This window comes from Cantharellus anzutake (assembly GCF_015039405.1).
Source record: "Cantharellus anzutake strain C23 chromosome Unknown EI90scaffold_94, whole genome shotgun sequence".
NCBI classification, from domain to species: domain Eukaryota; kingdom Fungi; phylum Basidiomycota; class Agaricomycetes; order Cantharellales; family Hydnaceae; genus Cantharellus; species Cantharellus anzutake.
In genome coordinates, this window is record NW_024067044.1 from 67,357 (window position 1) to 138,907 (window position 71,551).

Consider the following 71,551-nt stretch of genomic DNA (forward strand, 5'->3'; position numbering starts at 1 on the left):
CGGAGGGAGTGGAAGTCGATGGCCGGGGATGGATATGACAGGAAGCATGCCTAAAACTTACCTAGGTGACCTGTAATCACTATCATCTCCACCCCTGCCCCCACCCTCATCACTAACCTCTCTCCCATACAGTGACAAAGGGGCATTTCCCTTGGGTGATGAACCAGCACCATTCCCATTTGGCTTCCTCCACTTGAGAGATTGGGGATGTGGCAGAGAGTTGGGTTGAACTGAATTGGCACGCTTCCTGTTCAGGATTATTGCCTCAGTGGTAATCTCAGGAGCCTTCCCCTTTCCCCTCCTACCCAGATTTGCCAGCCTATCAACTCTAGGGTTGAACTTGTCGAAGCGCTTCTTGAAATGGTTCTGCCATGAAGCAACAGGATGTTTGCTGGTCCAATGGAGTTCTGCCTACTATGTGCAGTTCAGCCCAATTGTGGGTTGGGGTGAGATTCAGAGTAAGAGTAAGTAAGCAGCAACACACACATCCTCACACATCCATTTAAACACTGTCCAAGCAGTCCTGCTGCTCTGTGCGTTGCCAGGGATATGTTTGGGGACATTGTTGTGGGGACAACTCTGTGTACCGCAAAAAGTCGGATTCTGCGGAATTTGGCCACCAACATACACCACATACCCTCTGACACTCCCGATGCTCATTCTATCACTATCCAACACTCCATACACTCACTCCTTATTTTTCCATATTTTCCCCGTCATTCCCGACAACCCCAAGCAAAATTCCCACGCCCAACCACGCCGCCAATTTCACCCTCTCTCCAAACCTCCAAACCTCCATACCCACACTCACAACCCAGCCGGTTTTCCACCCGATGGTGATGCTCTACCACCCTTCTTCACCCCCGGAGCATTTCCCAGAATGGCAATCCCATACCCGGATGGTTCAGCATGGAGTATACTCTCACGTGGTCTTGACAGCACCTGTCAATGGCCACATCTCAAGAAGTACTGCACCAAATGGGACGAATAGGGGCTCGTTGAAAAGCTGGAGACGAGGAGGTTGCTGACGGGAGGATAGGCGGGCGCTGTGACGAAGTGTTGCGGAGTTAACCTTCACAATTTCCATTTCGGACCAGTTATCACATATTCCCCATTCATTCATTTTTCTTTTATTGTTTCTTTGTTCCCAATTGGATATTCATCATTTACGGTTGCCTAATGGCCCGTTTACATTCCCCCATGCCATTAATTCCATTTCAAACTAGATAACAGCTTGTACATAACAAGTTAGTACTGAATAGACCCGTGAAGGGACAAGCAGAAGTTACATCCAAGTGGCAAAGACGCCATCCACGACCCTAACGCCCCCTCTGAGTTAGTTGCTTACATATAAGACCCCTCTTATCAGAATCCTCAGCCTTGACGTCCAAGAGAGATGTAGGTGAGTGTTTGTTTGAGGTTCTAGCAGACCCAGTAGTGCCCCAGGACCAAAACCCGGCCCCACAAACCACACCCGTGCACACTACCACCCTCCCCCTTCTCTCTGTCTTGAGTCTAGGTGATAGACCCATTACAACGTTGATCACTAGCCATGCAAACATCCACTCAACCTGTTCATCATAAAACAGTTTTGCTTGCTCTCTTCTACACACAAAACTCATCAGGATCTTACACAGAAAGTGCAGTTACTTATACCAAACCTGCCACTGGAGTTACTCCTGCTAGCCTATCAAAATGAGAGTTACATGTCGAAGGCCATGGAGAAAACCTGTACCTGTTGGGTGTGATCCATAGGGAGGTTGATAATTTGAAGTATAAGTATGAATGAAAAAATTGTGATGGAGATAGACATGTGACCAAAAATTCTTGTCACAACTGATCTTATTATGCCACAACCTTAGATCCCTTCACTGGCCCCTCTACATTGATACAAAACCTATCCCAAAATGAACTATGCCCTGGGCTATGTTTTTTTTCAAACACCTTTTCATTTTTGAGACCCATATCTTCATAGATCTCCCCAGCAGACTGGGGGAGAGCCTGACTTCTCCAGGAGATCTTCATGTTGTATTGAAGCATTCAAATCTCACATTTAGACATCCAATTTTGGCCCTCAAGTGTCAAGGTTCCACATCCATTTAAGCTGGATTTCACAATTTTCTGACGAGGGTCTTTTTGTATTGTCACAAGTCTGTGACAGAAATTTCTGTCACATCTTTTATGGAAGCGCAAAAGATCATGTGGGCTACCAATTATTTGCACTCACTTTTGTTATCTCACTTGCTCTTGATCTTATACTGGATCACTACACCATACCCACTGTACCCCTCCCGGCATTCCGATGCCCTTGTGTTGTGGTTATTGTTCCCTTTTATGGGAAGCTCCCTTGTTCTAACGGTTTAGCCTTTGTTCCTTTGTGCCACACAGAAATGTATATAAGTGTGGTGTGTAGAGCTGAGTGCGATGTCTAATGATACTGTGATATCATACTCAGAGGTCGGGCTGCAATGCCATGATTATAACAACATTGACATACAATCAGAATGCACACATGAAAATATACATTGTTTACATCAAGATAATAAAGGAAGCATGCACCACCCATCACCACCCATCACCACCCTGAGACCCATCCCTTCCTTACAGGCCCTTCCTCATTCTCAGTCCCTGATTGATCCGATCTGACCATGCTTGGACATCCTCCTGAAGCCAAACATCAATATATGGCACCATGCTACAAGGAGGTTGCTCTAAATTGACAAATACAACAAGTGCATCTGAGGTTTGGAGTTCAAACAAGTCAAGATAATTGTAGTCTCTGATGCCATTGGGCAATGCCTGTGGGAGGTCTGTTGGTCAATGCATAGAACAGGTCATTGTTCGCACGAAAGACCAAATTCCTGACAATTTCAGTGATGTCCCCAATATCAAAAACATGCATGGTGAGGAAGATGCATCTTGGTCCAGTAATAAGCCCTTCTCTTCAGCGACTGGATCACTTTCTGGACCGTCTTCTGTGTAGATGATTTGATGGCAAAGCACACCAACATGTCTTTGGCACCTTAGTCCATCTTTTTTCTGTCTTGCCGCTATATGAGAAAGATCAAGAGTGTGGATAAAGGACAGGTAGCACTGAGTTCTTTACCTTCTTCAACACACTCCTTAAATTCAGGGAACAAGCCCTTCTTGTATTGTGCAACATGGTGTGCAGTAAGCACACATGATTTAGAACAGATATTACATCTCAGTATACTATGGCATAACAAGCTAAGCATGGGCAGGCAGCATGTTAGGAGAGAACATACCTGAGAGACCCATGCAGGGTTACATGGACCTGCCTGCCATTGCCATCAAATAGAGGAAGACCTGCCTTGGAATCAAGATCATCCACATTTTGCCTATAAGACCGGCACAACAGTTTGAGCTGGACAGGTGAACAAGGAGGCTGTGTGCTGTACTGGGTGGGGCTTGCAAGCAAAGCTCTGAGAGTCTCCCTAGTGTCTTGAGCTGTTCTGCTGCTTGTTCAGGTTGCTGCACCCTAGTGTGGAACACATCACTGTAAGGGATACTGCCATCTTTGTTGTTGGTCTTGTAGAGGCCAGTGGCAGAATGGAAGTCCTGGAGAATAATTAGAGCTCTCTCATGCTACTTCTTTCTTTGCAAAAACAAACCAGGATCCCGGAGGCACATGAAACTCCTGCACCAGTGAGTGTGACAACCCATTCTGGGAAAGATCGAAGCAGATGGAGGCAAACAATGGCATCAAATGAGCCCTTATCAGATGATTTTATCATATCGTTGCAAGAGGGGTTGGGATGTTGGATACAAAGTGTGAAGGTTTGTTTTTGTTTGTTATCATAATATTAATAATGTTGATGGTCACATGTCAACAATCGGTTCTGATGATGGAGTGGGGAGGAGAGAAGTGAGGTTTGGGGGATTGTTCCTTACCTCTCCCAGTCGACGTCCCAATGTAGAGGCATTGGACTTGCCAGCCACCAAGGGTTGTCCACTATTCCGGTTTTACAACCCCACTGATGACAGCGCCCCCGCCCCACCTAGAGTTAGCCACAACCCATCCCCCGACAACTCAACTCAATCTACCCCGAGCCCAGCGAATACCCGCACAGAAGAGTATGTAGTACCGGAAGGAACCCAGGACATAGTACTCGACTCCGGAACTGACACTGCTGCTGAAGGGGGCCTAGTCGACCACCCAGTGGTTATCCACCATCAGCAAACCTGGTATGGAGCTCTCAGAGCTCTCAGAGCTCTGTGAGCACATTGAGTCTTTTGCTGTGCACCCTCTACACATAGAGTCAAGAAAATGAAATATATATATGATTTTGTTCTCATAAGGATGCCGAAGTGCAAAGATAATATGGATATCCATTTTTGGAAATGCATGTAAAATAGCCATCATCATCACTCAAAAAGCTCTATGAGCTCATAGAGCTTTGTGTTTTTTTTTTACTAATGAATGGTCTCCATGTCTCCATGGAATCTGCTGAGTTATCTTGGCACCAGTAGTGCAATGGTAATATGGATATATGTTTCTGGCTCTATGAGCTCTATGATCTCAGCAGGCTCATAGACCTCATAGACCTTTTGTGTTTACTGATGTATCCATGGAATATGCTGAGATACAGCACTTTGTTTATTGCTATTTGTAAAATTTGAGGAAAACTCCAAAATTCAAAACTTTGCACTTTATCTTTCATCTCATTTCTTGCTCAAAACTCATCCAATTTTGATGATTCTATCTATGTGCATTGGAAAGCACTTAAGTGTGGCAATGTAACCATGCATGTTATGTAGGGTATAAATGAGTTTTGAAAAGTGTCCCAAAAAGAGTAAATTTAAAATACAGCCCAATAAAGCAAACAGAAAGCTGATGTATCCTTCAGATATCATCCATACATCCATACCAAGCCGTTTGAATTGTCAAAATTGGGTGAGTTTTGGGTGAGAAAGGAGATGAAATATATAGTGTAAATTTTTGGATTTTGGAGTTTGCCTTGAAATTTTCAGATAGCAAAAATTTTATGATAGAAAGGTGATTTCAATTTTTTTAAATTATTTCTAAATGTCCTGAAATTTCTCTCCCTAACATTCCCCAAGATTTCTGAATTTTCCCTAATTTTCCCTCATTTTTTAGAAATTTTCCTTTTCTCAATTTTTTTTGAAAGTCCCCCATTTCTCCCTGAATTTTCTGAATTTTCCTTAATTTTCCCTGACTTTTTTTCAAGTTTTTAGAAACCCCCCAGTTCCCCCTCATTTTCCTCCCATTTCCCCCTTCATCCCCCCCCTCAATTCCCTCCTCAATTCCCCCCATCCCCCTCTTCAATTGTCCCCTCATTCCCCCCCCCCCAATTCCTCCTTAATTTTCTCCTCATTTCCCCCTCATTCCCCCCTCCAAATTTCACCCCATTCCCCCCCTCATTCCCCCTTCAATTTTCCCCTCATTTCCCCCTCATTGCCCCCTCCAAATGTCACCCCATTCCCCCCCTCCATTTTCCCCTCATTCCCCCCCTCATCCCCCCCTCCAAATTTCCCCATGTCCCCCCTCATTTTCCCCCCATTTCCCCCCTTTAATTTCCCCTCATTCCCCCTCCCAATTCCCCCCTCATTTTCTCCCTCATCCCCCCCCAATTCCCCCCCATTCCCCCCCCTCAATTTTCCCCTCATTTTCCCCCCCATTTCCCCTAAGTAATTTCGGATTAACCCTATTTATAACCCTAAATCCAGCAGATATATCAATTGGGTTGTGTGCCCTTGGTGTGCAGTGCCACATGAGGGGTTGCAAGTTAAGTAGACTGTTGTCCAGTTGACCCTAGGGTAGGAACTTGACTGTGGCCAGTCACATGATACTGTAGTCAAGCTTTTTATTTTTTTTGAATTTTTGCAAATTAAACATGGGCTCAGGGTGCTCATAGAGCTAATAGTCCTCTGTGGGCAAATATATCTCTATGAGCTCTCAGAGCTTTGAGCTACTTTCCCAAGCTCTCAGAGAGGGGGACCTGCAATTTTCAAAGTTCATAGCTCTGTGAGCTCTATGAGCTCTCATACCTCCTGGTTGGGTTTGCTGATGACCCCTCCATAGGGCAGTGCAGCACACCCCAGGACCAACAAGCACATAATGCCTATACCCTCCCAGGCGACTTGGCTACAGAGTCCTGGGGGTCTTCAGTGCACACCTATGCTTCAACGTATCAGACAGAGCCCAAGCAGCCTGGCAAAACGCGATGAACTACTCTGTTTTCCCTGCATGCAGAAGGCCAAGGCAGACACTACTATCTTCATGAAGTGGGCCTTCCCTGGTTTAGCAAACACTCTCGTGGTCATCCCAGCCACAAAATTAAATGACCAGCAAGCAGACGAGCCACTTCCCAGGGGCATAATGATAGCAGGCCTAATGTACTGCAACACGGCCACCCACCTCTCCAAGGCCTTCAGCTTCGCTACCTACCCTGCAACAGACTTCACCACCAATTGGCCAGCCATCTCAGACAAAACGTGGTGCAGACCAGCACCCCGGTGGACCAACACCTAGCCAGCGAAGTCCTGAACATGCTGCTATGCCATGAGACCATTAACTCAGCAGAGGATGGCCTAATCACCATGATTAGACCTGGCAACGCCTCTACACACTGGGTCTTCACAGCCAATTCCCCCCACCCCACCGACATGTTCCAACACAGACAGTGGGGTAGCCGCAGCTGGAAGTACAGAATGGTATCACCCTTCCATTGCCACAGGTGAACTGCAAGTGCTGAGACCTACCAGCGCCTGCTGAGCAAAGTCCCATTCTGGAACAAAGCATTCCCCCACAAATAATCAATGACCCCCAAATTGCAAACACAAACCCCACCAACAATGCAGAACTTACTGCCACCCACAACCATGGACCCTCAATGAGCGGGGATGGCAGATGCGGCCAAGGCGATCAAGCCAATCCAGATCATCTCAACCTCCGGATAGTGCTGATGAGGCCCCACGATCTGTATCAGAAGAATCAGCCTGACCCAATTTGTGTAGTTAGACTCCAGGAAATGTTCTCGTTTCTGACCTTGGATGTATTTACATTCATAATCAATTCAACATTCGCTCCTGTCATCCAAGTTGGTCACATCCCTCAGCCCCAAGCAATCACCCTACGGCGCAAAGTCTACATTCTTACAAGCTCCAAGGGCCCCTACAACGTTCAACCACTACACTACAAGATGCCCCCACAGTACCAGCACCTTCCACCCCATATCAGGCAGAAAGTCAACAACACTGGTGAACTTAGTGCCTTCTCCAGCGAAGCTGTGGAGACTCTTGGTTGTGCATCTTCAACAAGCTCATAAGTTAGTTCATACCAGTCCATTCACTCAAATAATGTAATTTCCTTACAGATTGTACACCCCCAATGCATGGACATTGGACTCATTCAAAATTGGCCATCGCCTTGGGAGGGGCAGGTTTGGACGCATCTACATGGCTCGAACCAAGGAGGCTCCCAAGTTTATTCTTGCCTTGAAATGCCTGTACAAGGCTGAACTGAAAGAGGAACATGCCAAGGAGCAATTGTGTCGTGAGATGGAAATTCAGAAGGAACTGCGATATCCAAATGTCTTATGCCTCTATGGATTTTTCCATGATGAAAACCGGGTTTTTTTGATGTTGGAACTCACACCAAAGGGTGATATCTTCAAGTGCCTTACAAAACTTGGACGTTTCTCAGAAGTGCAGGGAAGTCAAGTATGTCTGTTCAACTGCCACTGATATTCTCCAACTGATTGGGTATTTTAAGTACATTTCTCAGGTGGTGGCTGCATTGCAATATCTACATAGCAAGCATGTCATCTGTCATATCCGTGCATACCTGACCCCGACCCGACTTCCGGTGTAGGAGAAATAATATTCAAAGAATAAAACAATGATCTATCAGAATAGTCAACGAACAGGTGACAAGTTCAGACGTTTAACAGATCTCATGATCTTTATGAGACTGGACAGACATTAGAAGATCATTATAAATTATCTACACCCATGTAGCATGAGATTTAATCTACTACAAGCATGCCTAGAACCTGGCATTGGTGTAATATTCAAAGAATATATCCCTACAACAAGAAAATAGCACATAGACGGCAGAATAAGAAGGAACATTGGGAAAGAAATGTGAATATCTCGGGAACCAGTAAACTTTTGACTGTAATCTCTTTACCATCTGAAAAAACTGTTTCTAAACTTTATCCACGGTTTTGTTTCATTCTAAAAGCTTCAGAACTGACGGAGATATCGCTCAAACGGCGAAACACCTTATAATTCATATATATTTATTTGCTAATTCTTACAAAAAGTAATGTGACTCAAGGGAAATATATTGGCGCCCGGAAGTCTGGCGGACCGAATACCATATGACAGAGTATTCCCCGGCGCGGGCGGACAGTTTTTGATCGCATCAGAAGAGGAGAAAATGCTAAAAAACCGGATCTTGTATATTTTCCCATGATTCATCAAAACCTTTTGATTTTAAGCTCAAATAAATCGGAACAAAGGAATGATTGATGATCTGGATCTCGGATCATAAGCATGAAGTGATTCGGAAGTCCGCGGATCGGTTAATTAATTGGGAAGGCTCTAGAACATTAGTAATGATGTGGCTTCACAAAAAGGGGTCAATTAGAGAACAGTCTAGAAAGTTCCTTTATAGCCAAGTCATTTCTAAAGATAACCGTTCGTAATTAAGGCGGTGTAGAGCATAGCTTCAGCGCTACAAGATCCCGCTAAGATCGGCCCAAAAGACAAAGAAATGGACTTATTGCTGAGTCATGTCCTAAGTCCATTATTAAGCTTACACAGCCCAAGCCCCTATATCATTCTAGAACTATCTATAATACAAATGTAGCACATGTAACTAGTGCGAGGCGTGGGAGTAGAGAGGCCTCTGGAAAGCATAAAAGGCCTCTGCTTCTGCCCCCTCTCAAACCTCAGGTAGAAATAAAAGTTTAATTCTCCTCACCAGTGGTTGGTTCATTTGCTCCAAAAGATAAAAGCAAATATTAGTTGTTAGCTAATATAAAACTAACACGTCACTCTAAGCGTGAGTTAGGGTCAGTTAGACACAGCTGAACAAAAGTGTCATAGTGAGAATTAGTGAGAATTTGGTGGAGGGACTTCTTAATTGAATAATCTCTCAGCAATACTTGGTTATCACACCACAGGAGAAAAGTGAGCGATCCTGAACCTGCTAGATAACTAGCACGCACTCTAAGCGATAGAAAGAGCAGTTTGGTCACTCCTGTATTGAGTAACATTTATTGCAGAATTATTTTATTAGTAGTTTTCCTTCAGTAAATTATCAGGAAAATCACATCCTACTGAAAAGTGGTATATCTAGGTGTAATATTGACTAGAAATCATAGTAAAGTCAATATAGAATTTTATCTGTAGACGATCTATACGTCAGGTGAGATCGTTGGGGGGTGTTTATTGTTGTTTAGACAGTGAACAATTATATATTTGGCAACCAAAACATGGTCAGTACGCAAATCAGCACAAACTCTAATATCGTTATTGGATGTAGGAAACTGGTTACATAAGGTGATCCAGCTCCACTCCTTCACTGGACCTCCTCCTTCTCCACCTCCAGAGTCCTACCCTACTGCCGCCTGTTCCGATACTCACCTTCGGTCCTGGCAACACACCTCCTCTTACCTCCGACGCCACCCCCACTCCTCCTTCCCTCTCCTCCCCTATCTCCATCTGCTCCGATACTCACCTCGGACTGAACACCGCCCCTCTCGCCACCCTCCTCCTACTCCTCCGCTCTGCCCCCACAAAACCTCCACCCTTCCTTCATCCTCCTACGCTCCTCCCGTCCACTCCGATACTCACCTTCAGACCTGACAACTCCCCTTTCCACCACTCCTTCCCTCTTCCCTTTCTCCTCTCTCTCCCCTCTGGTACTCTCCCGCCGACCTCCTGCCAAGTTACGACCTTCCACTGCTGTCCCGTACTTTGTACTCGGGCACCGATCGTACCTTTGCTCCGAGCCTCCGTCATAGTCCCTACCTTGGACTTTGACTCCACCTTGGTCTTAGTCCATTGCATTGGTGACCTCATACTACGTAAACACCATTGCCAATATTCCTCGGACTTTCAACCCTGCCTCCGTAAGCTCCGTAAGCTCCGCAACCTCCGAGCTTCGCGGATCACCTTCGGCACTTTCACTGCTTGTAATGTATCTCTCGCGTTTTCCCCTCATCCCTATTTGGACTGCTGCTTCTTCCCATTCTAGCCAGTTAGTCATCATCCCCACTTCTCACCATCCTCCTGCCCCTCTGGGCCTCGCCCTCCCTACCTCCTTTCGGACGTATCACAGGTTCTGCCTTATGACCTTCGGTACCACTCCGCTTCTGTCTACCCTTTGTTCCCGTTCGGACATCTTCATTCCGATTCGGATCCCCTTTGTTTCCTTGTGCTTTTGCCCCCTCCATGATATATATCGGCGCTTGTACATACTCGTTTTGGCCTCAGTCCGAAATCGACCTGAAATGCCCCCTAGAGACTTCCTGCTCGCCTACTGTGAAATTAAGGACCAAATGGACAAACAGCAATGGCACAGCGCTCCACTTGAGTCGCTGAGGCCAAGGTCCCTCCACGCTAAGTCTCCGATTCCACTCCGGAGTCGTCTGAATCCGCCTGTTCTAACATCATCCACCATGATATCAAGCCTGAAAATCTTCTCCTTGGTCTTGATGGAGAGGTGAAGATAGCCGATTTTGGATGTAGTGTCCAAGCAAACAGTAATTGGTGTGTGTTCCATCAATGCATGACTGCTTTGATTAGTATTGACATGACCCACCAGCCGGATGACATTCTGTGGCACTCTCAATTACATGGCCCCTGAAATGGTTGCAGGGGAACCCTTGCTTATGAGTTTCTTGTTGGAAATGTACCCTTCAAAGCGAATAGTTTCTGTCATATCCGTCCAATCCCAACCTCCGCTCCGGGCTCCTGGAACTCCGAACCTGACTTCCAGAGTCCTACTTCCCTTCTGCCACCTCCTCCTTGCCAACTTCCAAGAGGTTATCCCACCTCCGGCTCCAACACCACCTTCGGTCCGACTCCGGAACATTCCGGGTTTGACCTCAACCTTGACACCTTCCAGACGAGCATGCAACACCTATGTTCCTGACTCCAGACCTCTGCTCTGGAACCCCGTTGGCGTCTCTGTCTCCGGAACCTCCAGTCTTAGCTCCGACCTCGGACTTTGACCCCACCTCCGCTTATACCCATTGTATTGGTTAGCTCATTCCATTTAATTACATTTGCCAATATTCCGGAGTTTAACTTCCGAGTTCGGACTTTCCGGACTTACTCCGGACCTTGCAACTATTGCATTGTCCATTTCAATTCCGCTATTCTCCCTCATTCCTATTTGGGCTGCTGCTTCCTTCTATTCAGTCAGCTAGCCATTCCCAACTCCCATCCTCCTTCCTTCCTCCTTGGGCCTTGGCCCTTCATTCCTCCTTTGGGAAATACCATTGAGTCAAACACTTGACCCTCAGTGTTGTTCCTCTTTCCATCTCCCTTTGTCTCCTTTCATCCTACCCTTGTTCCTTTTGATTCCGGACCCCTCCTTATGTACAATGTACCTAGTAACTTGTAACCTCAGTCCGAAATCGACTTGAATTCCCCCAAGAGACTTCCCCTCTGCTAGATCTGAAATTAGGGACCCCCAGGACAACCAGCAATGGCACAGCGCTCCACCTGAGTCGCTGAGGCCGAGGTCCTTCCACGCTGAGTCTCCAATTCCACTCCGGAGTCGTCCAAATCCGCTAGTTCTAACAGTTTCATAGGTTAGTGTTCCCCATGCGATGAGTTATCCTGTCTTTGACTGATGCTATGTGACAGCAACATACCAACAGATTGTGTCAGTGGACTTGGAACTTCCCAGTCACATTTCCCCAGAAGCTTGTGACTTCATCGAACTTGTGTGTCCAACCTACTGTTGCTTGGCACTCATACTGATTTGTTACTAGCTGCTGTGCAGAGAGCCTGAGAGGAGGCCTCTTCTTAGTGATGCAGCAAGTCACCCTTGGATAACAGGTGATCGTTTTTCACCGGAACTTTAAACACAATCTCCTTCACCTTGGACCCCTGTAATGCCTTCGCTTGCTTTAATTTTTGTAAATAAGATCATAAATTTATATCTCATTTTGGAATGTAGATAAATCTACATGATAGGTTGGCATGATCGAACCGATTGGGGTGCAGGGAGGGAATCCCAGGGATTTGATCAAATCAGCTCAATCGACCTTGGAGGTGTCCTGATGCCAATCCCACAGATAGGGAACATGTCAAAAAACACCCTCTCGAACAAGAGAGAAGCTATAATATTTACCCCCCAAGACCCAAGGATGCCCACATAATAGAAAACTACAGAATAAAAAGGGGATATTTTTCCACCAAGTCTCCCACTGAATGATGCAGTATTGGTGAAGATGCGAAGTGTTTGACAGCATGTCGAATGGCACGTGCCCTTGATGGCACTTAGAGCTCCTTGCTCAACCAGCAAGGCCCTTAGGGTACCCATTATGCGCTGCTAGGCCTACCCAACAGGGCATTTTCAATGGGGGCCCCCATCATATGCACCATGACACAAGCCATCCATTGGGGCCCCTACAAACCCTGGTGAGCTTGACCCTTGGGGGCAGCCTGTATCATGGTACGTAATGGCAGGGGCCCCTATTGGAATGGAAGGTTTGCATCACCATCACTCTGAATGTGAAGGTGATTGTGGTCAATAGCCCAGCATGTATTGATGCTGCAAGGGCCATGTTCAGTGAAAGATGATTCCACCAACATAATCATCCAGATAACCTATCAAACCAACCATGCATCATTCACAGCGACTTCTATGGGTTCAAACCAGTCGTCCAGAAACATAAAGCCTCGTCATACTGGCCTGTCAATGTTTCAAAAGACATGGAAGAGGAAGCGATGAGGAAGTGGACCTTCGATATACGGAAATGCAATGACAGACACTTGACAATGCTACAGAAACTATTGCTATCATTGCCCCAAAATGGCCCACCTTGGAGTAATGCGGGGCTCGTAATGCCTCGCCATGCAGTTCGAATGCAATGGAACGATCAATCACTACAATGACATTGCCCAATATTTGTATCATTTCCCCCTGCTTGCATATTAGTCAGACTGGATTCTGAGCGTTTTGTCTTAATGACTTACACACTTTCATGTACCCTAGTGTAACATGCTAGGTAACTGTTAGAATTTGCGGATTCGGACGACTCCGGAATGGAATCGGAGACTTAGCATGGAAGGACCTCGGCCTCAGCGACTCAGGCGGAGCGCTGTGCCATTGCTGGTTGTCCTAGGGGTCCCTAATTTCGGATCTAGCAGAGGGAAAGTCTCTTGGGGGAATTCATGTCTATTTCGGACTGAGGTTACAAGTTACTAGGTACATTGTATATAAGGAGGGGTCCGGAATCAAAAGGAACAAGGGTAGGACAAAAGGAGACAAAGGGAGATGGAAAGAGGAACAACACCAAGGGTCAAGTGTTTGACTCAATGGTGTTTCCCAAAGGAGGAATGAAGGGCTAAGACCCAAGAAGGAAGGAAGGAGGATGGGAGTCGGGAATGGCTAGCTGACTGAATAGAAAGGAAGCAGCAGCCCAAATAGGAATGAGGGAGAATAGCGGAATTGAAATGGACAATGCAATAGTTGCAAGGTCCGGAGTAAGTCCGGAAAGTCCGAACTCGGAGGTTAAACTCCGGAATATTGGCAAACGTAATTAAATGGAATGAGCTAACCAATACAATGGGTATAAGCGGAGGTGGGGTCAAAGTCCGAGGTCGGAGCTAAGACCGGAGGTTCCGGAGACAGAGACGCAAACAGGATTCCGGAGCGGAGGTCCGGAGTCGGGAGCATAGGTGTTGCGTACTCGTCTGGAAGGTGTCGAGGTTGGGGTCGGACCCGGAATGTTCCGGAGTCGGACCGAAGGTGGTGTCCGAGCCGGAGGTGGGATAACCTCTTGGGAGTCGGCAAGGAGAAGGTGACGGAAGGGAAGTAGGGCTCTGGAAGTCGGAGTTCGGAGTTCCGGGAGCCCGGAGCGGAGGTCGGGATTGTATGGATATGACAGTAACTAGTTTCAATGCTATTAGTTCAACAACGTTAGGCTAGCGTAACACGCTAGCGTAAATCGCTACCCTTCTAATAGAGCCCTATACATCATCCTCGTTGTTATGGTGAGCAAATGCATGACATCCTGCTAAGCAATAACAACTATTACTATTATTAGACACCCTTGTTATGTTTTATGCCAATGAAAGTATGACATGCTGCACTAAAATAATTGATGGAAATCCCTTATGGCCACTGTTGCATTCCCCATTCCAACCCAAACCATACCCAATTATCCTAATAGTCGACAGCTTGTTGTGTCTCTTTAGTCCTCATTTCCTCAACATGTGAAAGCATAGGCCATGTGGGTTCGACACCGTGTTGAACGTCATGTGGTAAATCCTCAGAACTTGTTCCCATGTGTGAAGTAATGTACAACGACAGTGTAGAAAAAAATCAAAAGGGGAGGGGTGCAAGTGTCAAGAAGAATGCATGTTCTGGACAGCAGTCATCATACTCTGATGGAACTTTATATTGGTGAGTTACATTTTTTTGACAAAACCTGGAGTAGCGGACAAAAGTTGAATCGTGCTACAACTGCCATTATTGGCAAGATCAACGTCATGAAGTGCACTAATCTTTAAATCCCCACTTCGCACCACCACTGTCACCACCGTCACCATGGGACCTGCAGGGTCATCCCATGAGCCCTTGCCTTCTTGCAATAAGAAGGCAACATGGTTTAACGCAACCGGCCCCAAAGTGAACGACTATGGCACTACCAGAGTCGGTCCACCTGACATTCACAATGTCAGGTGTGATAACGTGCCTATGGGACCCTCCATGGTCCCTAACATGCCCTTACCTGCCCAAACCAGGCAAATTAATGCATCCTGTTACGGATACGGAGTCTCCAATGACCATATCCGTCGCATGGTCAAAGACTTCTCCTCTCTATCGTTCCCCCCATCTTTCTCCCTTCCGTCCTCTATCCTGATACCCTATCCTCCTTACCCGTTCTACCCCTTTCCCCCCCCTCATGCAAAGCTTTCCCCATTGGGGTTTTGGTGCTGGCCGAGGTTACTTGTGTTTCGCAGGATTTCCCGTGACCTTACCATTTGTAGATAGTCACACGTCTTGTACGGAAACCGCCGAAGGCGGTTCCCGCTAACTAACAACTACTCTCTACAACTGTCTTGTGTGTCATCTTCTGTACAACCCATCCTGTGACTCAACTGAACCGTGTGACTGTACAACTCACAACATGTCTTATAAGCCTGGTTATGTCGAGTCCTCTAATGGTCCTCGCCGTGAGAACTCGAGGTCGCGAGTCGAAGACTCTCAACCTGTGTATCATCCTATGGAACCTGTACCCTATGGGACTTCATCACTCCGCTCTCCCCCCAGTGCTCGACAGACAATGTCACATCACGATCATGGAGATCGTGAATACTCTGAGGTCCACTTTCCCATGATGCCGGCATGTTTGCTATGCGAACGCCAAGTAGCCGCCTGTCCACCGTCTGTTCCCTCCTTCGTCAGTCATCATATTCCCCCGCCAAGTCACCGAAGGCCCTGTTAGTCAATCCTCATTGCACGCTCATGATATCAACCCGCTACTGGTACGTTCACACTGTGAACGCCAAGTACCCGATGGCAGTTATATGAAGTCCTCACCCACCTCACTGTCAGGGACGCGTCCGGGGTCGAGAGGGCCCGGGGGTAGTATCCGGCACTGAGGCCGTCGCGGGGTGCGGAGCGGGCATGGGTACTGGCGGGCCCGATCCGGGACAGTGGTCCCTGGCCACTCAGACTGAAGTGGAGAATGTGAGAAGAAGGTTACTTCTTCGGTTCCCACTTCAGGTACATTTATGTACATGTGGCTTGAGTCACATGACAGGTGCCACGTCATCCTCGGGGGCAGCCGCAGGCATCCAGGTGTCCCCATGGGGGATCCCGAGAGCGTCCGCTGCATGCACGCGTGCTGGGCACAGCGGGAAGCTGTCTGGGGTGTGTGGGCCGGACGGGTCAATAGTACATCGATACAAAGGAAGGTGGTCCGTGTAGATAGAAAGAAATAAACAGGAAGAGGAAGGTGAGAAGAATGAAATAAAGAAAAGGGGAAAGAAGAGGGAAAAGAAAGGGGAGGAGAGGGAGGAAGGAGGGGGGAGGGGGATAGACAGCGGGGAGCGGGTGTGGTGTGGCTGGGTGGGCCCGGGTGGGCCCGGGTCAGGCGGGTGTGCCCTGACACTCACGAGTCGCGACCTCGCACACGGTACGCTCCATTGAGGAGCGCCAAGTACCCGTGGCTGATACGTCCGTCATGACGTCTCCGACTACCTACCATCAATTCCTTAATAGCTCACTACATCACCAATCACGATTGATGGGAATTCGATCATCCACTCCCTTGCAAGACTGGGATCACTCATCGATTACATATCCCGTTATGGTACAGACTAGATACAACGTCCGTCATCCTGCTATAAGAACCGAGGATTGGGGATTTCCCCCCATCCCCGTAACACATCCCCAAGGCCTGGCCTTGGGACACCTCTGCAAACCACTGATGCCAGCGATTTTCAAACCCTTGATGGCTAATAGCAGTCTCCAACATGGCCCTCACAGGCCATGGACGGCCACCTCAACCACCTAGAGCAGATTGTAAGAACCTTGGCAGAGTCAGTGACCCTGCCAACTGACGGACTTCTCGCCAGATTTGGCAGCCCACTTTGATGCATTATGGAGAGCAAGCTTCATGCCATTCATGCTATCAGACTCAACCAGGGCCACCCACATCCTGCGTCCTCACTGGCCAAAATCCGACTCTCTGTTAGTGTGCCTGGAGGCACACTTCTTCCTATTCCCTCTCATCTTGAGAGGTCAGAGATGGTTCATACAACCATCTCCCAACCGTGTTTACACTGGATTGACAGCACTTCAGCCTTTGCTGAGTGCCAGCTCACCAAAGCGCATCATGCTTCAACAAATGCTAATAAACTACCCATACCCCTTCCACCTCCCACTCACACTGATATTGCATGTGCAGAGGCGGTCTATATGGCTGTCTCCCTGCTGGTTTTGCGTCAGATCAAGGGTTTTTCGAGTGCCAGCTCACTGAAGCGCATGATGCTCCAATGAGCTGGAGTTTGAAAGGGCTCATATCTCCCCCACGCCTCTTCCTCATGCTGAGGTTGTAGACAGTCTATGTGACCGTCTCCCTACTGGTTTTACACCAGCCATACAGCTCTTCAGCTTTTGCTGAGGGCCAACTTACAGAAGCACGTTGCACTTCACCCTTTCTTGGGCCTGCATCATGTATGCGGCCCCTACTCCCACTCTCCATTATTACTATAACATCATGACATTCAAGGACTTTATCAACTGCCTTATCTTGTTAATTAAATATCCAGATAATTTATGATGTGGAGTTGAAGTGCAATCAGATGAACAATGAAAAGAAAACCTCACACAAGCAAGGTCTGGGCGGTGCAGCAGCCATTTCTAGTACAAAATGATGACAGTGTAGAAAAAACACAAAAGGGGAGGGGGGCACAAGTGTCAAGAAGAATTCATGTTCTGGACAGCAGTCATCATACTCTGATGGAACTCAGCTGCCTTGGCATCACACTCTGTATGCTGGTCAGGGGTGACATCATCTCCCTTGTACGCATGATTTGTGATCCTAAGGTTGTTGAATTCGGCCACAACCTCTGCACAAGCTTTGGGATCCTGCTCGATACAGCTGTGTCCCAGGGCTTTCATGACTTCCCCAATCTCATGCTCTTGCTGTCCAATGAACATGAGTGCCATTGATGCCAGCGAAAACAAGTTGGGGATGTTCACCAAGTGGGGTTGTCGTTCTGGAGTGGATGGCACATGCACTGCTTTCAACACCATGGCCATTAAGCATGCCATCACGGTAGAGCTCCAGGAATGTTCACTCATGGAGTCATCCTTGGAGCTGCGATCAAGCCAGCTGGCCAAAAACGAGTGCCTCATACACCCTGCAGCAAGGAAGTATGAGCCTTGCATAATGCATTATGATGCATGGTTCCGAAATCGTTGCATAGGCAAAGATTTGCCCAGGTGGAAAGATACTGAAGACAGAACAACTGAGATGGGCACTCACAGATGAACAGATTTACTTACACTGTTTGCCCTTGTGAAAGAACAAAGGATGAGAACTGATGTGGAGGTTGGTAAAGGTACTCATAGCCTAGAGAGGCAGGCTCCTCCACATCATCGAAATCCACAATGATTTTCTGGCCCTCCTCCAGAATCGGGATGAAGAACACAACGTTGCCACTAGCACAGGAAAGGCTCAGGCCAATGCCATTTGGGTTCTGTTGGGGAGGATGCACAGATCCAACAGCGGAAATCATTGGTCCTCGCCATCCATGAACATTAACCTGGTGGCCAACAGGGAATTCAGCCAGTGCCACATCATGAGTGTTGAGGAGCCTGTAACTGTGTAAGCTACATGTTATAAAAATTGGCCCATTTCTATAGCGTCCAGGTGCAGGGAGTGGCCATGACATCGAAATAGTGTTACAGTTAATGTAACAGAGGTTTAACAGTTGTCTTTACAATGACATTAACAAGGTGTGGATTTTTGTGATTGTTGTTGGTTAAGTTGTTATTATTTACATGTCACGTGACTTTGTACTGTACAGAGCCCATAAGAGGCTAAAAATGGGAAAATCCCATTTCCATAACACTACATATGGGACATAATAAAGAGACTCACCTCTCTACAGCTTGATACGCCCCAGCAGTCGCTGGGACATGCTCCATGATCAATGGCCTGGATGTGGACCAATGACACATTTCATGAGCAGCATCGCCTGCCAGCATCTCCAGGATCTGGTCCTCATCCCCATCGGAGTCTGAGAACCATGTCAGCGAGCCCAATGGAAGGAGGACATGGACTCACCTATACACTGTGAGACACCCTGAAAGTCCATCAGACCAAAAAGTGTTGAAACATTGAATTCAAGTGCCCCCAGTGGGCTGACCAAGATGAGAGGGCCAACAGTGTCCAGCATTTCCTGGAATGCATGTGGTTCCATTTGTAGCACATGACCGAGTGGTAGTGTGGGGGGCATCCAGTTTTCGTCATGCTGCAGTGATTCCATGTAGCTAATGAAGCTACGGTACAAGGCCTACAGAACTACATTGAAATCGTCAATGTGGGAAGGGAATGAAGAAAGGCTCACAGAGTCCTTGTGGTGTGGAAATTCAAACGTCAGGTTACTGGTCCCTGACAGACCCCTGCGATGGCTTTCCCCTGTATTCATGTTGAAATTCTTGGATTCCTTTGGGATTATGGTATGCTGTGGCCAAGTGATGGTGAGCCTGTGTCAGGAACGTGTCAGACGCATATCCGGGTGACCTGCAAGGCATGCGAAGTCGTCTGGGCTCATAAGGTTGGAGGGGCAGGACTTTAGCTTCAGTGACTCGGGTGGAGTGCTGCACTTCATTCTTACGTTGGTGTCCCAATTTCAGACAGAAGCCTTATGATGAGGAGAGGAGTCTAGAGGGGGAATCCAAGTCGATATACGAACTGAGGTACATCCAGTGTAACCTACATGCGTTATAAACACAAGTAACTAAATAGGACCGGCCCAGAAGGAGTGGTGGATCAAGCACAATATTAATGAATGAAGAAAGAGACAAATAGTTAATATCAGAAAACTTGGTCAACAAAAGGCAAGCAAGAACAATGAGTGACAAAGGAGGAACAATAGTCCGCAAGTGGACAAAAGAGAAAAGACCATCTGGCTGTCTAGCAAGCTGTCCAGCTGGCGGGTGGACAACAATGAAGCGGGTGACCTAGGTTGGAAGGTACATGCGCGGGGGAGGAAGTGCAGGTGAGGGTGACGGGTGGACAGATGGATGGATGGATGATGATGGTAGCGGGCAGGATGGGCCAAGTGGCACTAGGACACATTGACAGAAGTGATGGATATGTCGGGTCGTGACAGCCTGCAGCATCATCTTCCTTTTTTTGGGTATTCCTGCTACCTTAGTCGGTGTGCCATTGCAATGGCAAGTGCCATGTATTACTATGTAGTACCATGCCAAATGAATATATTGTGATGCACTATTAAAACAGATGGGGTTACCTATCAATAACTCCCAGGGCACCCTGTCAGTACATCCCAGGCATCCCATCAGGATGACCCCATCAGACTGCACGTATCTGATAGGAGGTCCTGGCACTCGAAATCTGATATTTGGCCCCCTCAGATAGTAACAGGGCTACCTAGCAGAGCTGGTACCAGGCCAACCTATTACAATTTTCCAGGGTCACTTCCAAGCGAGGGTGGGTGTTTCCATGAAAGAACTTCCTTGCAGCCTGGTTGTATTTGAGTGGTGTTTGGATGGGTATTAAAGCATCAGATGATGTACTGGTGGTACATGTGAAACTTGACTACCCGGTGTGGGTATGCCCAGAGAACCGCAGCGATATATTTGTTTCACGCCTCCATTCATTGCCCCTCAGTTGTAAGTTCTGTCTTGCTACATGAGCTGGATATTGTTGATATTTTGGCTCCATTCCCAAGCTCAATGGGGTCATCGTACTTAAATGGTGCATGAGCACCTGTCTTCATCGATGAAGTGGGGAAAGTCGGGCTGTCCTCCATGACTGGTGAGGCTGTGGACTGCCCTTTGGATGTTGGCATCGTAGACATTCTGGAGGACATGGTTTTTTTTTGGGCATTGGTGAGCCAGGCCTCATCTGCCATGTCCCAAGGAGCTCCTCCATTCCCGATCTGCCAATTAAACCCAGCGGTTTTTCTACCCATTGGTGACGATCTACCTTCCCCCTTTGCCCACGGAGCATTTCCCAGAGTGGAAATCCCATACTTGGATGGTTCAGCATGGTGTAGAGCCTCACGTGATCTTGACAGCACCTGTCAATGGCCATATCTCAGGAACTACTGCACCAATTGGGACAAATGAGGGTTCGTTGGAAAGCTGGAGACGAGGAGGTTGCTGGCGAGAGGATAGGCGGGCGGTGTTGCGGAGTTAACTTTTACAATTTCTGTCTGGGACCCATTGTCACAATTTCCCCATTCATTCATATTTCTTTTATTGTTTCTCTGTTCCTAATTGGACATTCTTTATTTATGGTTGCCTATCGGCCCATTCAAATTTCCCCATCCCAATCATTTCATTTCCAGTTCATATAAAATAGAAAATACCTTGTACATGTACATAACAAGTTAGCAATGAATAGACCCATGAAGGAGTAAAAAGTAGTTACATCCAAGTGGCAAAGACGCCATCCACGGCCCCATGCCCCCCCTGAGCTTGTTGCTAACATCTAACACCCCTCTACTCATAATCCTCAGCCTTGACATCCAAGAGAGACGTACGTGAGTGTTTAGTTGAGGCTCTAGTAGACACAGTAGCGCCCCAAGACCAAAACCTGGACCTCCCAACCACATACACAATCACTACCACCCTCCCCCTTTTCTCTGTCTCGTGTCTAGGCAATAGACCCGTTACAGCGCCAAGTCAAAATTTGCATGCCCAACATTCATATTAGGAGAAAGGTCAACACATATCTTGCGCACGGACACATGATCTACATGATTGTCTGTCATTCCTTTCTTGATTACTCTTTTCCAGCTGCATTATAGAAGGCTTAAAAGCCTTCATTTTTCGCCCTTGTCTCTCCCTCAGTTCGCTTGTTCAGAACTGAGGTGAGCTTCCTTGTCTTTGCTGACTTGGTCGATGACTAAAAACCTTGTAAATATCCTAGCGCTTACAATGTGCTAGGTAGATAAGCAATTGATTTTAGTTGGCTTGTTCAGAACTGAGCACTCGCAACATGCTAGATTCTCACAATTCATCGCCTCAAATACCATTGAAACCTGTTCACTCTCTAGACACTGGTGATGTCAACCCACCCTCCTAATCCCAGGAGTATCGTCCCAAATGGAACATCCTTAGGCTCTGTTCGGTAGAAAGAAAGAAACTGCTTGTGTCGGGGCATCCCATATGTACCTATACCGTTATTTTTTAAAATGCCATCATATACAATAATGGCCACACGCAAGACTAGCAATAACAATATCGCATCTAGTATCAACAAAAACTTATCGCTCTATCGGCACCATTCTCATTGCTCCACGGAAATCCTGACTGCTCTGAAAGTCTTTTGATGGCCCAGTATATCTGTTTTAACTATGGCGGAGATATAGTCAGTGGTCTGATTAGTCACTCATCTCATACTCACCTTGCCATACTTATTCTTACAAGCACTCAGCTTGAACACAGGCCCGCATTCCTCAGTTAAGTGTGCAGAAACTGAGTTCCAAACCTTGTCTTTGAACCCGATATTTGAGGTGCCACCTGCATATTCCTCATGCGATTTCCAAACAGCACGCTTGGAAGGTGGGTTTGTGGATTCCCCCTTGGCCCGGGGTGTACGATGTCATTTGTTATCGAGGGATGGGTGTTGCCAAGATCAGCATCCATACTTGTAACAATAATTCATGCTTAATTTACATGTGTGAGGTTTATAAGAAAAAAGCTGTAGCAAGAAATGACAACGAAACTGGCATGCCGAACACTCATCAGTTTCTTCTCGTTTCTTGACAAAAGTGGCAGAAGAAACAAGAAAGAATCAGTCACCTTTTGAATGAAGAAACAAAAAGAAACGGGTTTCTTTCTATCGAACAGAGCCTTAGGCTTCGTTCGGTATGGAGAAACAGGTTTCTTTGGTCTGTTTCTTCCTGTTTCTTAATACAAAAATTGCGTGTTTCTTTAGGTAGAAGAAATGAGAGAGAATATTGAATTGAAAAACTGGAAGAAACAGGCCTGTTTCTTCATACCGAACGAAGCCTTAGTATATGGATGATTCGACATGGTGTTGAACCTCACATGCTCTCGACAGCACCTGTCAATGAATATCTCATGAACTACTGGACCAATTGGGATGAATGAGGTATCATTGGAAAGCTGGAAACGAGGAGAATTATGATGGTAGGCGAGGAGAGTGCCATAGAGGAGTTACCTTGCAAGGTCACTTTCAAGTCCGGAATTCCTTAGCATTTTCCCACCTCCAGCAATGTCGCCTTGCTACTTGGTCTCTTGCACTCACCCTCTCATTTGATTGCTTTGGTCATCCCTGCAAAGCCATGCTTTTATGGAAGAATCGGTTTCTCTTTGGTGTTCTCTACATTTAGCCTGGGCATTACGAGATCTATCCAAGATAAATACACACTCTCATGATAAGAGAGGAACAACACTCTATGCAACAGTGTCTAGCTGCAAGTCTGAATCTAACAATTATTAGGGCTTATATGCAGAGACAGTCCTATACTTGCCCTCACCAACATACAGCATTCCTGTTGCTTCCCTTCTTGGTGTTCTTGGGGTGATCAAATAAGAAATTGTGGCGAGAGTGATGAACTCTGGGATCTTGTCAGAGACTGGATTTTGTCAGAGGCTGGGATATTGTCGGTGTCGGAGATTGTGGCAGAGGTCTGTTGGAGCGCGCACGCGCGGATATGCGGGCGGAAATATGCGGCGCGTCCGGAAGCGCTGTTCAAGGTTAGCAGAGTGGGATCGCGGCCTCAGCGACTCAGGTGGAGCGCTGTGCCCTGAGCTTGACGTTTGGGGGAGATCCCATATTTACAAACTGACACTTACAGCGGACTTCAAACCAGACTTGTGGGCGGAGCGGACCTGTAGGAGGAGCGCGGACTCCGCGAGCACGGACTCAGAGGGGGGAAGCCCCCTTTGCAGAAGGAGAGACTCAGACCAGACAGGGGGGGTACTCTAGTTGATTTCAGACTGAGGTCCCCAAAAGTATTTACAAGGTATATAAATAGGCAAGAGGGATAGAAAGGCCGGTCAGTCCGGCGCGGTCCGGCGCGGAGATAAGCGGGGATTGTCAAACTAAATAAGGACAAGAGCCCGGGAACTGGAAATGAGGAACAGATCAATAAACAATAAGTGGCAAGGGTTATTGATGAATAACTGAATGAGATCAATAACCTAGTGCCAATAAAGAGGGGATCAAATGCCAATATTGGCAGGGAAGCAAACAATGAATGGCACTCGGCAAAGAATGAATGACAAGCTGCCAAGTGACAAATGGCCGGAGGAAAAGCGGAGGTCAGCGCGCGGCACCGATACAAGTCCGCAAATAAGCGGGGTCGGTGCGGTGCCGACACAAGTCCGCAAACAGAGGTTGATCTGCCAGCACTGTCACACAAGGACAGCATGAAGGCCAACAGAGGTACAGAGGTGTTGACCTGACCAGAGGTGTCAAGGGCAACCAGAAGTGGCCAGAAGGTGCAGAGATGGGCAGAGGGTGCGGAGTGGGCAGAAGGTGCGGAATGCACGGAAGCGGGGCATGGCTGTGACCACATAGCGGGAAGTGATGAGTGTGGTTCGGATGGAGACAAGGCAGGCATGACTGAATGCCGGGAGCACCAAGGGCTCAGGAACTGGAGGTAAGGTCGGAATACCGGCAGGGTCTAGGTTCTGATTACTGGCCAAGTCTCATGCAGTAAGGCAGGAGGCCAGACATGGGGTTGGGGGCTGGTTAGGATGGGTTTCGGGTCGGCGGATTCGCCTATCGGCATTGGTTCGCCGCTGACAGAGCCCCGGGATTTGTCGGTCATGACAGATCTTTGTTCATTTGGGGATGTGCACTTGAGATCTTTGTGCCTGCCTGAGTGTTTTGGCTAATTCTCCTTGTTGTACATTAGTCTTTAAAACTCAGGATGTTAGAATTACTAGGAAACAGAACCCCTGCAGAGCTTTTCTCTTGCTGGAACTTTTCTGTGAATTTACTGTGATTCCTTTGTTGGATCAGCCACTCAGGCTTTCTGAGAAATAATTCTTTTATTTAAGGAATTTTCTTGCATTGAACTCAGTTCTCAATATTCACCAAGATAGCGAAAGTTGGTGCACTCTGTCAGTAATCATGTGGTTGACTTTAGTCGATCCCTGTAAGGCCTGAGAAGGCTGCACATGCTTTCCCATTTTATTCCATTTATATCTTGCTGAGATCGCATGCAAAAGCGCGCTTGTTTACTATTTACCAAGCCACATGTATTTGCCGACTCCATGTCACGACCTGGCACATCTGTCACTTCCATCAATGTGCCCTAGTGCCACTTGACCCATCCCGCCCGCTAACATCATCATCCATCCATCCATCCATCCATCCACCCGTCACCCTCATCCGCACTTCCTCCCCCATGCGCATACCTCCCAACCAAGGTTGCCTGCTCAAGTGGTTCTTTGTTGTCCACCCACCAACCGGACAGCTTGCTAGACAGCCGGATGGCCTTTTCTCTTTTGTTCGCTTGTGGACTATTGTTCCTCCTTTGCCACTCGTTGTTCTTGCTTGCCTTTTGTTGACCAAGTTTGCGGATATTAACTATTTGTCTCTTTCTTCATTCATTAATATCATGCTTGATCCGCTACTCCTTCTGGGCGGGCCCATTTAGTTACTTGTGCTTATAACACGTGTAGGTTACACCGGATGTACCTCAGTTCGTATATTGACTGGGATTTCCCCCCCTAGTCTCTTCTCTACATCGTAAGGCTTCTGTCTGAAATTGGGACAACAACATAAGAATGAAGTGCAACGCTCCACCTGAGTCGCTGAAGCTGAAGTCCCGCCCCTCCGACCTTACGAGCCCGGACGACTTTGCATGCCTTGCAGATCATCTGGATATGCATCCGACATGTTCCTGACACTCCGGCATACACTTGTACATATGTATATAAAGTAGCATGGAGGGTAGACTGGCTCTTTAGCCTTTACTCCCCAGTTGATAATATAGCTTCATATGTTATTTCTCCTACAATGCTACTCAATATTTCCATTATTCAATTTAGTTGGATACAAAAATTCCCATCACAAGGGGGCACAGCAGCGTTCTAGTTACTTGCTAAATCCCCATTTTTGATCCACTATGTTTCCCCCATTCATTCATATTTACCTCTCTGTGCCTAATTGGACACTTGTTATTTGGGGCTGCCTATTGAGCCATTTGCATCCCCTGAGAGTAATTTTGTACTGAGGAGAGAGCGAAGATTTGGCAGTGCAGTGGCAGTGAGGTCAGACTTAGTGTACAGAGTAGCAACAGTGTCAGCACCTTTGCTTGTAGTGAGTGGCAGTGCAGTGGCAGTACAGCCAGAGCCAGCATCAAAGTGCCGACAGTGTCAGCACCATGAGAGGCTGCATAGTGAGTGGCAGTGCAGTGGCAGTGGAGTCAGAGCCAGCATCCAAAGTGCTGACAGTGTCAACACTTCTGCTTGAGAGGCTGCATAGTGAGTGGCAGTGCAGCAGCAGTGCAGCCAGAGCCAGCATCCAAAGTGCCAACAGTGTCAGTGTCATATCCATGCATACCCGATCCTGAGGTGACTCCTGGACCTCCTTCTTCACCACCTCTGGAGTCCTACCCTACTACTGTCCGTTCCGATATTCACCTTTGGTCCTGACACCACACCTCTCACCCCTCATGCCACCTCCACTCCTCTGTCCTTCTCCTGTCCTATCTCCACCCGCTCCGATACTCACCTCGGGCCAAACACCACCCCTCTTGCCACCCTCCTCCTACTCTTCCTCCTCACAACACCTCCACCCTTCCGTCATTCTCCTACCCTTCGCCCATCCACTCTGATACTCACCTTCGGACCTGACACCTTTCCTCTCCTCCACTCCTCTCCCCTTTTGTCTGTCGTCTCTCTTCCCTCTGGCCCTCTTCCACTGAAGGAGTGGAGCTGGATCACCTTATGTAACCAGTTTCCTACATCCAATAACGATATTAGAGTTTGTGCTGATTTGCGTACTGACCATGTTTTGGTTGCCAAATATATAATTGTTCACTGTCTAAACAACAATAAACACCCCCCAACGATCTCACCTGACATATAGATCGTCTATGGATAAAATTCTATATTGACTTTACTATGATTTCTAGTCAATATTACACCTAGATATACCACTTTTCAGTAGGATGTGATTTTCCTGATAATTTACTGAAGGAAAACTACTAATAAAATAATTCTGTAATAAATGTTACTCAATACAGGAGTGACCAAACTGCTCTTTCTATCGCTTAGAGTGTGTGCTAGTTATCTAGCAGGTTCAGGATTGCTCACCTTTCTCCCGTGGTGTGATAACCAAATATTACTGAGAGATTATTCAATTAAGAAGTCCCTCCACCAAATTCTCACTAATTCTCACTATGACACTTTTGTTCAGCTGTGTCTAACTGACCCTAACTCACGCTTAGAGTGACGTGTTAATTTTATATTAGCTAACAACTAATATTTGCTTTTATCTTTTGGAGCAAATGAACCAACCACTGGTGAGGAGAATTAAACTTATATTTCTACCTGAGGTTTGAGAGGGGGCAGAAGCAGCGGCCTTTTATGTTTTTCAGAGGCCTCTCTACTCCCACGCCTCGCACTAGTTACATGTGCTACATTTGTATTATAGATAGTTCTAGAATGATATAGGGGCTTGGGCTGTGTAAGCTTAATAATGGACTTAGGACATGACTCAGCAATAAGTAATTCAGTTCTTTGTCTTTTGGGCCGATCTTAGCGGGGTCTTGTAGCGCTAAAGCTATGCTCTACACCGCCTTAATTATGAACGGCTTTAGAAATGACTCAGCTATAAAGGAACTTTCTAGACTGTTCTCTAATTCACCCCTTTTTGTGAAGCTGCATCATTACTAATGTTCTAGAGCTTTCCCAATTAATTAACTGATCCGCGGACTTCTGAATTACTTCATGCTTATGATCCGAGATCCAGATCATCAATCATTCCTTTGTTCCGATTTGTTTGAGCTTAAAATCAAAAAGTTTTGATGAATCATGGGAAAATATACAAGATCCGGTTTTTTAGCATTTTCTCCTCTTCTGATGCGATCAAAAACTGTCCGCCCGCGCCGGGGAATACTCTGTCATATGGTATTCGGTCCGCCAGACTTCCGGGCGCCAATATATTTCCCTTGAGTCACATTACTTTTTGTAAGAATTAGCAAATAAATATATATGAATTATAAGGTGTTTCGCCGTTTGAGCGATATCTCCGTCAGTTTTGAAGCTTTTAGAATGAAACAAAACCGTGGATAAAGTTTAGAAACAGTCCTTTCAGATGGTAAAAAGATTACAGTCAAAGGTTTACTAGTTTCCGAGATATTCACATTTCCTTCCCAATGTTCCTTCTTATTCTGCCATCTATGTGCTATTTTCTTGTTGTAGGGATATATTCTTTGAATATTATACCTATGCCAGGTTCTAGGCATGCTTGTAGTAGATTAAATCTCATGCTACATGGGTGTAGATAATCGATAATGATCTTCTAATGTCTGTCCAGTCTCATAAAGATCATGAGATCTGTTAAACATCTGAACTTGTCACCTGATTGTTGACTATTCTGATAGATCATTGTTTTATTCTTTGAATATTATTTCTCCTACACCGTCAACCTTCTGCCAAGTTGCAACCTTCCGCCGCTGTCCCGTACCTCATACTTGGACACCGCTTGTACCTTCACTCCGAGACTCCATCATAGTTCCTACCTCGGACTTTGACTCCACCTTGGCTTTAGTCCATTGCATTGGTGACTTCATACTACGTAAACACCATTGCCAATATTCCTCGGACTTTCAACCCTGCCTCCATAACCTCCGTAAGCTCCACAACCTCTGAGCTCCACGGATCATCTTCGGCACTTTCGCTGCTTGTAATGTATCTTTCGCGTTTCCCCCTCATCCCTATTTGGACTGCTGCTTCTTCCCATTCTAGCCAGTTAGTCATCATTCCCACTTCCCCTCATCCTCCTGCCCCTCTGGGCTTCGCCCTCCTTATCTCCTTTTGGATGTACCACAGGTTCAGCCCTATGACCTTCGGTACCGCTCCGCTTCTGTCATCCCTTTGTTCCCATTCAGACGCCTTCATTCCGATTCGGACCCCCTTTGTTTCCTTGTGCTTTCACCCTCTCCATTATATATATCAGCACTTGTACATACTCGTTTTAGGCCTTAGTCTAAAATCGACCTGAAATGCCCCCTAGAGACTTCCTGCTTGCTGCCTATGAAATTAAGGACCAAATGGACAAACAGCAATGGCACAGCACTCCGCTTGAGTTGCTGAGGCCAAGGTCCCTCCTTGCTAAGTCTCCGGTTCCCCTCCAGAATCGTCCGCCCTTGCCCAGTTCTAACAGTCAGCACTTCTGTTAGAACTGGGCAGATTCAGACGACTCCGGAGTGGAATCGGAGACTTAGCGTGGAGGGACCTTGGCCTCAGCAACTCAAGCGGAGCGCTGTGCCATTGCTGTTTGTCCATTTGGTCCTTAATTTCACAGTAGGTGAGCAGGAAGTCTCTAGGGGGCATTTCAGGTCAATTTCGGACTGAGCCCGATACGAGTATGTACAAGCACCGATATATATAATGGAGGGGGCAAAAGCACAAGGAAGCGAAGGGAAACCGAATCGGAACGAAGGCGTCCGAACGGGAACAAAGGGATGTCAGAAGCAGAGCGGTACCAAAGGTCATAAGGCAGAACCTGTGATACGTCCGAAAGGAGGTAAGGAGGGCGAGGCCCAGAGGGGCAGGAGGATGAGGGGAAGTGGGGATGATGACTACTGGCTAAAATGGGGAGAAGCAGCAGTCCAAATAAGGATGAGGAGAAACGCGAGAAATACATTACAAGTGGCGAAAGTGCCGAAGATGATCCGCAAAGCTCGGAGGTTGTGGAGCTTATGGAGGCGGGGTTGAAAGTCCGAGGAATATTGGCAATGGTGTTTACATAGTATGAGGTCACCAATGCAATGGACTAAGACCGAGGTGGAGTCAAAGTCCGAGGTAGGAACTTTGATGGAAGCTTGGAGCAAAGGTACGAGTGCCTGAGTACAAAGTACGGGTCAGCAGCGGAAGGTTGTAACTTGGCTGGAGGTCGGCGGAAGAGGACCAGAGGGAAGAGAGGGGAAGGAAGAGGGGAGAGGTATCAGGTCCGAAGGTGGGTATCGGAGCGGATGGGAGAAGAGTAGGAGGATGACGGAAGGGTGGAGGTGTTGTGAGGAGGGAGCGGAGGAGTATGAGGAGGAGTAGAAGGAGGGTGGCGAGAGGGGTGGTGTTCGGTCCGAGGTGGTTATCGGAACGGACGGAGATAGGACAGGAGAGTGACGGAGGAGTGGAGGTGGCATGGGAGGTGAAGGGTGGTGTGGTGCCAGGACTGAAGGTGAATATCGGAACGGACAGCGGTAGGGTAGGATTCCGGAGGTGGGGAAGAAGGAGGTCCGGAAGTCGGGGCGGGGTCGGGTATGCACGGATATGACAACTTCTCCTTGAGAGCCTCCATAGTAGGTGGCAGTCAGACCCAGCATCCATCCAGCCTCCAGCCTCCCAGCCTCCCAGCCTCCAGAGTCCAGCATCCAGTCCCCACTCCAACTCCCAATATAACAATAAATTCGGACAACTCCGCTACAATACAATGTATCTCCGGCCCATTATTGCAGTCACATGTGCAATTCAAAAGTGTATGTACAAATTGTGTAGTGGGCCACAACGTACATTGTCTTGCACTTATTGTGTCCCCTCCACTTGGTCGTAGCAACCTATGGTGACAGGGCAGACAAGAGCTATCAGTTTTATAGTACATGCACACTATGCTACAGTATTCCTTGACACCGTAGTCCCTAACCAAAACCGAGGTTGGATTCACATTTGTGTCGGATCACAGGTTAGGCAATATCTGCTCATATATAAGACTTGTCTATACATGATATGCAAGAGTGGGAACATGATGAGTTAACACAATGTTTGACAGATCGTTATATTAGCCCAAGCAGTACGATCCTTCTCGTCCTTCTGCCACTGGCAGCATCAGGTTGCTATGTCCACATCAAATGTTAGTCAATTGCCTCAAAAATGAGGACAATGGTTCCAAAAATTGCCAATTATCTTTGAGGAAGGGTCGCTGGACTCCAGGTCCTCGCCTCCCTTTGAATCATGGTCATTATAGGATCATGCCATCTCTCTCAGAGAGAGACACGTCCATTCATCCTCAAAAAAAAGATATGAGAACGGAGTCCAAAAATTGTTTCATAGATGCATCTAAGTCATCACTTCCCATCAAATCATGGTCCATGTGGAATAGATGTGCCAACCCAAACACAGAGAGGATCCATCCACTGACCACCGATATACTTCTTCACCAAACAAACACTCACCGTCCCTGAACCCATACCATGCAAGCCAGCACATTGGTGTTCACCTCTCAACTCATCTTGTTGTGTTGGACATCTAGCTACGAAGCTCATGGAGAACACCTCAACAGGATACTGACCCCATTGATCGACCCCTGTAACACCCCCAACATCCACAGAAAAACACAAGAGTATGTCACTGACTTAATTAGCATCGAATCGCTATTGCGTCCCATTGCTCAGGGTCATTCAGTGTACCATTTGAGGGTGTAGGCAGCCAGGCTTTTCGTGGAGGGATCCGTATGAAGCAATGCATCATGATCAACGTTAGCGTTCCAGATGGCCAAGCCCAAGTAAGTGATCATATGGTGCAAAGTAAGCTGGGCCATGCATATGGAGATATCAGGATGTGAGGGTGGGGTGACTCATTGGGGAATGTAACAAGTTCATGTTAGATATATAGATATACTCTTGGCTTACATAATTATACCAAACGTGACCTGTTTGTAGCAAGCATACACATCCACTTGCTCCCTGAAAATTGGCCAGTGCTACTCAATTGAGTAATGGATCATTTTGGGAACAACTGACAAAACACACTCTTTTTCTATGCCACCCCTGAAGTGGAGCATGGCCACAAGAGCAAGAGGATGTGTTCTCTTGCAAGAAGATGCATTCTCTTGGATGCATTCTCTTGGATGTTGCTGTATATAAAGGGTGCATCTAGTGGCACCATCAACGCCTGTACCCTCTCCTCTTGAGAACATTCTTCTTACCAAAACCTCTGATGTCCCAAATGCATAAGTGAGTGTGTGACGATGCTCCAGGTGCCTTCTTTGACACCCGTTTTGTTGCAGGCACAAATGCGTGAAATGCAACCTCACCTTTGCATCAGACAGCGCCCGAAAAATGCATGTAGCCAACGTCCACCAACCCAGCATAATGGCCAATGGCCAGTTGCTTGTGTCTCGGGAACTCCAAACAGGTGTCTTTCATTGCCCACAGCCAGATTGCGATTTCTCGAGTTCAAATGCGCAGTCCATGCACCATCACGTCCATATATCACAACTCCGAGCCAGTGCTGCTGCCCAGCCAGACCACATTCCTTCTGAAGATACCAATATGGAGGATTTGCTGCCTTCTACACACCATTCTGGATCACTCATCATCCCACCTGAGTTCCATTGTCTGCAGTTGGGAATCGATGTAATGCACTGTGTCCTAGTTTGCCAGGGCTGTGGCCTTGGCATCCACTGCTTGTGGCTGGAAATGCATATCCGAAAGAAGCATGGCGGTAGGTCCCAGCTCCCTAAAAACTATGAGAAAGTCCTAGATGAGTATCAATTACCACATCGCACGGAACAACCCTCCCGAAAAATCGTCCCCATCCAGTCCATCGAAATAAAGGATGGATTCATGTGTGCTTTCCCTGGATGCTACTTTGCTGGCTTGAAAGATGAGTCCATCACCCACAATCATTCCAGTGTGCATACTTTTGCCAACCTTGACCATCATGTGGTACCATGTGCAGTTCAGGTTGTGTATAGAGGTTATAACGGGCACCAAGTCTGGGCCGTAGAGGATGATTACTCTGCATTCTGTGGGGAAGGCATAGACTTCCATGAATTTTTCGAAGGTATAGTGTCAGAGGAGGAATGTCATTGGACGACGATGACGATGACGCCACCCACTGATCCCTGGCACATTAATGGCTTTCTTGCAATGTTCCACTGGTTGGACCTCACTTCTGGACATTCACCCAAAATGCTCAGCTCTGTTACCCAGCCCCCTGCTCCACAGTCCCTTCTCTTTCCATTGATCTGACGGGTCAAGGACTATTTCAACAGCATCCATCCCATGGTTTGGCATATGTCGCACATCATACTGAAATGGGTGAATAGTGTCACAGAGTAAGTGGTTCAGCCAACTTGCATGATGGGTCACTCACTCGGTTTTGCATTCAGTGCCATTGAAAATTCTCCATTCTCATACCCCCAGAACTCTGCCACTTGCGATCATTATGAGGGTTTTGGATTACGTTTGGTTTGCTTCTTGGTGCGCATGTGTATGGAGGAGTTCCCTCTCAAGTTGAGCTTCACCATGGAGCAGATTCATCATGCAAGGATGGTACGTGCATATCCCAACGACCCAACGACCACAGATGAGAGGTGGGACGACGCCATACATGGTCTCATGGTCTCTGTCTTCTTTGGCCTTCCCTCCAATTTCCGTCGTGAATCTGAGAAACACCCAATCTCCATTTTCCTTATGCTCATCAATCTCCATCCTACTACCGGAAACTTTCCCAAGTGCTCGACCATATCTGGAAGACTATCTGCAATGATGTATCTGTTTCGTGTCATGGCTGTGAAGATGATCTGGAAGGAGGCTGAGAAATGAGCAGCTGAGACACAAGATGACTTGGTGGAATTCTTGTACATGTTGGACCCGGTACACGATGGATCGCACTAACCCTTGATACCAGGATATGCAAGGAAGTTTGCTCATGTTGGCTCCGTTCAGGGAAGCCAAGCCCATTCGACTTTGTTCTCTCCATGAGCCATGTTGCAACATCTATAGCCTGGAATGATGAGGAAGGCCTGTTGACAGTGGTGTGGGATGATGACCACGGGTCGATGACAATACGACAGCACCGGGTCCAACTGAGTGATGTACCCATCATGTATGAGGCCATTCTCAGCGGCATCCAAACAGCACTCGAGGACCTTGCCGGTGGGGTAGACCTGAGCATCCCCTTTCCATGCCACAAAATTGCAGACAACACTCAGAACTTGACACCAGAGTACAATTTGGTTGGGACCGATAATGCAAAGCTCCAAGCACTTCAATACCGGGTTCTGAAGAGCTTGTCAGGTCCTGAATGGTTCGTTGCAAAGCCAGGGGGAGGGGTCGAATGGAAACGTGCCAGGGTGGCAACATGGATGCAGCGTGCAGAGGTCCTCAACCAGCTATTCATTGTTGCAATCCACATTGGGGGTGGACAACCTGCGAGGGGGACGGAGATTCTCAGTGTTCTGGTAAGGAACAGACAGAACACGATGAGGAATTTGTTTGCACTTTGTGGTGGAATGGCCACAGTCATCTCCTATAACAAGGTAGGAAGAGAACGTGAAGAACAACCTTCTGTGGACTGAACTGCTGTCCTTAGACCAACTCGAAATCTGGGTGGTCCCAACCAATCGTGCATTTCCTCCACCAAGAACTCTTGGAGCTCCTGGTCCAATACCTTGTCTTCATATGAAAGACCGAAGAAGTTTTTAGTCACTTTTTGTGGGGTGAAGATGCACAGACTTTGGTCCATTACCATCTATTTTACGGTCATGAAGGGACTTTGGCAACCACAAGCCATTTGAGTATCACCCTCCAACGTATTACTCACACCTATTTGCAGGCGTCTCTCGACGTACATGCCTACTGGCACATGGCCGCTGCCATTGGGCAGCACCTGATGGTTGGGATCATTGATCCCGAAGAGGAAGATTCCACCACGGGCATGGATGCCCAGGCTGGGAGATTGATGACCACTTCTGAGCGAATCTATGGCCTCCAGGTCAATGAAATGGGTGGCCTCAATAATAGGGTCTTGGCCCTGTTTCGTGCAACAAGCAGTCTGTGGCATTCAAAGGTGCTGGGATTGCATGTCAAAGGGCATGTTGTGGACATGGACTCCATTCTAAAAACGTATCCTACTGGTGAAGCTCAGACATCCCCCCCCTCACTCTCTACCCTGAAAACGTTGTTGCCTGAAATCATCGAGGAACGGATTATCCCCTGCCTTTCCAACATGTTGGACGAAAAATTGGTAGGACAGAGCAAGGGGAAGTGCTGAGAGTTGCCCCAGGTGAGTTCTTTCTTTAGCTATTGTTCATTGTTTGGTTAAATGTCATGCTGCAGCAGGACGATGAGAGGGATTATGTAATGTATAGACCAAGAAATGCGAGATGTATGAGGCCTTGCCCTTGCCCTTGTCATGACCACTGATGTGTCCTTTTTCCAAGGAATTGGAAGAGGCTGATTTGAGGACAGCCATTTCAGATAGCATGAAGTTGGAAAAGTATGGGAAAGTTCTCAGTCCAGGATTCCTTCATCAATGCCAATGGATCTTGTCCAAGGTAAGCACACATAGGGTTTCGTCTTCTTTTGCTGAGTCTCCCCTCCCCAGTTACCAATTCGAATCCCATCTCCTACCCTCCCAAACCTGTCCCCACCCCCTCTCAGACTCATGCACAACCTCCAGAGCTGGACCTGACGAAACCATGCTCCCTCTTCGACAAGACCACCATGGAGAACTTGGGCACCATGCTCAAAGACAGGAAAGTGATGTTCCGCTCTCCTGCACAGTTTTACGCATACAAGGAACTTCTAAACAAGCAAAGGCATTGCTTGTATGTTGCACCATGTGGGGCTGGAAAGACCCTTCCCTTCATCCTTGCCATCCAAGCCCATGGGATCTTCAAACAATCCATCATGGTGCTGCCTTATGAGGTGCTCCATCCTGAGATGGATAGACGATTGGGCCAAGCCAACATCGCATGTATGAAATGGAGCATGGACAACCCACATCCCAAGGAATGTGTTGTCACGGTCTCGATCAAGTCCTTCGGAAATGAGGCCTTTGTGAATTGGCTCTTTGGGCTGGTCAATGCTGGAAAGATGGGCTCCATCATGTTTGATGAAGCACACAGAATCGTGGAAGTTCCGACCTGACTATCTCACTGCTGTATGTGTTCTCATGTGACTCGGAGGGTCACCTGTGCTGTTCACTTCAGCCACGATGGCACCATCCTTCATGTTGTAGGAATATAAAAGTTACAACACTAAAACAACCAGAAACAATCACAGAAAATTAGATAAAAATCATACAACCCCTGCGGACCAGAAATAAAAATAGTAATAAAATCATAACTCAGCGAAATGAATTGAAATAAATTATCGGAAAAATACTGAAGAACAGAGTTAATGGGATGAGTATCTACGCGAACTTTCAGGTCTAGGGATTAAAAGATGGTTCAGAAAATGAAGAAAAACAGCAAATAAACCCACATGAGAACAAAAACAAGGTTTCCTGTATCAAATAAAATATTAGAAATTCGCAATAACGTGAGAAAATAGTTTTACGAACGTACGAAACGAATGACAAAGAGAAATCGGAAGAAAATCAAGTAATTCACATAATGAAAAATGGTTGGGTATGAGGAAAAGATGAAAGAATTGGGAATATTTATACGAGGAAAATAGGGAAAAATATGAATCTTTGACAGTCTTAAAGAGTTAAAGTATAGGTCTGTGTACGAAAAGATTTCATGTTAAAATCTGAAGAATTGAGAGAGAAACGGATTTAACAAGATTAAAACACACTTGCAGAGAAGACTGGCTCAAACATCCTGAGTTTGTGGAAGAGACGGATGGGCTATAAATGCGAAACTAAAGAGTTCGAGTCCAGGAACGAGGCATAATTTATCCAGAATTAATTGTAGGAAAATGGATGAGCTAATGCCAAAGCAATCTGGAGAACCTTGAAATTAAATCTTGAAAAATTCATATCTTCATAAATAATCCTCGTAGTTTACTGTTGTTTATACCGACGGAAAGCTACACTCTTAAGCTAACAAATAACCCCATGACATGGGACTTAGAATAAAGTGAGTAGACAAGGTCATGATGGGTGTTAGACAGTGCAATTGGTTGATTCCCACTTCCAGAAAGTTCTAGAAGCAGAATGGGATGCTCATCGCTTACATAAGAGGATTACTAAGCTCAATATAAGATTACTCAGCAATGTAAATAGTAAAGTGACATGTGAAAACAGAGCCCTTAGGAAAGGTATAAAAGACCACATTTTCTGGTCTGACCCCTCTTCCTTCTTTACTCCTCTCCCCTATGTGCTCTGGCTCATAGTGTCAGAGTCTGGAGATTATTGTCAGAGACTGGATTATTGTCGGAGTCGGAGGTGATGCAGAGGTCTGTTGGAGCGCGTTTTGTTACGGGTCTATCGCCTAGACTCGAGACAGAGAGAAGGGGGAGGGTGGTAGTGTGCGCGGATGTGGTTTGTGAGGCCGGGTCTTGGTCCGTGGGCGCTACTGAGTCTGCAAAAACCTCAAACAAACACTCACCTACATCTCTCTTGGACGTCAAGGCTGAGTATTATGATGTGAGGGGTCTTAGACGTGAGCAACTAGCTCAGAGGGGGCGTTAGGGTCGTGGATGGCGTCTTTGCCACTTGGATGCAACTTCTGCTTGTCCCTTCACGGGTCTATTTAGTACTAACTTGTTATGTACAAGCTGTTATCTATTTTATATGAGTTGGAAATGAAATGAATGGGCTGGGGGAATGTAAACGGGCCGTTAGGCAACCGTAAATGATGAATATCCAATTGGGAACAAAGAAACAATAAAAGAAATATGAGTGAATGGGGAAAATGTGACAACGGGTCCGAAATGGGAATTGTGAAGATTAACTCCGCAACAGTTCGCCACAACACCCGCCTATCCTCCCGTCAGCAACCTCCTCGTCTCCAGCTTTCCAACGAGCCCTTATTCATCCCAATTGGTGCAGTGGTTCTTGAGATGTGGAGAGGGGGTGAAATTGGCGGCGTGGTTGGGCGTGGGAATTTTGCTTGGGGTTGTCGGGAATGATGGGGAAAATAAGGAAAAATAAGGAATGAGTGTATGGAGTGTTGGATAGTGATAGAATGAGCATCGGGAACGTCAGCGGGTATGTAGTGGGTGTTTGTGGCCAAATTCCGCAGAATCCGACTTTTTGCGGTACACGGAGTTGTCCCCACAACAGCGTGCACGGATATGCGGGTGGAAATATGCGGCGCATCCGGAAGCGCTGTTCAAGGTTAGCAGAGTGGGATCGCGGCCTCAGCGACTCAGGTGGAGCGCTGTGCCCTGAGCTTGACGTTTGGGGGAGATCCTGTATTTACAGACTGACACTTACAGCAGACTTCAAACAAGACTTGCAGGCGGAGCGGACCTGTAGGGGAGTGCGGACTCCGCGAGCACGGACTCAGAGGGGGGGAAGCCCCCTTTGCAGAAGGAGAGACTCAGACCAGACAGGGGGGGTGCTCTAGTTGATTTCAGACTAAGGTCCCCAAAAGTATTTACAGGATATAAATAGGCAGGAGGGAAACACAGAAGGACTGGTCAGTCCAGCGTGGTCCAGCACGGAAATAAGCGGGGATTGTCAAACTGAATGAAGGACAAGAGCCCGGGAAATGGGAGGCAATGAACTAAACAAAAGCGGATCAAGTGCCAATATTGACAGGTAATAAGAAGTGCATCAGCACATGGATCAAGTGCCAATATCGGCAAGCTAAGCGAATGAATGGATGAACAATATAGGCACTCGGCAAGGAATGAATGGTATGCTGCCGAGTGACAAGATGGCCAGAGAAAAGCGGAGGTCAGCACACGGCGCCGATACAAGTCCGCAAATAAGCGGGGTCGGTGCGGTGCCGACACAAGTCCGTGAAGGGACATGGAAATCAGCGCGGTGCTGACAAGTCTGCAACAGAGGGTGGTCCGTCAGTGCCATCACAAACAAGGGCAGCATGATGGCCAGCAAGGTCAGAGGGGAGTGTTGGCCTGACCACAGGGTGTGGAGGGCAACCAGGAGTGGCAGAGGTCCAGAGGGTGTGGAGGTGGGCAGAGGTACAGATGCGGGTGGAGGTCCAGATGCGGGCAGAAGTCCGGATGCGGGTGGAGGTCTGGATGCAGTGCATGGTTGATAGGGCAGGGGGCCAGACATCAGATTGGGGCTGGTTAGATTGGGTTTCGGGTCGGCGGATTTGCCTATCGGCATTGATTCGCCGCTGACGGAGCCCCAGGATTTGTCGGTTGTGACACATAGGTCATAAGGTGTCCTAATAAAAATTAAGTTTTATAAGTGTGCAGTTCAGATCACATCTGAGTAAAAGTGATCAACCCTCGGTAAAAAGTTAAGAAGAAGTTAAGAAATAGTGACATTGAGTCAAGTTGGTTGGAGTCGCTCCGAGTTAAAAAGTGACAAGAGAGAGGTGAAACGACTAAAAATAGTAGGTCTATAGCGCGATTTTCATGTGGAACAATCAGGTAGACAAGTGAATTGAACTCTGAGAGTTTCATACACACACAAATAATCAGTAACACATACAAATATCAATACACAAAGCTGTTAGACACTGATCTGGGGTCGGCACCGAAGGTCGCCGATGCGGGCCGCTATTGGCCGCAATGGCCGCGATGCCTCAGACAAGGCCCGGGGGTAGGGCATTTGGCCTCAGCAACTCTAAAGGGAGTGCTGTGCCCCCTAGCTGTCTCTTGGCCCTCATTTCGGACTCACTGGGGTTGCCTTGTTGGGGTCAGGACTTAGGGGTCGTGGTCACATCGATATTAGAGCTAAGGTACAATAAAGTATCATACAGGATATATATAGGAGGAAGAAATGAATGGAAGCGGACCCGGGCTGGAGGCCGAGGGGTCCAGAAGCAAACAAGAATAAGGAGCGGGGTTGGCTGCATAGCGGCCGGCAATGACCGAGGGTCAAAACAAACAATAACAGATAAATAAAGGAAAGAGTGTAGGGCCGCAATAGCAGCGATGGTATCGTAGTGGCGCTGGACTCGGAGTTGGGCTGGAGTCGGGCGCGGGGATGATAGCGGCCCTGTAGGGGCCAAGTGAGCGGGGTAGGGGAGTTGCGCTGGGCACGGTGCTGGAGGCGGACTCAGGGTGGGGAGGTTGGTGCAGCAGCGGGGGAGTCGGCCAAGTGTAGGGGAGCCTAGGGGCAAGCAGGGGAGTGAGCAGGGAGTCCTCAGGGAGGATTGGGCTGAGGTTGGGGCTCACACTCATGCTTGCATAGCGGTAACGGGCTCGGGCGGCATCGGGATGGGCGGCTAATGGGCCGGAATGCACGGCCGTGACAAAAGCAACCAAAACGCTACAGTGGTTGAGTTAAAGTACCAATACTAACATATAAGTATCAGAAGAAAGAACAGCCTTTTATAGGATTTCTGTTCTCCTCCTTCAACGTGGAGATTTTGGGATGCTTTGGGCCTGTCGTATAAGCACGAGGAAGCGGTGGTGGTGATCCAGAGCCATAAGCAACGGCCCCAAATCTTCTATCAGTTCTTGGTTCTGGGGACTGGATGGGGCCAAGGGAAGGGACCATGGCAGGATGCAGGCATCGCCATCATATGCCAGGCAACCAGTGCTTTGAAGCCCATTGTCATATCCATACTTGGCCATCGACTTCCACTACCTTCAAACTCTCCGGACTACCTCCACTCCTTCCTCATTAACCTCGGAGCTCCCATATTCCGCAACCACCTCTGCTTCTCTTTGATGGTCACCACCCCTCTTTTCAATATATTACCTATGCCTCCCTAAGTACGGAGCCCCAAAGGTTTCCAGACAGCTCCGACGTCTGCTAGCGCACTCCCGCCTCTGCTGGGCAATTCACTTGCTTGCCCTGCAAGCCCACCTTCGGGCCTATCCCTCCTTTCTGTTTATGGGTTATCACCTGCCATTCCGTTAACCCCATAACCCAACTTGTCAGTAATATTCAATCGGCTAATGTTTAACTCCGTTAGCTCCACTCCGCTTGGCCCCGCCATTTACGGGCCAGCCCTCGTTGTAACTATATATACTCAACTTGTACATAGGTTACACCTCAGTAATAAAATCGACTAGAGTTTACCCCCTTTTAGTTCTGGTTGCCAGTTAGTAAGTTAGGGCACGGACGTGTTACTTGGCACAGCGCTCCTGGCATATGTCGCTGAGGCTGAAGCCCTCCGCCATGGAGACCTTCCTTCGTCTCGATCTGGTCTCTGACACCCATGGAGAGGGGATTAGTTTTTTTCGTCGGTAGGGAGGAGTGCAGGGAATGGGCATTTGAATTACAGTGTCCTGCCATCACTGCAGAGGCGAGCTCACACACTCGAGCTTCCCATTTCAGCGACTGGCGTATGGGGCAGACACCTATTCTTTGCCTGAACAAGGCAGGATACTACGGGTTCAACCATCCCCACGTTGCTTTTGTGATCTTTGTTGGGAGATGTCTTTCCATGAACGATTTCTACCAAAGTTCAGGGAGAGTGGCCTGTGGTGATGGTGTTGGGATGAGTCTTACACTACTCCCTAGCCCCCCCTCCCCCCGCATATTCTGGAGGAGACTTTTCAAGGATCAGTGGCCATGGCATTGACGTCTTATCATCATGCCGATAAATGTCATAGGTCGTTCCCCTCTGCTCATCTAGATGGCATCCATCGCCAGACGGACTGCATGACTTTGCACAGTTCCCACCCAGAAACGGTCCTCTGTTCTTTCTGCTATGGACAGCAGCGCCACCAGCTGTCTGGATATGACTTTGACATTCCATGGGGCAAACTGTTTGTGCCACATGACACCTCCCTCACTCAGACTTCTTCCTCTCACTCTGAAGGCAATGACTATGATGTCTCTTCCCTCGTACCTCAGTCGAATCTTCTATCCTCTTCTCCTGAAGGAGGCAATTCACTTGTCCTTCCACATGGGTCCACTCCCCCCCTGCACTTACTTCCCTTCCACCTCAACATGCCAACAATGTGTTTCAAGTCAATGTGGCCTTGCAACAGGCATCGGCTGAGTCCACTGCTACAGTGCCTATGCAAGTGCATACTATCCTCCAGGAGCTGCAAGGAAAATGTCTTGTCTGCTGGCGTCACAGCTGTTCTGCTCTCACCCAACAAGCCAGTGCAAAGGTACGGATCGGTGGAGTGGATGGAGAAGAGAGGGATCTATAGGTGGGGATTTTGCCTGGAAACGTGCACGGTTCATCAACTCCACTGCTGGTGATACCAGAGGCTATTGTTGGAAGTGTCTGCTGAACCCAGATTGGTGGCCTGTTCATCAAAACAGCAGCACACATGGATGTCTGTTTCCCGACATCATCTTTGAGATGATCTGGATCATTGCACATTCTGATGAGCTTCAAAGTGCACTTGCCACTCACACTGGTGATCCAACGATCTTGACAATGGATGGATTTGTTGAATGGTGTCGACGAAGGTTTAACGGTGATAAAAAGTGGAAGAATTTTTCTACCCAGCTCGTACTGTTCTTTTACCATGAGTGTCAGATTCATGTTGGTTAGAATTACAATTCATATCTCTCTCTCGCATATGCCTGCAATTCTGACCCACCATACATGCTTACACACATTCTTATGATCTCACCTCTAGTTTTCATCCTCTTTGTTGCTTTGCTTGTACTTGTGTTCCATTGAACACATCGGCCTCCATGCCCTCTTCATGCCTGCTGTTGCACATTGGTCTGTGTACTTTTCTGGCATCAGCTGCACTGCATAGTCATTTTGTACGTAAAACAGGGCCCTTCATTGGAACAGTAATATAAAAGCAAGTGGACGCATTCACTTGAAACCTTAATATGGAAGGTAATATAAAAGCAAGTGGACATGTCCACTTGAAACCTTAATATGGAAGGTAATATAAAAGCAAGTGGACATGTTCACTTGAAACCTTAATATGGAAAGCAATATAAAAATGCAATGTTTTGCTTTACGTTCCATGATCATGATACCCTGATGCTACACATCACCCATCCATTCCCATCCTGATGATCTGTATGACATAAGCCACCATTGGATCATTATGTAGGGTGAGTTGCAACATCAAAAAACGACACATTCACTTGGAAACTCCCATAATGTCCAGAGCCCAAGGAACGAACTTGATATAAAGGATCAGTCCACACTTGAAAGGAAAGCAATACAAAGTACCAATTCACTGGGAAATCCCATTATAGAAAGCAATATGAAGACCGTGCACTGGGGATGGTGACCAGGCCCAATTACCTTGGGTGTCAAGGAATGATTGACTTGGGCCTGGGCACATAACCATCTTATTTGAATGCCTACCCTGACAGAAGCTGATGAGGGCTTAGATCTGCACCGACGACTGAGACCAACAGCTTGGGCCGGGTTTATAGTTGAGAGGGCCTGGAGTTTTGGTGGTGACATGGCGTTCCAGGGACACTGCTGAGGGTTGGCTGCCCAGGAAAGCTTTTTTATGCTCGACCAAAATCCCTTCTCTACACATCCCCCCCAGGCTATCGACCTCCTTTTGCTACCCCTGCACTCTCTGCTCTATGAACGCAAAGTCAGATCCATGGACAAGGTTCACCAAACTGAGGGATACCATGTACAGAGGATCCGCATTGGTAAGTAGTATGTTGGGAATTTCTGCCAATGTTAAGGTTAAAATCTTCACCAGGTTCCATTGCGCCAGATGATCCCATTGGAAGGGAATAGGCCAGTGGATGAGGATTTCGTGAAGCAGCATTTCCTCCAATGGGGCAATAGGATCAATCATGCTGCAAATGAGATGTCTGGTTTGTTGCCAGATGACCAGCCTATTGATGTAGAGGATTTTCCTAGGGATGTCCCAGTTCGAATAGCACATGGGCAGCATAGGAAAAGGGTACTGGAGATGCACATACAGAACTTGATGAGGGAGACATGGGAGTCCGATCACCCTGGTGAAGATGTACCCCAGTTCACCTTGGCCCAGGTACATGAGCACCCTCTTGCATACTGGAATGTGCGGTTATATGGGCACTGTGAGTGAATTCATCCCCATTGAACTCTTGGCTTTCACTGATTGGAGAAATAAGCACTTCGGACCCAGAGAAAGTCCATGTTTCGGACATGGCTGGTGCAGGACAACGTTGCATTTGCCAAGTCACCAAACTGATGGGCCTACATTTTTTCCCTCATGTACAGCAACATACATTCGAACCCACCACTTGAGAAGGATGCTCTAGGACATATATGGAGAGGCCTTCAAGAGAAGGAGACAAAGGGGATGGTGGATATATGGAGGTGTAGCTCATTGGTTGAGAGGGTCAAGGAGCTTATGACCATTCCTTGCTGGAGGGAGCGGAAGAGCTTTGGTTATGTAGAAGAATGGACGAGCAATGGGATGCATAGGGTAAGCAAACAAACATTCATTACATGTCAATCGTTGAACTAGTTTCTGTCCTAGCTATACTCGGATGTTCTGAAGATCCACATTGCACAGCTAAAACAGCTAGTGCACCCTCTGGACATCACCACCGTCACAGAGGAACAGCTAAAAGTTTCCCACCCGATACAGCTCAAGTCACCTCCCTCGTGGCGGTCTCTGGAGAAAGAGAGCAATGAGGTGTATGCAGGAGAGGCCCTTGAGCGTGCGAAGCTGGTCCCTGCTGATTTTGACAGTGTGTTGCAACCCAAGGGATGTGAGAAATGGGTGTTTGACTGCCATCATGTGAGTTCCATGGGCTGATTGTTGGCATTGGGTTGAATGGTTTCTCAGTTCCTTCATCCTGAATATGTCCAAGCAAAAAAATCAAACCTGAACTATGAGATGGCCAAGATACGTCGGTCCTTTGCACTGGTAAGTGCATATGATGTGGATCAAATGCATTCAAGGAGGTTGATGGGTAGCCACACAGTTCACATTCATCGTCTTTGGGCCTGAAAAACTCAAATCGATGAGTACTCATGGCGGAAGTAGGAGGCAAGGAGACATGGACCACTTTCGTTTCACAGAGGATGACCCATTCTTGTTTTGGGACACCACCATCCCACTTTGGTGCAAGGAAATCGGTGTTGAAGAAGAGGGTGTAAGTATTTTTGTATGGGCTGGGTGTTATTGGCTGACTATCGATTACAGGTGGTGGAAATGCTGGCCCAAACACCATTGATACACAATGCTGCAGTAAAAGTGATGATGAAAGGAGCAAGCGAGGCTGGACAAACCGAACTCGCAATGGAAACAGTGAAGCTCTTTGATCGCTCTACTATCAGTCGAACGATCAAAGAAAGTATGTCGTGGTGGTCTTTGTTGCAGCGCTTTGTCCCCCTGTCATGCAGGAAGTCCTCCTACACCTTCACATCTGGGGTTACAATAGAGCCCTATTCTCCGCAGCGCCATCATGAGTACCATCAAAAGGGAACGGAGATAGTGGGACAAGTCAACACTGTGTCAGGGCACACCTGCCTGACCCGGCCCCACCCGGCCCCACTTCACCCGGTACCCCGCCACCCGGCCTTCCCCTACCTCCTCCCCCCTCTCCTTTCTTTCCTTCTTTCTCCATTCCACTCCCTCTTTACTTATTCCACCTTCTCTTTATTTTCTCCTTATTCTACATGGACAACTTTTCCTTGTATCAATGTACCATTGACCCACCCGCAGCACGCTCACGACACGCCCAGCCTGGGCGCCTCGGGCGACCCCCGCTATCTCCAGCTCGCACGTTCACAGCGGATGCCCTCGGGATCCCCCACAGGGACACCCGGGTGACTACGGCTGTACGCGAGGATGACATGGCACCCATCATGTGACCTAAGCCGCATGTATATAAACATACCTGAAGTGGGAACCGAAGAAGTAGCCTTCTTCTCATCCTTTCCCACTTCAGTGGCCAGGGACTGCCTCCTGAGCCGGGCCCGCCAGTACGCACGCCCGCTCCACCCCCCGCGAGACTTCCAGTGTCAGGCGTCTCACCCGGGCCCCCTCTACCCCGGATGCGTCCCTGACACACTGCAAGAGAGCAGCGAGACACCACTTTGGTCCACCTAAACCAAATCAACCAGGAGATAGAGACTTTGGTGTCGTTGAAAATGGACTTGGAAGCAAGGCACTCTGGGTTGGACCTAGAAGAAGAATGGCTGGACGAGAATGAAGGGTTCATCCATGAGCTAGATTCAACAGCTTGCTCTGTGTGGTGCAATGTCACGAGGCAATCAATGCAGCTGAAGCCAAATTATATGATCTCCCCATGTTTCCATCTCCTGACCCCACTCAGGGCACAGTTCCGACCTTCCTCCCCACTCAACAAGTTGAGGATTGTTACAATGGCAGTCAACCCAGTGGCACGCCAATGGAAGATGGACCAGATGTTGAAGATCATTTTATCCTCTTCCAACTTCCAACTCATGTTGACAGCTTCTTCCAGAATGTGCTGGGTGAGTATGCGAGCCACCAGTCAGCTCAGAACCTACAGCGGTTCTTCACCACCTTGCTTGGGGATGATGCAACTTCATGGTCCATCATGAAGGGGGACCGGAGCATAGGAGGGACCGAGGAAGAATCAAGCAGTATGGGTGGCCAAATTGCTCACTCGTCCCCAACCAATAGCCACACTCCCTCCCTGGAAAGCCCACATCCGTTGATCAGCATACAACCTGTAGTGGAAACTGATGGTAATGGAGCACAGCCAAGCAACTCCCCCCCATCCTACAAGTCCCTTCCTTGTACCCTGAAGCGACATTTATCAGGGGAAGGCGATGATGGGACCACGGCAAAGAGACAAAGGGGAACACAGCTGGCAGGTCCCAGTGGCACCCACCAGCAGGTAGTTTTGGTGGAATGCACACCAGAGAGTCATGAGGAAAGTGTTGTGGGATCCCAGGAGTTTCAGGGCCCCCTTGGCTCAGGCCATGGCTTGACTCGTGACACTCAAGGTAGTGTGACAGCCAGGGCTGTGCCCGATGTGTTGGGGACCACAAATTACTTTGAAGGAACTGGGTCATATGAGGGGCCAAGTGACAGTGAATCCCATGTTTCAAGATCATCAGGTGGAGAAACCATCTTGACCGATGCACCATCTTTCGAGTTCTGGAGGTATGTTAACAGGCTTCCGGCACATGAGAAGGCAAACAAAGTAGCAAGGAGGGAGGTGTGGGAAGGCTGGGAGCCTATTAGTGCATCTAGGGAGCGTGAAGGGAACGTTTTGGAGGAAATGTGACTAATGGCTCAACCAGAAAATTATATGTAAATTATATGTAAATTGTATGCACCACAACGTCGATTTGTATGGTTTCTTCCACATCGTTCTGAGGAGTGATGCTTAGTTCCATAGCCCAGTCCCAAGCCCGATAGCACAGTTTTGATGGATTTTACCCCATAACACACATTGGACAAGCCCATCTTCCCCTCATTCGTCTACCCACTATCCAAATTCCACTTCCCTAGACCCGTCTGTTGGAATTCAATGGGCACACAGTAGGAGCTTAGGCCCTGTGGCTATTAGTGGCGTAGTTGGAACTTCTTCAGTTCACTTTAATGCAAAGCTGAGGTGAGAGCAATACTTCGACTGATTATTATGATTCCTAGTAGTTATCTGTTACCCTGTGGCCCTGTTGCTACATGGCAGCATGCAGACCTAGCTCATTACATCTGGGCATACATGAAGGGATCAACTACACAGGATCAGGGTTACAGGTTCAGCCTAAAGCCAAGCACGGCTGCCACCTGTACTGAAAAGGTGTCACATGGGCAAGGCAACTCTGTCACTTAGCCCACGTGACCTTCCTGGTCCTGACATCTCATATTTCAGCTTCCATCAGACCAATCTGGATGAAATTGGTGTTGCTGCAAAGCTGCAAATTAGGAGGATTTAGAGGAGTGTTGGGATTGTCCACATTCTTTATTGATTTTAGCTTCTCAGCCTGCAGTACATATAGTTGGAGTCTGAGTCCAAAGGTAAACAAACTGTTACCAAGGGGAAGAGGAACAACTCCACAGGTCAAATATAGATTAGATGAACGAAGAATAACTGAATGGTTGAGTCTGGGCTTGTCCAATGATGTGCAGGACACTACTGAAAGTGATGTTCTGAAGGGTCCGGAGTCGGAAGTTGTAGTCCGAAATAGTGGGGGTATGAAATAAATGAAATGGTGTATAAAGAGGTCTGAGACGACTGGAGATAGGTGGATGGAAGTTGGAGGTATAGGCGACGGAGATGATGAGGTCCAAATGGGTGTGAGGGAAGTAAGGAAGATGGTTGTCAGAGACCACAAGTGGGACGAAGGAGAAGTCCCCGTGGTGGAGGGCTTTGGCCTCAGTGACTTAGACCAGGAGTGCTGTGCCTAGTTACACGTCCATGCCCTAATTTACTAACTGGCAATGAGAACTAGAAGAGGGAAACTCTAGTCGATTTTATCACTAGGGTGTAACCTATCTACAAGTTATGTATATATAGTTACATAGAGGGCGGGCCCATGAATGGCAGGACCGAGCAGAGTGGAGCTAACGGAGTTACATGTTAGCCGACTGAATATTACTGACGAGTCGGGTTACGGGGTTAGCGGAGTGGCAGGCTACAACCCAGAAACAGAAAGGAGGGAGTGGCCTGAAGGTAGGCTGGCAGGGTGAGCAAGTGAATTGCCCAGCAGAGGTGGGAGTGTGCTAGGGGACGTCGGAGCTGTCCGGAGGCCTTTGGGACTCCATACTTAGGGAGGCATAGGTAATATATTGGATTGAGGGGGTGGTGACCATCGAGGGAGTCAGAGGTGATTGCAGAATACGGAGGCTCTGAGGTTAGTGATGAAGGAGCAGAGGTAATCCGGAAGGACTGGAGGTAATGGAGGACGATGGCCATGGATGGATATGACAATGGTGAGGACTAGTAACAACGCCTGTCAGTAGTCAAGTCTGCTTACTAACTGTCAGTGGAGGTCCGGAGATGAGGAGCCCAGAGGTGGAAAGGTCCAGAGGGAGAGGAGGGAATTACCAATGTGCTGTTAGGTAACTGTCACAACGGAGCAATACCCTTAACACCTGTTGACATGCCCCAGTGTCACTAGCCACCTGCCTGGGTTCATCTGGCCACACACCCCTCCACCCACCCTCTCGCCCATACCTCTCACCAAATGCATGCCATTCCAACCAGGTGTTCCTCCATTACTCACCCACCAGCTGGACGACTCACTAGACAACCAGATGGTGTCAACCAGAGGGGCAGAGATGGGTTTGGAGGTAAGTGTCAAAACGCAACAATCCTAGGGCAGACAGGGCTCAACTAGAGGGGTTCCAAGAGCTCTGGTAGTGAACCGAAGCTTCTCCAGGAAGCCTGAGTCTGCTGACTGCTACAAGAGGCTCTAAGAAGGACATGGCCTCAGCAACTTGGAGGGGTGTGCTGTGCCTCCGTTACATCTTAGTTAGTCCTTAATTTCAGATGTCTGAGGTATCTTGTAAGAGGGGAAACATGAATCACTCATAGGGGAACTTGGGGGTGAAGTTTTAGTTGTGATTTGAACTGAGGTACAATGAGTTCTAATCTACAGGTATATATATATAAAAGGCAGAGGAGGACTTTAGTCAAAGTCTGAGTGATACTGGAAGTTTCTCTAACAGGGAACCGAGGTGTCGGGTTGAGGGAGGCAGAGTTGAAGGCCAGAGAATAAATGGGAACGAGAAATGGGTAAGGGAGGGTTAGCCCACTGAATGGAAAGAAGACATCAGCCGTGCTATAAGTGGAAGATGACTAATTAAGATGACAAGGGTGGAGTCACCAGGGGATACAGGTAGCTCCAAAGCCAGAGTTACATATCCAAGAAATGTTGGGCAACTCCAATAATTGAAATGGAGAGAGGAAGGGTTTAGAAGATAACAAAATGTTGGGGGTCTGTCAGGAGGTTGGAGCAATCCAGGGATTCCAAAGGTTCTGACTTGGAACCGAGCTTCTGGGATGGAGGTGGCTAAGGGTGAGTGTGCCAAAGTCCAGGCCGGAGCTGAGACAGTAGGGATGGAAGCAGGGTGGGAACGCAAGGAGGAGTGGTGTAGGGGATGGCGAGGTTGTTAGGGAGGTGTAGTGAGGTGGGAAAGTGTGGGGTCAGGATTCTGGGATATGACAGTGAGTAGATCTTATTTCATACTAGATATATGCTGTATATAAGCCAAATCCAATCCAAACTAAAATCCAAGCAATCTGACAGTGTGCCATGTCAGGTGGTGTCCCACCAGTTATAGAGTATGCAACAACCATGCAGCTGGTCAGCTAGCACAGCCACCCATACATCAGCTCTAATCAGCTCCCCTCGAGCTGATCAGCAACCATGGATCAGCTGGTCAGCTGGCACAGCCACCCATACATCAGCTCTAATCAGCTCCTCTCCAGCTGATCAGCAACCATGGATCAGCTGGTCAGCTGGCACAGCCACCCATACATCAGCTCCAATCAGCTCCTCTCCAGCTGATCGGCGACCAAGGGATCAGCTGGCCAGCTGGCACAGCCACCCATATAAAAGAAATTCCCACAACCCATAAAAGGAAAAAAATCAGCTGTCCCATACATCAGCGGTAGTACGGTACTACTGGGCTGTCAAATACACAGGAGTTCAGTCAGTCAGGTACCAGGAGGGCACATTTGGATGGAGATACAGAAAGGTTTTCCAAATCATCACAAGGTTTCCAAGGTGTTTCCAGAAACATGGGGAGGGTTTGGGAAGGAAAGACAAGGGTGCCTGTTCTTGCCAGCAACAGCAGTGCATGTCAGAATAGGGAAAGGAATCTAATTGTCATGGGCAATAATGGCATGGGAGTGATGGGGGAAGGGAGAGTTGTTGAATGCAGCTTAGATCAGTGCTTCTTCTGGCCTCAACAACGATGTGGCGACGCATTGGACAACATGTTGGATGATGGTGATGACATATTGGACAGTGCTGGTGACATGCACATCAATTTGGCAGGAAGGCAACAGCAGGCTGGCTGGGTGGTTGCTTGTATTGAAGCAGAGGGTGGGGGCGGTGCATGAATCCATTGGGCCATATGGCATGGTCAATGGGGTTGAGTGTGGCTCTGATGGAGTCACCTTGCGTGCTCTGCAAGATCCATGTGGACTGTGCCAGGCCATCATTGTCGTCGATGCTGTTGCTGGTGTTGGGGTTCAGGTCCATGGTAAGCTTCGTGTAACACCACCCAAGAAGGTAGAAGAGGTGTTGGAACAGGCATATAGGGTGGTGCACCATCCACCCCTCATCCATCCAAGCAGATGCCACCTGAGACCTGCAAACAAAAAGACCAATTTAGTGACATGGGTAGTAAAACCTTATAGAAAAAGGTGTACATTCCATCTTGGCAGCTGAGGAAGGTGCCATTGATCTTGCAGAACATGAATGGCTGCATGGGATGTGATCTGATGGAGTGGAGGAGGTCACCAACAGTAGTGCCAGCCTTGAGGTTGAAGGAGAAGGAGTGGCAGATGCTGTATGATGCATCTGTGCAAGGGTGGAGCCTTATCTCAAAAATGCCAAGGGCAGGTGCACCCTCAGATGGTCAATTGATGATCCAGCCATCAGTCAGGGCAATCATTTCTGGGGATAGGTCATCTATGTCACTGCTGACCTGTCAGGGGACAACTCCTGGGTCCCCATGACCCTCCCCTATGGTCAACAGCCTCAGGTGTGAACAGCCCTGTCCAGGGCACAATCTACTGTGGGTAAGAGATGAGAAGGAAGCTGACTTCTCATCTTCCCACAGTGGCCTCAATATAGTGAAAACTTCCAGAGATATCCAGAAGTCACATGGGAGATGGGAACTGGGGCCTGGAGCATGTGGCATGTGGGGCAGAGCACACATGTGGGTCCAGGCTAGTCAGGGTGTGTGCCCTGACATGACCCTCATCTCCTCACTTTCAATGCCACATATGGCCATGGTGACCTTGACACCTTCCTCAACAAGGGGTGGCTTCCCTTGGCTCCCAAAGTCGCTGTAGATGCTGCCACCACCACTGATGCTGAAGGCATGGTTGGAGTTGGAATGGCTGACATGGCTGCTGCCTCTGTATTCACCTTGATTCAAAGCAATGCTCTGGAAGTTGAAGCCCAGTTGGACTTGGCCAAGCACACCTCCAACTGAGAGCTTGCCATGCCAGTACCAATGGTTTTTCATCAGACCCTGGCTGTTTGCTATCTGTCAATCACTATTGTGAAAAATGAGCAAAATCAATCCACAAACCAGCTGCATGCCCACCACATGCCCAGCATTTATGACATCAGCATGGATTTGAGCATCCTGGATGACCAGATTTAAAATAGCAGGGGGGAAATTTTCAATAGAGTAGTCACCTTGGAGAAGAGATGCCTGCATGCAATGGTAGTCAAGAAAGAGAAACACAATGAGCATGGGGATACTGCACACAAGGCACAGCAATATACTGTGGTGGTTGCCAGTTGTAAGGGATGGGTGGTGGAGTGGTGATGCATGCTTTCTTTGTTTGTTCTTTATTCTTTGTGTACAATGTAAACAACTGTATTTACATTTGTATGGCTCAGTGTGAGGTCTTGTGGGTCACTCAGCACACCAGTCCATAAGTGTTACAGAAGTGTTAAGCGGTAACCGGAAGTTGCCACTTAACCACATGACTCATCAGCAAACCTGAATGTGGAGGCCTGAGAGCTCATAGAGCTGTATTTGCACACAGGGGACTATTATCTGTATGAGCTCCCTGAGTGTTTAATTTACCTGATATTAAAATTTAAATTTAAAAGCATTGACTATGGCATCATGTGACTAGCCATAGCCATAGCCAAGTCCCTACTATACAAGGAACTGAACAAACTCAGCTTAACTTTCAGCACCAATGTGGCACTGCACACCAAGGGTATATAGCCCAATCAATATATAGATCAAATTTAGGGATATAAATGTAGTTAATCTGAAATTACTTAGGGAAAACAGGAAAATGAGTGGGGAAATGGGGGGGAAAATGAGGGGAAAATTGAGGGGGGATTGGGGGGGGGGGGGAATGAGGGGAAAATTGAAGGGGGGAAATGGGGGGAAAATGGGGGAAATTTGGAGGGGGAGATGAGGAGAGGAATTGGGGGGGAATGGGGGGAAATTGAGGAGGGAATTGAAGGGGGGAATTGGGGAAGAATTGGGGGGGGAATGAGGGGGAAATGAGGAGAAAATTAAGGAGGAATTGGGGAGGGGGGAAATGAGGGGAAAATTGAAGGGGGGGATGGGGGGGAATGAGGGGGGAAATTGAGGGGGGGGGATGAAGGGAAAAATGGGGGGAAAATGAGGGGGAACTGGGGGGTTTCTAAAAACTTGAAAAAAAGTCAGGGAAAATTAAGGAAAATTAGGGAGAAATGGGGGACTTTCAAAAAAAAGATAATTTCTAAAAAATCAGGGAAAATTAGGGAAAATTCAGAAATCTTGGGAAATGTTAGGGAGTCAGGACATTTAGAAATAATTTTAAAAAATTGAAATCACCTTTCTATCATAAAATTTTTGCTATTTGAAAATTTCAAGGCAAACTCCAAAATCCAAAAATTTACACTATATATTTCATCTCCTTCTCACCCAAAACTCAACCAATTTTAACAATTCAAAAGGCTTGGTATGGATGTATGGATGTATGGATGATATCTGAAGGATACATCAGCTTTCTGTTTGCTTTATTGGGCTGTATTTTAAATTTACTCTTTTTGGGACACTTTTTAAAACTGATTTATACCCTACATAACACGCATGGTTACATTGCCACACTTAGGTGCTTTCCAATTCACATAGATAGAATCATCAAAATTGGATGAGTTTTGAGCAAGAAATGAGATGAAAGATAAAGTGTAAAGTTTTGAATTTTGGAGTTTTCCTCAAATTTTGCAAATAGCAATAAACAAGGTGCTGTATCTCAGCATATTCCATGGATACATCAGTAAACACAAAAGGTCTATGAGGTCTATGAGCCTGCTGAGATCATAGAGCTCATAGAGCCTTTGGAGCCTTTGGAGTGATCAGAATGGCTATTTTCCACACATTTACAGAAACATATATCCATATTACCATTGCACTACTGGTGCCAAGATAACTCAGCAGATTCCATGGAGACATGAAGACCATTCATTAGTAAAAAAAAACACAAAGCTCTATGAGCTCTATGAGCTGAGTGGGAGCCCACTCAGCTCATAGAGCTTTTCAAGTGATGATGATGGCTATTTTACATGCATTTCCAAAAATGGATATCCATATTATCTTTGCACTTCTGCATCCTTATGAGAACAAAATCATATATATATTTCATTTTCTTGACTCTATGTGTAGAGGGTGCACAGCAAAAGACTCAATTTGCTCACAGAGCTTTGAGAGCTCTGAGGTCCATACCAGGTTTGCTGATGCAGCTTGCCCAGAAACCTGCACAGCCACAACCGTGGGAACATTCTGGGTGAGCGACTCACCCAGAATCTTCCCACACTCTGGGCACTGCCACCTGGATGTTCCCTCTGGGTTGCACTACACAACTCTAGGAGCTGTATAGTTGTGGGCATGTGACCCATTCCTTTATATAGCAACCATGTGGGGAGATGAGACCTTTACCCTTCTTCTCATCTCATGCCCCACATAGGCAAGTGTATCTATTTCTCCTTAGCTAGTTTGGGTGCTGTGATGGTATCATGGGTCAGGATAAAGATGCATTGCTTGGAGAGGTGATCCACAACTACTAGTATGTGTCATGACCCACAAATCCCGGGGCTCTGTCAGTGATGAATCAATGCTGATAAGCAAATCTGCCAACCTGAAACCCATCCTAACCAGCCCTCAACCCGATGTCTGGCCCCCTGTCCTACTGAGTGAGACTTGGTCAACAATCCGACCCCAGACCTTGCTGGCATTCCGACCTTACCTCCAGTTCCTGAGCCCTTGGTGCTCCCAGCATCCAGTCCCTCTAGTTCCTCTTGCCTCATCTCCATCTGAACCACACCCATCACTCCACTATGTGGTCACAGCCATGCACTGCATCCAGACCTCTGCCCACATCCAGACTTCCACCTGCATCTGTACCTCCACCCACCTCTGCACCCTCTGCACCCTCTGCACCTCTGATGCTTCTGGTTGCCCTCCACACCCTGTGGTCAGGTCAACACTCCCACTCCCCTCAGGACTTCTGCTGGTCATCATGTTGTCCTTGTGACAGTACTGACAGATCCACCTCTGTCTCGCGGACTTGTGTCGGCACTGCACCGACCCCACTTATTTGCAGACTTGTATTGGCACTGCATGCTGACCTCCACTTTTCTCCTCTGGCCATTTTTGTCACTCAGCAGCATACCATTCATTCCTTGCTGAGTGCCTATATTGTTCATCTATCCATCTGCTTAACTTGCCAATATTGGCACTTGATCTGTGTGCTGATGCACTTCTTATTCATTCACTTAACCTGTCAATATTGACACTTGATCTGCTTTTGCTTTAGTTCATTTCTTGCCTCCCATTTCCTGGGCTCTTGTCTTTATTCAGTTTGACAATCCCCACTCATTTCTGTGCCAGACTGCGCTGGACTGACTGGCCCTTCTATGTTCTCCTGCCTATTTATATCCTGTAAATACTTTTGGGGACCTTAGTCTGAAATCAACTAGAGTACCCCCCTTGTCTTGTCTGAGTCCCTCCTTCTGCAAAGGGGGCTTCCCCCCCTCTGAGTCCATGCTTGCGGAGTCCACACTCCTCCTACAGGCCTGCTCCACCTGCAAGTCTTGTTTGAAGTCCACTGTAAGTGCCAATCTGTAAATAAGGGATCTCCCCCAGATGTCAAGCTCAGGGCACAGCACTCCCCTTGAGTTGCTGAGGCCACGATCCCATTCTGCTAACTCTGAACAGCGCTTCTGGATGCACCACATATTTCTGCCTGCACATCTGCACATCTGCACTCCAACAGACCTCTGCCAATACCTCTGACCCCAACTATGACAGAAATCCACCCATCTCTGACAGTATGGCAATGAAGCCAGTGGAAGATGGAAGTTGTTCAATGAAATCCATGTAGATGGAGTTCCAAGGGCATTCAGGGATGGGGAGTTGTTTCAACAGACCATAGGGCTTGTGGTGTGTGTCATATCCATACAATCCCGACCTCCGCTCCGGGCTCCCGGAACTCCGAACTCCGACTTCCGGAGCCCTACTTCCCTTCCGTCACCTTCTCCTTGCCGACTCCCAAGAGGTTATCCCACCTCCGGCTCGGACACCACCTTCGGTCCGACTCCGGAACATTCCGGGTCCAACCCCAACCTCAACACCTTCCAGACGAGTACGCAACACCTATGCTCCCGACTCCGGACCTCCGCTCTGGAATCCTGTTTGCGTCTCTGTCTCCGGAACCTCCGGTCTTAGCTCCGACCTCGGACTTTGACCCCACCTCCGCTTATACCCATTGTATTGGTTAGCTCATTCCATTTAATTACGTTTGCCAATATTCCGGAGTTTAACCTCCGAGTTCGGACTTTCCGGACTTACTCCGGACCTTGCAACTATTGCATTGTCCATTTCAATTCCGCTATTCTCCCTCATTCCTATTTGGGCTGCTGCTTCCTTTCTATTCAGTCAGCTAGCCATTCCCGACTCCCATCCTCCTTCCTTCCTTCTTGGGTCTTGGCCCTTCATTCCTCCTTTGGGAAACACCATTGAGTCAAACACTTGACCCTTGGTGTTGTTCCTCTTTCCATCTCCCTTTGTCTCCTTTTGTCCTACCCTTGTTCCTTTTGATTCCGGACCCCTCCTTATATACAATGTACCTAGTAACTTGTAACCTCAGTCCGAAATAGACATGAATTCCCCCAAGAGACTTTCCCTCTGCTAGATCTGAAATTAGGGACCCCTAGGACAACCAGCAATGGCACAGCGCTCCGCCTGAGTCGCTGAGGCCGAGGTCCTTCCATGCTAAGTCTCCGATTCCATTCCGGAGTCATCCGAATCCGCAAATTCTAACAGTGTGGAACCTTTGCACAGGTGCAGGCGGTGCAGGACACAATGTAATCTTTGACAAATGTGCAGATGCCTGGCCAAGTGTACTCTTGACAGATCAGGTCGAGGGTGTGGCTTTGCCCAAAGTGTCCAGACAGGGGGTGGTCATGCTTATACCTCAGAATCCACAGGCAGAGATTGTTAGCATCTGGCACCTAGATGCAGTTGTCTAACCTAAGCAAACCATTGTTATCTAGTGACCAGCATGAATCTGTGGGAATCAGGGAAGTGAGGTGTTGGGAAATGGTGGGATCAGTGGGAAGGGTGGCAATGATGTCCTTGTGGATGGCTTTGACATCAACTAGTGTGCCTGCATGAAGAACAGGAGTGGCAAGGCAAGTGGTGCAAAGGGACAATTGTCAGGGCATACACCCTGACCTAGCCCATACTCACATCCACACCTGCACTCACACCCACACCCGCACCCACACCCAGCTGTTGCACTTCCCACATGCACCCTGTGCCGGATGCTCTGTGTGGCTGGATGCCCCGGGCCCCAGGTCTTATGTGACTTCCAGGTATCCCCAGAAGTTTTCGATATTGTGGCCACTGTGGGAAGATGAGAAGTTAACTTCCTTCTCATCTCTGACCCACAGTAGGCAAGTTGTATATACTTGCTTTCTGTTTTATGATCATCTCTGACCCACAGTAGGTTGTGCCCTGGATAGGGCTGGTTACACCAGAGGCTGTGGACCATAGGGGAGGGTCATGGGGACCTGGGAGTCATCCCCTGAAAATGATGTGAGCTGTTCCTGGGCGAAGACTGGGTGGAAATTTTGCAGATTGACACAGGCATAGTCCCTATCCCCTCTTTGGGATAGACGTCCCAGCATCTAGTCAATGCATCAGGCTTGGCACCAAGTCTTCCAGGATGAAAATGGACAATCATGTTGAACTGGGAGAGGAACTCAGACCAGCAGGCTTGCTGGTGAGTGAGGAGTTTTGTGGTAGAGCAGTACTCCAGATTCTTATGATCCGTGATGACATTGTAACTGGGCAAGAAGGCTGCCCAGGCGAGAGAGTAGGGACCTGGGGGTAGTGTCTGAGTCGGGTTGGAAAGGGGGAAAGGATGGTTGTTGGTGACAGTGCCAATACTGTGCCATGGTCTGGGTGCTAGACAATCAATCAATAAAATCTCACTAAATCTGTACTCACTCCTGGTCCTTCTTGGACAGTCATCAGGGAGCTTCTTTAACGTATGGAGGGATCTCTCAACACCACATTCTTTGTAGCACAGAAGAGGGGTCCAACCATGTAAGTACTATGCAAACTGGGTGTATATATAGAAAAAAGGATAAATCAGAACAAAAAAAACAAGGGAAATAAGCGGTAGATGGTGGCGATAGGAACAGGAGAAATGTTAGAAGCTCGGCTAAATAACAATAAGGCAAAAGGGTGGACCACAAGGTGACAATGAACCCATGAAGTCAATATCGACCATCAATCGCGCTTCTCCACCGCGTATCCGTCGTCCTAACTCCTGTCCCGTCATTTCATCCTCTTCTCCTAATCCGTCGCTGTCCATCAAGCTCAAAACTGTGTGAATTGGTAGAGATTTGGGGGAGATATGGGGAAAATGGTAGATAACTGTGGATTTTGGGGAAGTGGCAATATGAGTCTTGAGAAAAAAGCATGGAAAAAATTGGAAAAAATTGGAAAAAAATGTTAAAATGTGTCGTGGGCATTGGGACTGTGTTGTATGCTTGAGGGTGCTCGTTGGAGCCTCGAAAAATGTGTTTCTGGCCTTGTTTGTGTGGTACTTGCTGTGCCCTCTTACAATGTCGATGGGGTTGGCAGAACCTTCAAGGCAGTGACACCAGGAATGGAAGGCTTCATAGATCATCAGCAAACTTGGTAGGGAGCTCTCAGAGCTCACAGAGCTCTGTGAGCAAATTGAGTCTTTTTGCTGTGCACTGTTAGAACTGGGCAAGTAGCAGACAATTCCGGAGTGGAACCAGAGACTTAATTTCAGAAGCAGTGAGCAGGAAGTCTCTAGGGGTTTCTGGTCGATTTTAGACTGAGGGTCCAAAACAAGTATGTACAAGCACCTGTATATAATGGGGAGACAAAAGCACAAGGAAATCAAAGGGGGTCCAAATCAGAACAAGGTGTCCAAATGGAGACAAAGGGGATGACAGAAGTGGAGTGGTACTGAGGGTCATGGGTTAGACTCTGTGGTACATCTGAAAGGAGGTAAGGAGGGTGAAGCCCAGAGGGGCAGGAGGATGAGGTGAAGTGGGGTTGATGACTAACTGGCTTAAATGGAAGGAAGCAGTAGTCCAAATAGGGATGAGGGGAAAGTGCGAAAGATACATTACAAGCAGTGAAAGTGCTGAGTTTGGTCCATGAAGCTCAGAGGTTACGGAGGTTGCAGAGGCAGGGTTGAAAGTCTGAGGAATATTGGCAATGGTGTTTATGTAGAATGAGGTCACCAATGCAATGGACTTAAGCCAAGGTAGAGTCAAAGTCCGAGGTTGGAATCATGATGGAATCTCGGAGTGAAGGTACAGGTGGTGTCTGAGTACGAAGTATGAGACAGCAGCAGAAGGGCATAACTTGGAGGTTGGCAGAAGAGGGACGGAAGGAGAGGAGTGAGGAGGAATGATGTCAGGTCTGAAGGTGGATATCAGAGTGGACGGAGATAGGGTAGGAGAGGGACGGAAGGGGAGGAGGTGATGTGAGGAGTGAGGAGGAGAAGTGAAGAGGAGGTGTGTTGTTCAGTCCGAAAGTGGGTATCAGAGCAGATGGAGATAGGGTAGGAGACTGGAGGTGGTGAAGTGGAGGGTCCAGGAGTTGGATCGGGATCAGGTATGTATGGATATGACATGCACCCTCTACACATTGGGTGGAGAAAATTAAATGTTTGAATGATTTTGTTCTCCTAAGGATGCAGAAGTGCAAAGATAATATGTATATACATTTTTGGAAATGCATATTAAATGGTCAGCATCATTACTTGAAAAGCTCTATGAGCTCCATGAGCTCACTGAGCTCATAGAGCTTTTTGTTTTTAAATAATGGATGGCCTTCATATCTCCATGAAATCTGCTTAGTTATTTTGGCACCAGTAGTGATGGATATATGTGTGTGTAAAATGGCCATTGTCATTGCTCTGAAAGCTCATATACTGTTTGTGTTTACTAAAATCAGCACCTTATTTGTTTATTGCTATTTACAAAATATGAGGAAAACTCTGAAATTCAAAAATTTGCACTTTATCTTTCATCTCATTTCTTGCTCAAAACTCAACCAATTTTGATGATTCTATGTGAATTGGAAGGCACCAAAGTGTGGCAATGTAACCATGCATGTTATGTAGGGTATAAATCAGTTTTAAAAAAGTGTTCCAAATGAAGTAAATTAAAAATACCACCCAATAAAGCAAACAAAAAGCTGATGTATTCTTCAGATATCATCCAAGCCTTTGACACCAAATTTCCCATGGTCAAAAAGCCATGGTTATTTGGCTCACCAAAACATGGTGGGAGACTTTTCCAACACTGAAACATACATTGCTACATTGCCCCACTTTGGCACTTTCCAATGCATATTGAATTGTCAAAAAAGTGATTTAATTTTTTTCCAATTATTCCTAATTTCCTGAAATATCTCTCCCTAACGTATCCCAAAATTTCTGATTTTCCCCCTAATTTCCCCTGATTTTTTTTTGACATTCCTTTTTAGAAAGTCCCCCATTTTCTGAATTTTCCTTAATTTTCCCTGACTTTTTTTCAAGTTTTTAGAAACCCCCAGTTCCCCCTCATTTTCCTCCCATTTTCCCCTTCATCCCCCCCCCAATTCCCTCTGCAATTCTCCCCCCATCCCCCCCTTCAATTTTCCCCTCATTCCCCCCCCCAATTCCTCCTTAATTTTCTCCTCATTTCCCCCTCATTCTCCCCTCCAAATTTCACCAATTCCCCCCCTCATTCCCCCCTCAATTACCCCCCATTTCCTCCCTCATTCCCCCCCCTCATTCCCCCCCCTCAATTTTCCCCTCATTTTCCCCCCCATTTCCCCCTCATTCTCCCCTAAGTAATTTCGGATTAACCCTATTTATAACCCTAAATTCAGTGTATATATCAATTGGGTTGTGTGCCCTTGGTGTGCAGTGCCACATGAGGAGTTGCAAGTTAAGTAGACTGTTGTCCAGTTGACCCTAGGGTCGCCCCTGTGGCAATGCATACCAGGGGGTAGGCATGCCAGAGATCGAGCTTCATGTAGACTTGGGCATGGCTTAGGGCATCTAGAAGGTCAGAAATTCATGGGAGTGGATAGCGGTCTCTCTTCATGATCTTGTTGAGGCCTCTAAAGTCAATGCAAAGATGGAGGGAACCATCCTTCTTGTGGACAAAGAGCATGGGGGTGGCATGGGTGGAGGATGAAGGGTGGATGAATCCCAATGCCAAGTACTCATCAAGGAAAGTGTGTAGGGCCTCAAGTTCAGAAGGAGAGAGAGAGTACAAAATACCCAGCAGAGGATGTGTACCTTCTTTTCAGGTCGAACTCACAGTGCAGTGCAAGCATGTTGGCTTTCTTCTTGCTGAAGACATCCACAAACTCATGGTATGCCATTGGTATGGCTGAGAGGTCGATAGGCTCGGAAGGAACAGATGGATTAGTAGCTGTGGCATGCAGCTCACTGAACAGAACAGAAGTGCCCATGGCAAACGCTACTGAGCCTTCAAGTTGACAGGCCTTGGCAAAAACCTCGGTGCTGATGAGCTCAATAGGTGGCACATGGCTAACAGATGGTTGCAGTGTGTTGACAGACAGAATGCTTACTGATGGATCAGGATCCAGAGGTTCAGCAGAAGCACTTGGGTTTGTGTTGGCATTCGGAAGGTTATACTACTCAATACCCAGTCAATTGATGGATTGTTGCAGGTGAGCCAGTTGTGCCCAAGTACCAAAACACATGTACCATCTAGTGGAGTGATGTAGAAAGTCAACAGAATGACAATACCAGATGGAAAGTGGAGCGGAAGGTTGATGGCCTGCATGATAAGGTTATTAGTAGTGCCATCAAACAAGTGGAGTTGAAGCAGATCAACAGAATAAGTTTCAAGATGGTTTTGATTGACAAAACTACTATCTATGAAACAATCAGATGAGCTGGAGTCTACCAAGGCAGGATAAGTCCCTCCAGGTAGAGCAGCAGAAACATAGGTGGAGTCCAACAAAGAAGAAACAGAGGAAGCAAGAGGAACAGAGGAAGAAGGAAATATTTTTGAGCTGGGGACATTCCCCCTTGAATCAGAAAACAATTGAGAGCCAGGGGCATACCCCTTTGAAGGCAAAACGATTGGAGAGCCAGGGGAATTCCTCTTTGAAGGTGGAAATCGACCATAATCAGACACAAAAGAAATAGGAACAGAAAGAGAGTTAGAAGAAAGAGTGGATGCGTTAAGGTGAACCACTTGAAGCACAGTTTCATGATTGCTGTGATCATTCAAGAGTGCTGGATTCAAAAGGTCAACGACTAGTTTTTTGTCTTGTCAGAGACTTCAAGTTCAGCATCAGGCACCTCAGCGATTGCCTGGTGGGCCTTAGCCATGTTGGAAGATGATTTTCGGTAGTCCCTTGCCATGTGGCCATGCTTACCACAGAAGAGGCAGAGTTTGTTGTCAACTCAGCGTTGATGCTTGTCAGGAGTGAGCTTACCATCTTTACCGAGTTTTGTTGAAAGGTTGGAAGTGAAAGAGGCAGACTTACCACCAGAAGACTTGTCCTTTGGCACTTTATTACCAGAGGTGATGGTGGAGGGGAGCAATGACAAAGTCAAAAAGTTCTTGTTGCCATCAAACTTGATGGGCCTAGAGGATGATGGTGGAGCAGAGGGAGAGGCAGTGTTGTTGTGGGAAGGTCATGCAATGTCTTGGCAGCATTCCCAGTAGTGGGTGTCAAGCTCTTGTGCAAGATCACAAAGATCCCACAACAAATCAGGCCTACCAGATCAATAGATCTCATCCTCAGGCAACCCATCATAAAATAGAGACTGGAGCACACCTTCACCATATCTGCAAAACTGTGAAGCATAGCAGTTGAACTCAATGATATACTTGCTGATCCTTTAGTTGTCCTTCATAAACAAGGTTTTGAGTTGATGCTCTGCATCACAGGTGGGGGTTATGTGAACCAAAGTTCTTGCAGAGTTCCTCAATGAAACATTCCCAGTCATTCTCCCAGGGAGGTGCTCAACCACCAGGTGTGCATAAGAGATTGGGTTCGAACCAATTGAGTGCAGAACTCATTAGGAACAACTGAGTGTAGATGACCTCTTACAGTCAGAGCTAAATGCCTGGGGACAATCCCGGAAATTTAGTTGACACTGAACTAGGAACATATGGAGTTTCTTTTGGTCCAACCCATCAAACTGATCAGGCTTGTGCACCTTCATACAATAAGAGTCAATCAAGGGAGGTGGTGGAGGTGGCAGCTGATGAGGGACATTGGACTGGGCAAGAGCTGTGATGGCTTGTGTTAACTGAATCAGGATGCTTGCCTTGTCCAGCACATTAGCAGGATTATCAAGATCAAGGTCATTACCAACAGGACCATCAGGAGGTGGAGCAACTGGGTCAACTGGTGGCAGTGTCCTTGACAAAGATGGCAGAGGATGAGGTGTGGAGGGTTCGGGAACTGCAGTGGCATTGACATTGCCTTCCACCTCAGCTTCTGATTGAGACTCTGGTACATCAGGTGTCGACAATTGTTGGCCTATGCGGTCAGCAGTGAAGCTTGCAAATGGTGTGTCAATGTCAAGGTTGTAGTCATCAGGAATCCTGAGACCAGATTGGTTATGCTGTGTGGAGGTGGATGGTTTGTGGGTCTGTGAACAAGTTACATAGTGTCTAGAAGCCATTTGGAACATGCAGTGAGTTCAAATATACAGTCAGAAATGGTATTCAAAGGTATTCATGGGAAGCGGAGCAGAGTACTGCAGCATGAATGATCACTTAGCTGGATGACTACTCTGTTGCAAGGTGCCAGGAGGGTTGGGACTTTGGCTTCAATGACTCAATGGGAGCATTCCAGGCTATCCCATATTTCAGGTTTAGTGGAGGAGACCTTGCAGCAACGTTGACTCAAGCAAAGGTGAAGTTAGAGGCAAACTAAGGACGAGGGACTTGGGGGGTATTCTAGTTGATATTCAAACTGAGGTACATAGATGGTAATCTACAAGTATAAATACAAAAAGGAGAACGGGGCTGGTCAGTCCAGCACCTGAACAGGAAGCAGAGCAGTGAGCACAGCGAACTAAATGAGGGACATGAACCAGGGAGGCAGAGAGTGAAGGAATGAATGAGAGTGAAATAACAATTCACAGAGGAGATGAAATAGAGAGGCAATCTGAGAGAACTGACAACCTGGGTGCCAATATAGTGATGGATCAAGTGTCAATATAAGGGTGGATCAAAGCAACAATATTAACCTTTAAGTGAGTGGAAAGCATGTGGTGCTCAGCAATAAATGAATGGTAGTAGCCAAGTGGTCAGGAGGGTTGGGGTGATGGCAGGAAAGGAGAAGGCACTGCTGCAGGGCCACAAATGGGGGTCAACTATTGGCACCACTAAGTGATGGGTTTGTCAGGGCACACACCCTGACTAGCCCAGACCCACTACACTTCCCATGCACACTTCCCATGCTGCACACTCCATGCTGCACACTCCATGTGCCACATGATCTGGCTCCAGATCCTGCCCTCATGTGACTTCCAGGTATCCCCAGAAGTTTTCACCATATTGGGGCCACTGTGGGAAAGTGAGAAGTTAACCTTCTTCTCACTTTCTTACCCACAGTAGAGTGTGCCCTGGACAGGGCTGTTTACAGGTTAGGCTGTGGGCCATAGAGAGGGGTCATGGGGACCCAGGGTCTGTCCCCTAACAGGGTTATGGAGAAAAACTGATGGGGCAGAATAGGTGGTAAGTGGGAGTGTGATAGCAGGCAGGCACCTTTTGCAGTCCTTGCTGTACTGTATCTGACAGATGCAGTAATGTAGATTGGGATGGTCATTGGAACAACACAACCATTTGGTTGCCTTCCCACTGTGAGTGCCATTATATGGATCCATTCCTATGACTGACAATAGTTTTCTGCATATATGAGTGTCTAAGGTTGCTGAAGTGAGATACCATTGGCATCAATTCTGGAGATATGAGTAAAGCCATCCTAAGTTTTTGTATTGTGTTCAGAATGACAGCCACTGGACTGCACAGTGTGCTTCATCAATAATGATCTGGTTGATGCTACTGACAAAGCTTTCTTTCATCCATTGGGGCCTAAGGAGATTCCCTCTCAGCAAGTTGGGGCCCAAAACAACGAACTGATTGTGTCAGAGATGGGCAGGATTTCTGTTGGAGTGGAGGTCAGTGTTAGAGACTGGAGCAAGACAAAGGAGTTGTCTCCATGGTGGAGGGCTTCGGCCTCAGCAACTCAGACCAGGAGCGCTGTGCCAAGTTACATGTCCATGCCCTAATTTACTTACTGGCAACAAGAAATAAAGGGGGATCAACTCTAGTCAATTTTATCACTGGAGTGTAACCTATCTACAAGTTAAGTATATATAGTTACATCAAGGCAGGCCCATGAATGGCAGGACCGAGCAGAGCGGAGCTAACGGAGTTAAACATTAGCCGATTGAATATTACCGATGAGTCGGGTTACAGAGGTAGTGGAGTGGCAGGTGATAACCCAGAAACGGAAAGGAGGGATAGGCCCGAAGGTAGACTTGCAGGGCAAGCAAGTGAATTGCCCAGGGGGGGTGGGAGTGTGCCAGCGGATGTCGGAGCTGTCCAGAGGCCTTCAGGGCTCCATACTTAGGGAGGCGTAGGTAATATATTGAAAAGAGGCAGTGGTGACCATCGAGGGAGGTGGAGGTGATTGCGGAATATGGGAGCTCCGAGGTTAGTGAAGAAGGAGCGGAGGTAGTCCGGAAGGGTTGGAGGTAGTGGAAGATGATGGCCGTGGATGGATATGACAGTCAGTGTCATATCCATACCAACTCTGCCCAACCTCTGACCTACTCCACCACCATTCCAGTTCACCTCCGGTTTGTCCTCTCCCTCACCTCCGCCATATCCTCCAGTATACTCCCAGTCCACCTCCACCTCTGATCTCTGGTACCTTCTCTGGTACCCCATATCCTCATCATAGAAGTTTATTAATATTTCTATCTACCCAACATTACTACAGAGCTCCTAGGACCTCCACCAACCCTGCAAAGGTTTTCCCATTATCAAATAGCTGTTGCTAATCCCACCCTTCATTTACCCACTCCACAGTGCTCAATAAGGTGATTCTCTCACGAGCTCACCAACCCGACAAGTGGGTAAGTCCATCTTGGGTTTTCCCTTTCTTCTCATATTCATCTTGTATTATGTATATAAGTAATGTACCATAGTTGATGGCACTTCAGTGCAAAATCAATGACTAGATCCCCCCAGAGTTCGTGCCCCCCTGTTCTGAAGTTAAGGACCCAACACTAGCGTTACCAAACATTGGCACAGCGCTCCCCTCCGAGTCACTGAGGCCACAGTCCCTCTGCTTGTCCTCTACCTCTGGCCTCCCTTCTGGGGAAAGGTTCAGACATGCTTGTTCCCTCCTTGCCATGGACAGTCAGAGGTATTGGCAGAGGTCTGTTGGAGCATGCACATGCAGAAGTGCAGGCAGAAATCAGCAGTGCATCTGGAAGCACTGTTCAAGGTTAGCAGAGTGAGATCACAGCCTCAGCAACTCAAGGGGAGTGCTGTGCCCTGAGCTTGACATCTGGGGGAGATCCCTTATTTACAGATTGACACTTACAGCAGACTTCAAACAAGACTTGCAGGCAGAGTGTTAGAACATGCGGATTCAGACGACTCTGGAGTGGAATCGGAGACTTAACGTGGAAGGACCTTGGCCTCAGCGACTCATGCGGAGCGCTGTGCCATTGCTGGTTGTCCTAGGGGTCCCTCATTTCGGATCTAGCAGAGGGGAAGTCTCTTGGGGGAATTCAAGTCGATTTCGGACTGAGGTTACAAGTTACTAGGTACATTGTATATAAGGAGGGGTCTGGAATCAAAAGGAACAAGGGTAGGACGAAAGGAGACAAAGGGAGATGGAAAGAGGAACAACACCGAGGGTCAAGTGTTTGACTCAATGGTGTTTCCCAAAGGAGGAATGAAGGGCCAAGGCCCAAGGAGGAAGGAAGGAGGATGGGAGTCGGGAATAGCTAGCTGACTGAATAGAAGGAAGCAGCAGCCCAAATAGGAATGAGGGAGAATAGCAGAATTGAAATGGACAATGCAATAGTTGCAAGGTCCAGAGTAAGTCCGGAAAGTCCAAACTCGGAAGTTAAACTCCGGAATATTGGCAAATGTAATTAAATGGAATGAGCTAACCAATACAATGGGTATAAGCGAAGGTGGGGTCAAAGTCCGAGGTCGGAGCTAAGACTGGAGGTTCCGGAGACGGAGACGCCAATGGGGTTCCAGAGTGGAGGTCCGGAGTCAGGAACATAGGTGTTGCATGCTTGTCTGGAAGGTGTCAAGGTTGAGGTTGAACCCGGAATGTTCCGGAGTCGGACCGAAGGTGGTGTTGGAGCCGGAGGTGGGATAACCTCTTGGAAGTTGGCAAGGAGGAGGTGGCAGAAGGGAAGTAGGACTCTGGAAGTCAGGTTCGGAGTTCCGGGAGCCCGGAGCAGAGGTTGGGATTGTACGGATATGACAGAGCAGGCCTGTAGGAGGAGTGCAGACTCCATGAGCATGGACTCAGAGGGGGGACAGCCCCCTTTGCAGAAGGAGGGACTCAGACCAGACAGGGGGGGGTACTCTAGTTGATTTCAGACTGAGGTCCCCGAAAGTATTTACAAGATATAAATAGGAAAGAGGAAATATAGAAGGACCGGTTGGTCCAGTGCAGTCCAGCACAGAAATGAGCAGGGATTGTCAAACTAAATAAAGGACAAGAGCCTGGAAGATAGAAGTGAGGAATGAGTAAGCAACAATGAGTGATGAAGGTTATTGATGGGAAGAACAATAGGGTCAATAACCTAGTGTCAATAAAAGCGGATCAACACTGATATTGGCAAGTTAAGCGAATGGATGAATGAGCATAATGGGCACTCAGCAAGGAATGAATGATAAGTTGCTGAGTGGCAAAAGGCCAGAGGAAAGTGGAGTTCAGTGCATAGCACTGATACAAGTCCATGAATCAGGAAGTGGGGTCAGTGCAGTGCTGACACAAGTCTGCAAAACAGAGGTTGATCAGTCAGTACTGCCACACAATGACAGCCTGATGGCCAACAAAGGTTCTGAGGGGTGGGAGTGTTGACCTGACCAGAGGTGTCAAGGACAACCGGAAATGGGCAGAGGGCATGGGAGTGGGCAGAGGGTGCAGAAGGTGTGGAAGCAGTGCATGGCTGTGACCACATATGTAGTGGGAAGCAATGAGTGTGGTTCAGATGGAGACAAGGCAGGGGTAGGCAAGGCTGAGTTGTGCCATAAGCCTGGGAGGAACTGGAGGGACTGAATGCCAGCAAGGTCTGGGGTCTGATTGTTTGCCAAGTCTCATGTGATAGGGTGGGGGGGGGGCCGGACATTGGATTGAGGGCTGGCTAGATTGGGTTTCGGGTCATGATAGTCCATGTTACGGGGATGGGGGAAATTCCCCATTCCTCGATCCGTTCTTATAGTGGGATGAGTGAGGTCATATCTGGTCTGTACCATAACAGGATATGTAATCGATGAATGATCCCAGTCTTGCCTGGGGGTGGACGATCGAATTCCCATCGATCGCGATTGGTGATGTAGTGAGCTATTAAGGGATTGATGGTAGGTAGTCGGAGATTGTCAGGGCACACCCGCCTGACCCGGGCCCACCCGGCCACACCACACCCGCTCCCCGCTGTCTATCCCCCTCCCCCCTCCTTCCTCCCTCTCCTCCCCTTTCTTTTCCCTCTTCTTTCCCCTTTCTTTATTTCGTTCTTCTCATCTTCCTCTTCCTGTTTATTTCTTTCTATCTACATGGACCACCTTCCTTTGTATCGATGTACTATTGACCCGTCTGGCCCACACACCCCAGACGGCTTCCCGCTGTGCCCAGCACGCGCGCATGCAGCGGACGCTCTCGGGATCCCCCACGGGGACACCCGGATGCCTGCGGCTGCCTCCGAGGATGACGTGGCACCTGTCATGTGACTCAAGCCGCATGTACATAAATGTACCTGAAGTGGGAACCGAAGAAGTAACCTTCTTCTCACATTCTCCACTTCAGGTAAGTAGTATAGTTTTCCCCTTTAATAATAATAACACATTCTCCACTTCAGTCTGAGTGGCCAGGGACCGCTGTCCCGGATCGGGCCCGCCAGTACGCACGTCCGCTCCACACCCCGCGACGGCCTCAGTGCCGGATATTACCCCCGGGCCCTCTCGACCCCGGACGCGTCCCTGACAGAGATGCCAGGACGGACGGGTCAGCCACAGGTACTTGGCACTCCTCAATGGAGCGTACCGTGTGCGAGGTCGCGACTTGTGAGATGGGCGAGAACTTCATATAGTTGCCATTGGGTACTTGGTGTTCGCAGTGCGAACGTACCGGTAGCGGGTTGATGTCATAAGCGTGCAATGAGGACTGACTAGCAGGGCCTTTGGTGACTTGGCGTTCCCAAAGGGAACGTACCGTTGGCGGGGAAACATGATGACTGGCAAAGGAGGGAACAGACGGTGGATGGGCGGCGACTTGGCGTTCGCGTAGCGAACGTGCCAGCATCACGGGAAGGTGGGCCTCAAAGTATTCACGATCTCCATGATCGTGAGGTGACGTCGTATGTAGAGTACTGGGGGGAGAGCGGAGTGACGAAGACCCATAGGGTACAGATTCAATAGGACGATACACATGTCAAGAGTCTTCGACTCTCGACCTCGAGTTCTCATGGCGAGGGCCATTAGAGGACTCGATATAACCAGACTTATAAGACATATTGAGAGTTGTACAGTCACACGGGTTCAGTTGAGTCACAGGGAGGGTTGTTACAGAAGACGGTACACGAGACAGTTGTAGAGCAGTTGTTAGTTAGCGGGAACCGCCTTTGGCGGTTTCCGTACAAGACGCATGACTATCTACAAATGGTAAGGTCGCGGGAAATCCCACGAAACACAAACAACCTCGGCCAGCACCAAAACCCCAATGGGGAAAGCTTTGCACGAGGGGGGGAAAGGGGTAGAACGGGTAAGGAGGATAGGGTATCGGGATAGAGGACGGAAGGGAGAAAGAGGGGAGGAGCGATAGAGAGGGGAAGTCTTTGACCATGCGACGGATATGGTCGTTGGAGACTCCGTATCCGTAACAGTCCATGCCTCCAATGCTATTGCAGTAAGTCCTAATTTTTCAGCACTTTCTACATCCATGAGTTTTCTCAGTGGTACAATTATGAAGGAAATGCCTGGCTGTCAGGGACCAACCCGGGGTCAAGAGTGTCCAGGTATATTGTCCGGAGCTGAGGGCCTGGTAGGGTGTGGTGTGAGCGCATGTAGCAGCGGGCCCAATGCAGATGGGCATCCCTGGCCACTTAGGCTAAAGTGGGAAGTGTGAGAAGAAGGTTGCTTCTCAGTTCCCACTTAGGCTGTGTTTATATACATGTGGTTAAGGCCATGTCATCTACGCGCACAACCACATCCATCCAGGTATCTCCGCAAGAGATCCCAGGAGCACCCAGTGTGTCTGGGTTTGGGCATGTTGCACTGCAGCCGGGTCAATGGTACACTGATACAAGGGAAGTCGTCTGTGTAATAAGGAAAGAAGAAAGGGGAGAGAAGAGAGAAGAAAGGAAGGAAGAGAGGGAAAGGAAAAGGGGGAGGAGTGGGTAGCAGTGTAGGAGAAATAACGGTCACACTATGGAAACCCATTATGGAAATATGCCAGATAAATCACAAAACCTCATATGACAAGTAGATATAAGAAAACAGAAGGACACGAATTTTTACGAATTATTATGACTATATGCGATAAATCGAAAGAAAGAAAAATAGCAAAAATACTTCAAGCTTACCATCAACGAGACGGAATTCCCGGGGGAATTTATAGCAAATATTAAAACAAGAATTAGGACAATCGACCAAGATTTGACTATAAAAACAATCAGAGAACCTCCACGGAAACTACTTTCCCACGTCCGCACACATAGCCAAGGATGGAAGTACCATGGAACAAGGATTCCTCAGGAACTAATGCAAAATTCAAAGTCGTGTTTATAATAGGAAATGTAGATGTCCCCCAAACGGACCCAATGAGAGTAATTACAGGAGAAACCACCCATAAACGACGGAGATATGACTAAAACTCCTGCAAAACGAGGACAATATCTAAAAGGCAAGCGCGAAAATTAACCAGTAACGACCGAGACAAGCTTGATAGGCCATTAGAAAGGAAGGAATCTAATCTTAATCCTCCCAAATTTTCATAATAAAAGGATCATGCGTTAATGAGATATCCAATAACGGGAATAGCGACATCAAAAGTCCGAGCTCAGGGAAAAGACGATGTTTGCGTAGGATCCATAATTAAAAACATACAACGAAATTTACACGGAAATTATTAAAAATGGGGAACTATAGTTATGCAAATTTTCAGCCCAAACGGTCCAGCCGTTGTGAAGTTATACCCATGACGGGAATATAGAAATCTGCATCATGTGTAATGACACGTG

General features: G+C 47.7%; 7 protein-coding genes across 7 annotated transcripts; 4 read left to right on the forward strand and 3 right to left on the reverse strand.

Annotated features, from left to right (window-relative positions):
• Positions 1-16,716: 16,716 nt before the first annotated feature.
• EI90DRAFT_3132878 (uncharacterized protein) lies at positions 16,717-17,242 on the forward strand (the record flags this gene model as incomplete). Its single annotated transcript, XM_039064515.1, has 3 exons — positions 16,717-16,765; positions 16,819-16,983; positions 17,046-17,242. 3 exons carry the CDS (start codon positions 16,717-16,719, stop codon positions 17,240-17,242), a joined length of 411 nt encoding a protein of 136 aa, XP_038909891.1.
• A 420-nt stretch (positions 17,243-17,662) lies between these two features.
• Positions 17,663-20,799, reverse strand: EI90DRAFT_3132879 (uncharacterized protein; the record flags this gene model as incomplete). Its single annotated transcript, XM_039064516.1, has 6 exons — positions 17,663-18,080; positions 18,254-18,565; positions 18,852-18,990; positions 19,038-19,266; positions 19,321-19,459; positions 20,690-20,799. The coding sequence occupies 6 exons, from the start codon at positions 20,797-20,799 to the stop codon at positions 17,663-17,665; spliced, it is 1,347 nt and encodes a 448-aa protein (XP_038909892.1).
• A 4,476-nt stretch (positions 20,800-25,275) lies between these two features.
• Positions 25,276-25,826, reverse strand: EI90DRAFT_3020876 (uncharacterized protein; the record flags this gene model as incomplete). Its single annotated transcript, XM_039057568.1, has 3 exons — positions 25,276-25,485; positions 25,626-25,689; positions 25,774-25,826. The coding sequence occupies 3 exons, from the start codon at positions 25,824-25,826 to the stop codon at positions 25,276-25,278; spliced, it is 327 nt and encodes a 108-aa protein (XP_038909893.1).
• A 7,348-nt stretch (positions 25,827-33,174) lies between these two features.
• On the forward strand, positions 33,175-33,705 carry EI90DRAFT_3132882 (uncharacterized protein; the record flags this gene model as incomplete). Its single annotated transcript, XM_039064517.1, has 2 exons — positions 33,175-33,215; positions 33,270-33,705. The coding sequence occupies 2 exons, from the start codon at positions 33,175-33,177 to the stop codon at positions 33,703-33,705; spliced, it is 477 nt and encodes a 158-aa protein (XP_038909894.1).
• A 9,748-nt stretch (positions 33,706-43,453) lies between these two features.
• Positions 43,454-45,259, forward strand: EI90DRAFT_3132884 (uncharacterized protein; the record flags this gene model as incomplete). Its single annotated transcript, XM_039064518.1, has 8 exons — positions 43,454-43,525; positions 43,579-43,928; positions 44,088-44,295; positions 44,350-44,613; positions 44,662-44,742; positions 44,801-44,971; positions 45,022-45,172; positions 45,222-45,259. The coding sequence occupies 8 exons, from the start codon at positions 43,454-43,456 to the stop codon at positions 45,257-45,259; spliced, it is 1,335 nt and encodes a 444-aa protein (XP_038909895.1).
• An 870-nt stretch (positions 45,260-46,129) lies between these two features.
• Positions 46,130-47,098, forward strand: EI90DRAFT_3132885 (uncharacterized protein; the record flags this gene model as incomplete). The annotated part of the gene is made up of 1 exon (XM_039064519.1): positions 46,130-47,098. The coding sequence occupies one exon, from the start codon at positions 46,130-46,132 to the stop codon at positions 47,096-47,098; it is 969 nt and encodes a 322-aa protein (XP_038909896.1).
• Positions 47,099-51,726: 4,628 nt separating this feature from the next.
• On the reverse strand, positions 51,727-52,337 carry EI90DRAFT_3132886 (uncharacterized protein; the record flags this gene model as incomplete). The annotated part of the gene is made up of 3 exons (XM_039064520.1): positions 51,727-52,044; positions 52,105-52,215; positions 52,290-52,337. The coding sequence occupies 3 exons, from the start codon at positions 52,335-52,337 to the stop codon at positions 51,727-51,729; spliced, it is 477 nt and encodes a 158-aa protein (XP_038909897.1).
• Between the last annotated feature and the right edge of the window lie 19,214 nt (positions 52,338-71,551).